This window comes from Ceratotherium simum, chromosome 13 (genome assembly GCF_057802395.1).
Source record: "Ceratotherium simum simum isolate JZ-2026a chromosome 13, ASM5780239v1, whole genome shotgun sequence".
NCBI classification, from domain to species: Eukaryota; Metazoa; Chordata; class Mammalia; order Perissodactyla; family Rhinocerotidae; genus Ceratotherium; species Ceratotherium simum.
The window spans coordinates 8,291,441-8,363,529 of NC_141912.1; the positions used below are offsets into that span (position 1 = coordinate 8,291,441).

General features: G+C 37.4%; 1 protein-coding gene across 8 annotated transcripts; it reads right to left on the reverse strand.

Annotated features, from left to right (window-relative positions):
- Positions 1-21,966: 21,966 nt before the first annotated feature.
- On the reverse strand, positions 21,967-49,434 carry SLC35B3 (solute carrier family 35 member B3). 8 transcript variants are annotated; one of them, XM_004432134.3, is made up of 10 exons: positions 49,345-49,434; positions 42,502-42,795; positions 39,940-40,061; positions 36,351-36,505; positions 34,421-34,528; positions 30,793-30,890; positions 28,521-28,613; positions 28,007-28,118; positions 24,809-24,878; positions 21,971-23,713 (listed from the first exon to the last, which is right to left on the reverse strand). In XM_004432134.3, exons 1-10 carry the CDS (start codon positions 49,417-49,419, stop codon positions 23,563-23,565), a joined length of 1,278 nt encoding a protein of 425 aa, XP_004432191.1. In that variant the 5' UTR covers positions 49,420-49,434; the 3' UTR covers positions 21,971-23,562. The 8 variants fall into 8 exon arrangements, 7 of the variants coding, with proteins under 7 accessions (XP_087294109.1, XP_087294104.1, XP_004432191.1 ...); XM_087437982.1 differs by having other exon boundaries at positions 21,972-23,713; positions 49,269-49,431; XM_087437981.1 differs by having other exon boundaries at positions 21,972-23,713; positions 49,148-49,431.
- Positions 49,435-72,089: the final 22,655 nt, after the last annotated feature.

The window sequence follows — 72,089 nt, forward strand, 5'->3', positions numbered from 1 at the left end:
CCTTTCCCTCTAAGTATCTGAACTATACTTGCTATGGGCTGAATTGTGTTCCCCCCAAATTAATATGTTGAAGTCTTAACCCCCAGAACCTCAGAAAGTGGATGTATTTGGAGACAGGGCCTTTAAAGAGGTGATTAAGGTAAAATGAGGTCATGAGAGTGAGTCCTAATCCTATATGACTGGTGTCCTTATAAAAAGAGGAGATTAGGACACAGATAAACAGAAAGAAGACCACATGAGGACACAGGGAGAAGATGACTTCCACAAGCCAAGGAGAGAGGCCTCAGAAGAAACCAACCCTGCTGAGACTTTGATCTTGGACTTCTGGGCTCCAGAATTGTGAGAAAATACTTTTCTGTTGTTTATGCCACCCAGTCTGTGGTCCTTGTTAGGGCAGCCCTAGCTGACTAACACACTGTCTTTCCTGGTGTCTTCTCAAGTGCTTTTTCCTCCAGCCTCCTGATCCCCGCCGCCCCTACCTCCTACCCCCCACAACTATGTTGGGTGAATTTTTAATTAACTTGACACACTTAATGCCCTATGTCTTCAAATATGTGTTATAATTCTGGATGCTGAGAGAACTCCATAGAGCGCCTACCCTACTTGCCTGTGAATACCAGTTAGTCAATATATATTTGTTGATTCATTGGTTGAAAGAAGAGTACAGTTCAGGACTTCATATTCCCAGTCAAGTGCGCCAGTGAATCCAAGAACTCTTCCGCTTCTAGAAAAGCCAAGCAGATTTTGCTTTAAGCCCGCATTAAGATATATTAGTGCTAGGTTCCTGACGTAACATAGGTGTTTGTAAATTCAGTTTGGGGGCAGCCCAAACTGTGAGAACAAGGGAATCTTAATGCCTTGCCTTTGAATTTGCTTTGAAAATTTCTAACTCTTTACTTTATTTGACCTCCCAGCCCCACTCAACCCTACAACAGTGTGGGGTGAGCAAAGAAGATGCTATTGAAAGACAGGAAAGCTGAGGTTCAGAAAAGTCAAGAAGCTTAGCCAAGGCCTCTAAGTGGCTAGCAGCCTAGACGGGCAAGTAGGAGGCTCCTGGTGCTTTGACAACATACAGGTCCTGGGATGAAGTTACCAATGAGTGGTCTTCACAGGAGAAAAAGAAAGGCCTCTCTTACCCCCCTCCCCATCACTAAAACAACCCCAAAACCAAACAGAACAAAAAAACAGAACTTGCATGTGAACAAACCAGAAACCTTATTTTCCAACTCTCCATGCTACAACTTCTTAGATTTAAAACCAAAATTCAAAGCAATCTCTGTAGAAGTTCTCTGGGGAGAAACGACCTACTTCAGCTTATATTCCTCCCAGTAGTTGCTCTGAACCTTGGGAATTACCTTGTTCATGTATTTTCATTTAGAACGAATGCTTTAACATATTTCTTTAACCATCTGTTGCATCAGAGAATTCTGTTTCATGCATATTAAAGACTTGAGCATATAACAGACCACTATTCTGATTAATAAAAGCACTCAAAGCATGTCACTAGTCTTATTGCTTTTCTTGGCTTCAGGATAGATGTGTTTTATTTAGCAAATAATAGTAATAATAATAATAATAATAATAGTGCTTACAATAAACAAAGGGAATTATTTTATTTTAAAAGGAGGCCACGGCCGTGTACAGACCACTATTCTTTTTAACGAATTGAACCTCTACCCTACCCTAGAGTGTTTTATTCCCCATTCAGGCAAATCAATGAGTATTAGGAACCTTCATTGTGCCCAGTATCAGGCTGTGCAGAAGTAATAAAGATGCAACCTTTACCTAGAAGGTCTTCTAGTCTGATCTGGGTCTATGAGACTTTCACAAAATACATAGTTAAATATGCAAACCACATGCTCTAGGAAAACAGAGAAGGGAAGGGGCTTCATAGAGAGATGAGGCTTAAGTGGGATTTGGGGAGAAGAGAAAGACTGAGGTGGGTGGACCAAAGGAAGGAGGGGATTTGGGGTAAGGGGGAAGAATGTGAACAAAAGCACAATGTTGGGTATTCATTCAATAAACATCTACTGTTCCAGTCCTTGTTCTAGGTGAGGGGGCCACAAAGAAAAAAAGATATGGTTCCTGTTCTGAGTTAAAAGTAGAACAGGCTCTAACAGATTGTTGTACAGAGTGACAAGTGCCATGCTAGAGCTAAGCATGGTCTGCTCATTGACCTCAGAGGAGGGCTACGTGACACAGCTGGGGGAGAAACAAGAGGACAAAGAAAAGTTTCCCAGAGTTGTTCATGTCTAAGAGGAATCTTGAGACAAGAAGGAATTAGCCAGAGGAAGAAGGAGAGGAAGAACATTCTAGGCAGATGGAGTCATTTGGTGAGGGCAAGAAGGAAAGAGGGAAGAGGGAACTCGTCACATGTCTGGGTTTTGCTGGAGTGAGATGCACGTGCCCAAGATAGTAAGTTGAGGCTGGAGACACAGGCAGGGGCCAGGCTAAGGAGAACCTGGCAGATCATGCTAAAGAATTCTGACTTTACCCTGAAAGCAGCAGGAAACAAAGACCACGCTCACAGAAGAGCAAGAAGGAAGAAGGCATGGTTAGAGCAAAGCCTTCTGTGGAGGTTAAAAAAATGAGGGAGGAGAGTTTGGAAAGGAAAGGTAAGGTAAGTGGTAATGACTTGTCTTTCAAGAAGTTTGGAGTCAAGCTGGAAGGAAATATGGTCACCGCAGGTTCATGTTCTTATCCTGCCATGTATTTTTGTGAGACTTCATTTGATGTGAGTTTCACGCACACAACAATGTGCAGTCAAAATAATCAAACCAGATCTTGTGAGCAGGGGCAAGCAAAGTCGCACTCTCTGATTTAGCTAACATCACTTAATGATGACAAGTGGAAAATTAATGTTATGCCCTTAATGATCTCAACTAGTGCCTGTCCTCAAATGATGCTTTGTCCCAATTTCTGATGCATTTAAATTCTTTGTATAAAATAACATGTGCTAAGTGAATCTGAACAACATAACTGGTCCTTTTTTTTTGTATTTTTAATCCCTATTTATAGATTCAAAAGTCTTTAGGAGCGGGTTTACCTAGCACTCTATTAGAACTATGAAAAGTCAGTGGACACTCTTCCTTCCTTGATCTCAGTAGATCAAGAATATTTGGATGGTCTTTAACAATAAGGTAATGGAAAGTGGAAATATTCAAGAGAGACTAAGACTGGAATATTTCACTGTGATCCTTCAGCATGATTCTGGAAATAAACTCACAGGATCTTGCCATTCAGTTTACCAGCCTGTAAAATGTCCTTAAAGCTTTCCCACACAAATGCCTGAGGGATGGATAATGCAACTAATGGCAACTTTCTATATGACTTCAGGGTTTATTGGTGAAAATGGAATGTCCTGTTATTAGAGATTTTATATCTTCCAGGAGTAAGTAAATACATATTGTCAGTATGGATCCTCCTACAACTTAAGAGTGGGGTCTGGATGTGATGAAAGATGAGATAAGTAGTATCTCTTTAATCTAACAGGCATATGCAACAGACGAAAGAGCTTATTTTCAGGGACTCTTAAAGGATAGAGATAAAATGAAAATTAATCTAAACTGCCTAAAAACTTTATATAATATAAAATTTATATAATGGAAAAAAATAAAATTTTTTAAAACCTAGTACTTAAGAGTTCAGGAAAAGTAGATTAAAGGTCACAATATTTGATGAAATCCCCAAAGAAACTGTTGGAAAAAATAATATGAAAGGTGATCCAATGGAAAAATGTTACTAAACAGTACATCTGAAATAAACATAAAATAAAAAATATAAAACATGTTCAAAATGTTTTAGGTCACATAAAAAAATTCAGCAAAACGTCTCATGGTAGAAATAAGCACACACAAATATATTACATTCTAATAATGTTTAAAAGTTCTGACATTGGAAAATGAAAATAAACTTTTAAAAATATATACTATAAGAAGTTCTGGATATACGTTCTCTCTTTCATTAGAGGTGCCTTGCACAAAGTTCAGAAAACATTTTACCACTCACAACACAGTCTACAGCCTTGCTCATTGTGTCAGTCAGCTCAGGCTGCCATAACAAAATACTTCAGACTCATGGCTTAATTAACAGACATTTACTTTCTCACAGTTCTGAAGGCTGGAAGCAATGATCAAGTGCCAGCGTTGGTTTCTGGTGAGTCCTCTCTTCCTGGCTTGCAGGTGGCCACCTTCTCACTTGTCCTCGCGTGGCCGTTCCTCTGTGCATGTGCAGGGAGAGAGAGAGATCACTGATGTCTCTTCCTCTTCTTATAAGGACACTGTCTTGTTGGATTAGGGCCCCACCTTTATGGCCTTATTTAACCTTAATTACCTCCTTAAAGGCCCTATCTCCAAATATAGTCACATGGGGGTTAAGGCTTCAATATATGAATTTTGTTGGGGGGCACAATTCAGTCCATAACACTCATCAATATCAACTCTGAGAAGAGCTAAACCACAACTGAAATGCTTAAAACTCTTAACCCAAGACGCTTTCTTCTTCTACTGTCTTATATATTTATATACAAATATTTTTAGTCACATGAGTCTTTATACCATCTATCTTTTGTAAACTCTAGAATCATTTATAAGAATATCAGTAACATTTAAATATTTCTTTGGAGATTAAAGTAGCATTCTAATAAAAGCAGTGGATAAGAAGTCTAGGCTGGGATGCCCAAATAGCGGAGGAGAGGTTTAATAGAGGTGAGAGTATGACTAGATAGATGTGGGAATCAGCGACAGAGTGAGAGCTGAAGAAACCCTGTTCAGGCTTGTTTTTCAGGGAGAATAAGAAGGTTGGCTTTTAAAAGCTTACTTTTGTTATTTTTCTCTTGCCCAGAGGTTTTAAGTGGAAAATCACGGTTTCACAGACGGTAGCTCTGCTGGAGTCAGAAACCTATATTCTACTCAACCAGTCCTGCCAATAACTCAGAATAAGACATTAGACAATTTTCATAATCCCTGGAGCCCTTGATTTCCTCTTCTATAAAGTGAGGTGTAGATCGCTACAAGGCCCTGTTCTGCTCTTAATGGTCTGGTTTCTATGACTCTAAGGCTTACTTCTGGAGAATGTATATGCTGGGTCCAAGCTTCTAGAACACTTGCTATGTAACATATAAAAACCTTCCTTCTCCTCTTAGACGTAAGTAGCCCTGCAATGCCAAGCCTTATGCCCAACTTGATTGAACTCTGAGGTATAATCTGGAAACTACTGTAAGCTGAGAAGTAGTGAAAAAAAAGAAGAAAAAAATAGTATAAAATCCAAGTAAATGGCCTTATTTCCACTGCCCTCTTATGTAGTTAGCTTGCTTATTTAAAAGTAATTTAGTTTTAATTATCCCAATACAGTTTCTGTAATGCTCATGTTAGAAAGGATAGACTAAATTCAAGCTTGTGTATTGAGAATAGAATGATTTCTTTACAAGTATCAGAGTTTTATTTAGCAAATGCTGTTCTTCGTTTATTAGAAAATTTAAAATATGTACACTTACATGGGACATATGTCATCATCACAGAGTGACATGCTAAAACACTTCATATCTCTAAATGACCATCACTCATACTTTTTAGGAGTTTCCATATATGGCATCCATGTATGGCAGATGTTAATCAAATGGCATGCCTTGCTCAATCTCTTTCTCAGAGGATCATTTCCCATAGCCTCCATCAGTCAAGGATGTGTGGTCTCATAGTCTAATTTAGGCCAATCTCATAATCTGAACTGAGAACTTCTTAGTTGGACATTGATGTGACTTCTAGGGTCATGTAGATGTGGGGCGTGGGAACTCCTTGAGGGATATTCTTGATTGAAAGGGAGCTGAGAAAGCTGACCTGCAGGAAGAAAATGAGAGAAACAGCAATGCGGACAGAAGGAACATGAGGAACTGCCTGGGATCCCGAGGTTTTCTTTGTCCTTCTTCCAGACTCGTGGGAGTCCAGTCTGCAATTCCTGCTCTTGAGTTTTCCAAGAGATACCCCAGTGCTCTGGTAATAGATCCACTCCCATCCTCTTGACAAAACTGCTTAATTTTGTAGAACTTGCGCTCAACAATCCCTTTATCGCCATACTTTATCTTGGCAAACCGCTCTGGAATTTAACCACATTTTCACTACTTTTTCAGCCAGTGTCTGCTTATTTGCATCCCCTTCAAAAGCAATCATATATAGTTCAGTCAAATAGTTAACAATATTCTGCTAATCTGGCCAAGCATGGCCATAGCCTGAATTTTAATAAGCTTCTAACCCCAGTTAGTAATCTGACACAATTTCCAACAAATGCACACCATTGGTTAGAAAGAAGCGGTTAGGTTTCAGAACCGACATATCACTGCAAATTTGTCACTGACAATTCAACTGACAACGCCCAATGAGTGTAGGGTAATAGTGTCAGTACGGAAAATGAATCATGTTCTTGTCATATCTCATCTATGAAATAATTCACATCCACAAATGCTTTACGGTGATTCCTAAACCTCCTAAACAGACCATGGGATAAAACCCCGTGGGAGATGAAGTGTGGGAATCCAGGTATTTAAGTTCCACAGGTGATTTTGAGGCTCAGCCAGGTTTGAGGACCACTGTTCTAGAATACATCTAATGTCCAGAGGGAAACTTGTAATTGAAAAGAAAATGTCAATCAATATAGAAAAATCAATTATATTTCTACATATCAGCAATGAACAATTGGAAATTGAAATTTAAAAAGTACAATTTATAATAGCACCCAAAACATGAAATACTAGGTATAAATCTAATAACATGTGTGAGATATATATGCTGAAAGCTACAAAATACTGATGAGAGAAATCAAAGACCTAAATAAATAGAGATAAATACAATATTCATGGATTGGAAAATTTAATATTGTTCAGATGTTAATTCCCCTAAACTTATCTATAGTTTCAGCTCAATCCCAATCAAAATCCTAGCAGCAGTTTTTTAAAAAGAAATTGACAAGTTAATTCTAAAATGTACATAAAAAGGGCCTGCCCCATGGCTTAGCGGTTAAGTGCGCGCGCTCCGCTGCTGGCGGCCCGGGTTCGGATCCCGGGTGTGCACCGACGCACCGCTTCTCTGGCCATGCTGAGGCCACGTCCCACATACAGCAACTAGAAGGATGTGCAACTATGACATACAACTATCCACTGGGGCTTTGGGGGGAAAGTAAATAAATAAATAATAAAAAATTATAAAATGTACATAAAAAGACAAAGGAAATTGATTAGCCTAAACAATTTTGAAAAAGCAGAACAAAGTTGTAGAACTCACACTACCTGATTTTAAGACTTATTTGAAAGTTACAGCAATCAAAACAGTGTAGTATTGGCAAAAAGATAGACACACAGATTGATGGAATAGAATAGGAAGCACAGAGTTAGACCCATGCATATATGTATGGTCAATTGATTTTTGAGAAAAAGTGCAAAGATAGTTTAGTGGAGAAGGGAACTTCTTTCCAATAAATGGTGCTGAACAACTGAATATCCATATGCAAACAATGAACTTTGACCCATATCTTTCATTATATGCAAACATTAACTCAAAAAAGATAACTAGACCTAAATGTAAAACCTAAAACGATAAAACTTCAAGAAGAAAACATAGAAGAAAATTTTTGTGACCTTGGGTAAGGCAAATATTTATTGGAAATGATCAAAAGCATGATCTACAAAAGAAAAAAAAATGGTAAATTGGACTTCATCCAAATTAAAACCTTCTGCTCTTTGAAGAAAATTTTGAGAAAACAAAGACAAGCCATGCACTGGGAGAAAATATTTGCAAAATTTGTATCTGATAAAGAATGTGTATCCAGAATATACAAAGAACTCCTAAAACTCAACAATAAGGAAACAACCCAATAAAAAATGGACAAGATTTGAACAAACACTTTAACAAAGTAGGTATACAGATGGCAATAAATGCCCATGAAAAGATACTCAAAATTATAATCATTAGGGAAATGCATACTAAAATCACAATGAGATACATTTATACATCTATTAGAATGGCTAAAATGTAAAAACCTTACAATACCAGTGTCAGTGAGGATGCAGAGCAGCTGTAACTCTATACATTGCTGATGGGAATGCCACTTTGGAAACTAGTTTGGGAGCTTCTTATAAACATGCACTTACCACATGGCACAAAGTTCCCATTCCTGGGTATTTATATACTCAAGAGAAATGAAACTCATGTTTACATAAAACCCCATACATAAATGTTTATAGTGGCTTTATTCATAATCAGCAAAATCAGAAACAAGCCAAATGTCCATCAACAAGTGAAATGATAAACTGTGGTACATCCATATAACGAAATACTACTCAGCAATGAAAAGGGACAGAATGTTGATACACACCACAATAGGGATGAATTTAAATTGCATTAGGCTAAGTGAAAAAACCCAAACTCAAAAGACTGTACAGACTCTTTGACTCCCTTTTAAATGACATTCTGGAAAAGATAAAACTACAGAGACAGAAAACGTATTGTTGGTTGCCAAAAGCTGGTGGGGAAGAGAGGTTGACTACAAAGAGCGTGAGGGAATTTTTGGGATGAGAGATTTTTTGGGTAGTGTAACTATATGTTACACTACTCTATGTGTTTGTCAACAATCATAGAACTATATATGAAAAAGGGTGAATTTTACCCTGTGCAAATGATGCATCAATAAGCCTGTTTAAAAAGGAAAAATAAAGACAAGCAAAATTCCAGTTTAGTGAGCTAAGGCATACATATTTTGCTTTGTTTCATCATTTCTAGGAACCAAATTATCTTTTCTTTTTCCTCAAAACAGCTAATGCAATAAATGGGCTGCCAGTCTTTCCTGCCGTGGTAATTCTGAGAGGACAGTGTGTTATGTACCACTCTGTTGTTGTGAGGGCTTTCAGCATCTACAATTATTTATTACACAGGCTTAGGATATAATGGAGAGGCCCCATCCAGTTGCAGTGAGGTATTAACAGACTGGGATAGATGGGGGAGGGGAAGACCTTTGTTATGTTTCTATTATATATCAGATAACCTGTGGGATGAAAACAAAATTCAATAGACCTAAAGATAATGTTTTTGGAGAAATCTCCTTAAAAAAAATCTGCAGATCTAATTAAGATGTTAAATTGCACACCAGTTTTTGCACTTAAAATGGGCATGGTTAAGTTGCTCTCAGCCAGCTGGCCTCTGTATGTGATTGCACCAGAATCTTCACAGAGGAGGGAGGAACTTCTATGATCTCAGGGATACCTGTGTGCCCCTAAGCAGGTACTATGCTAAAAGAAAAATACTAGCTAATCTCCAGAATGTCATTAAATTTTTTAGTATTTGGAAGTATGCAGCAAATACAAAACAGTTGAGGAATATGAATTGAATTGTAAAAAAAAATACTCAATGTATTTAATTTCCAGAATTTGCCGTCTCTCTATTGCATCTCGGAGAGAGGTTACATGATTTGCCCACAGCTGGTAAGTGGCAGGAATCGTATTTAAAGTCAGGTCTTCTGACTCCAAGGCCAGTGCACATCGTATTGCTTTACTTTTTCTCTTGGAAGTCTACAAATGTACAAGCCATGATGCTGTGGTGAAGCACACCGAGAGAGACGCCAGCAGTATTTCCTTTCCTGGACTCCAGTGCTGTTAAGTTCAATACAATAATTTTTAAGTTGATTCTTACTTGACACTCCATTATCCTTAGATTGTTTCAACTCAGCTACATTTTTAATATTTCAAAGTTAGAAGACATATGGCACACACTGTTATTTTCTTTCATGACTTTTTAAAATACTGTAGAAAGGAGGAAGGAAAATACTTGGTAACATTCTTCACCAGAGCATAACATTTCTTTTCTCTTGCCTTCCATGGCACCGGCATCCTGGGTTTCTCTTTCTTTCCAGTTCTTTGTAGACCCTTCGGTGGGATCATCTCCATCTGTCTTCCCAGTAGATGCTGGTATTTCTCAGGGTTCTGCCCTTGGGCCCCTTTCCTTCCCAGTGTGTTTGACATCTCCTAGGTGATGTCCTGCACTCAGTTTCCACCACCATGAAGACGGATGACTTCATCTTTGGTACAGACCATTCTGACTTGCAGAACCATAGATCCCATTTCTTCTTACTGGGCAGTGCTGCCTGGATGAGCCACAGAGAACAATCTCAACATGCCTCAGACGGAATTCATTGCCTTCCCTACACTCTGCTCTGCCCCTTCCCCGGCTCCTCCTATATTCCCGAGATCATAAATGGCACCTGGGAGTCATTCGCAAGCCCTTTCCTTCCTTCCTCACATGCACTTTTTCACCCAGTCTCATTGTTCTGCCTGCTTTATATCTCTCAAAGTCTTCCCCTCCTCTGTATTCCCTCATCACAGCCCTCATCGAGTCTAATCTGCATTATTCTAATACCTCTCCTCACTGGTCCTCCACCGCTCAGCTTTGCCCCTCTCATTCCTGAGGCACGCTGCTGAATCTTGTTACTTCCAGCCGAAAGCCCCACAACGGCTTCCCACTCCCAAAGGACAAAACCCCAATCCAAGGCTTCCCCCACCTTCCTCTGCAGCCCGACTCTAATTGAAATCCGAGTTCCGGCTGCAGTGAACTACCCGCCCGCTATCCGGGTGCCATTGCTGTTGATCATCTTCAGTTATTCACCTTCACTTCTCCGCCCAGCCTCTTACTGCTGGGTATTAGGTCTTTGTCTTTAATGCCCTTGTCATTATGGATTTGTTCAGCAAACGTTATATACATTTTTTAACATAAAAAATTATTTCTTACTTCCATGTTCTCCCACACAATTTTTCACAATGAACACCTCTTATTAAATTAAAACATCTAACCTTTATTAAAATACCTTAATGAATAAGTAACGGCTTTTTCTTCTTTTTCTTTATTTTTCTGGTTCAGATATGGTTCAGATGAATAAAGGAATTGTAAAACTTTAAAAAAGTTATTATTCTTTTAATTCTATTCATATTTACAAGGCTTCCAATTTTATGTGTAACTCACACCATCCTGAGGCAAGCTTGGGGGCTGTGGATCTACTCCCCTATCTCCAAGAAGAGATTAGGGCGTTCCTTACCTACCATGGTAAGCTTCTTCCTTCCCTTCTTCTTTCTTTAAAAAAAAATAATAATTAATAAACTTTATTTTTTACAACAGTTTTAGATTTACTGGATAATTGAGCAGATAGTACGCAAGTTCCATATACGACCCCACTCCCACCCGCATGCCCCATACATAGTTCCCTATTATTAACATCTTTCACTAGTGTGGTACATTTGTTACAATTGATGTCCCAATACTGATACATTATTATTAACTATAGTCCATAGTCAACATTAAGGTTCAGTCTTTCTGATGTGCAGTTCTACGGGTTTTGACAAATGCATATGTACCCATCATTACGGTTCACCAAGAAGAGTTTCAACTGCTTTTCATTTATTCATTCTTCCCTTCCCTCCCTTCCTCCTCAACCCCTGGCAACCACTAATCTTTTTACTGTCACCGTAGTTTCGCCCCAACATTATATTTTAAGCCAAAGATTTCATCACCTTCTTAGGCAGACCTCTTTCTGTTTTCTTAAAAAGGAGAAAAAATATATTCATGAAATTTAAGTTATCTTGCGTAGTTAGGAAATGTTTACAGATTGAATTTTTTTAGTTAGCGGTAGAGTTTTTTCAAGGACCAGGTTGCATTTCCTACTCCCATTAACCTACAGTGAATACATTGTTGGTCAACTAAGGCTATAGGAGGAAGAAAGACCCTGAGGATGAATGAGGGTCCAGATAGACCCAGAAATGCCCAGGAGGGAAACTGATTTCTCTTATCAATCACCAAATTGCAACCAGCAGTACTGTTGACACTTTAGTAAGAGGTTATCAGTTTCTTACATACCACAATGATAAGATAATCTGATACACAAACTAGCCTATTGCAATGGTCAGTATTATCATTTTCTGTGTTTTTCCATTAGAAAAAACCCAGTTGTGAGAATTCAAACTGCAGACCTCAGCACTTCTTTTCAAATAGACACCCTAACAACCCATTTATAGATGCCACTCGCATCTAAATATGATAGTGCTGATAGCAAACAATGGAGTGCATACTTACCACTCTTTGTTTTGGAGTAAGGGATCACAGTACCAGCGTAATAAAGCAGCTAAAAGCCCAGTGAGTGACTCTGAGTGTTACTGTGCACAATTCACAGGCAAGAAGCTGCGATCATCGCTTGACCACATTACACAGCCATTTGAAGGAAAATAATTTTCCATCACAGAAAGGTCAGAAGTCCACATGGGATAAGATCCAAGTTAAAACAGAAATTCTTGTTTAACCGATGAAAGTAAGATATTTCGGCCAAGCCTCACTTTTATGGGAAGCACAAAGGGCTACCCCCGTTAGGAGCAGAGTGAATGGCATGACCAGTGGTGTGGAAGAGCCTCACAAAATTAACACTGTGATAGTGCTTTATAGTTTCCTAAGTGCCTTTTCTCATATCTATTTTGATATGTTATCCTTATCAGATGTGTTATTAATATAGCAGTGTTTTAACATATTGAAAATCTGCTGCTGAAAGCAACAGATTAAAGTGATCAGAAATGATCCCATCGTGACGATATAGTGGCTTTCCTCTTTCTCTTTACTTTAGCGAAATGCTTGAAAGCCCACTCTTTGAGCTGAAAGTGTGATTTGCTATTCCCAAACTATTTTAGTCTCAGAGAGATGGAGTTTGCACATGCATTTTGTATAACTAGGGCGGACTCACATTAGGGGGAAATAAAGTCCATGATTCATAATAAGAAATTGCTGCCTTTGAAATCACTTCCTACCGTAATACTGGCCACTTCATTACAGTGGTAATTAGAAGAGAAAAAAACCCAGAAATGGCCATTTGAGGGGGAAATTAGTGCTTAATTTCCAAGACTGTTTTATTTTAATGGATGCAACACTGGCAGGATTTTATACTTAAATTGCAAAACGAGGAATGATAAGTCTAGTGTTTTAGATGCGTCTTCCAAATGGAAAACACTTAATGCAGCCTGTGATGAAAAAGTGTCTAATGACTGAATACATCCCTTCAAGTCAAATATACTGTCTTTGAAGAAGCGTTTAAAAAAGAAATATGTATATATAGATAGGCATGTGTGTCACTTACATGCATTTAATCAGTTGCTACTGTCATTAAGCAAAGAACAACTCTTTCAGCATGCACCTTTAGCTTGCTAAAGATACTTCAACAAAGAGAAGGCACTGTTAAAAGAAAATCTCATATTTTATTAAAAATGTCTGATGCAGTCCAAAATGAAGGAATGACTATTTCACTGGAAGAGGAAAACAAGACTTAAGACAAAGCAATAAGCATAGGTTGGTCTGAGATACCTCATTTTTTAGAGAGCTGTTGAGTCACCTTCTAAAGAACATGTTTTTTGTTTTCCCCCATTTCCTTTTTTAGAATACTGTTTCACTCTGGAATGTAATATTCATACAGAAAACTGTATCAAATAAAAATATACAGCCTAATGATTTATCTCAACGGGCACACCAGGGTAATCACCACACAGGGCAATAGAACATTGCCAACACCATACAAGTCCCCTCTTGCCACCCCTCCCCCCGCCCCGCCCCTCAAATGCAATTGTCTTTTATGTTATCACTTCTTTGCTTTTCTTGATAGTTTTACATCAAAACATGCATCCCTAAACATTACACTTTTGCTTTGCCCTTTTTTTTTTGAACTTTGTATAAATGGAATCATACAGTTTCTATTCTCTTGTGTCTGTGTTCTCTCATGCCACATTACGAACGGGAAATTTACTCTTGTTGCTGTGAGTAGTGGTTAAGTCTTTCATATTCATTCCATTATATGCATATACTACAATTTTTTTTTTACCCATTCTACTGTAGGTGGCTACTGTATCTAGGTGGCGTTCAGTTTTTGCTTTATGAATGATGCTACTCTGAATATTCTTGTGTTTTTTTATATGTGTGTGCACATTTTTCTGTTGTATGTGCCTATGAGTGGAATTCCTGGGTCATGGGGTATGCATATTTTCAAATTTGGTAGGTAACGCCAAATAGGTTTCTGAAGTAGCTGTCTCAACGTACGTTTCTACCAGTGGTGTATGGGAATTCTTCCTTTTCTGCATGGTTATGGGTATTTAGTAGCTATAATCCTTTTAATTTTAGCCTTTCTGGTAAGTTTGTAGTAGATTTTTACCTCGGGTTAGATTTATATTTCCCTGATGCTTAATGAGGTCGAGCACCTTTCATCTGTATGGCCATTTGGTTATCTTCTTTTGTCAAATGCCTCAAGTCTCTTCCCAAATTTTGTATTGGGCTGTCCTTTTTCTTATTGATTGTAGGAGGTCTTTTCATATTCTAGATACAAGCTCTTTTTTGGTTATATGTGTGGTAAATTTCTACTTCCACTTTGTGGCTTGCATTTTTACTTTCTTAGTGATATATTTTGATGAATAGAACTTTTTATTTTTAAAAATTTTATTTTGAATTAATTTTAGATTTACAGAAGAGTGGAAAAGAGTTCAGCGAGTTCCCATATACATTTTATCCAGCTTCCCCTGGTATTAACATATTTATCAAACCTATCAAACATTTAGCAGACTCAGAAATTAACATTGGTATGATACTATTAAATAAACTACAGAGTTTATTCAGGTTTCACCAGTTTATCCACTGTTGTCTTTTTTCTCTTCTAGGATCAATCCAGGATACCGTGATGTATTTAGCTGTCCTATTTCCTTAGTTTCCTCCAATCTGTGGCAATTTCTCAGTCTTGTATTGTTTTTTACGACCTTGATACTTTTGAAAAGGACTGGTCAGGTATTTTGTAGAACCAACTCCAAAAGTTATACTAGAATTCTTCCTTTCTCTTATGTCCCCCATATTAATCACCTCCTAAATATTGCTAATATTGGTTCCAGCCTCTGCGGCCCCAATTTCTGAGTGCTTATTTAGGTCCTCATAATTGCTTGCTTGGATTTGCTTATTTCCATTTCTTGGAAAAAGTCTTTCTGAATAGTCCTATTACACTTCACACATATTCACATTGTTAGAAATTACTGTACCGTCACCTATGCCTGCCTCTCTCCTCACTATGAGATAATTGAGTGACGGAGCTGTGGCATTTACATGCACCCTAATATATGTTCTAAGAGCCTTGCAAATTGCTCAATACATATTTGTTGAATGGATGAAGTAATATGACATTTGGGTCAGTGGATGTCGTCAGGAAAAAGCAAACAAAAAAGTAAAGCTCACTATTTTCCCATTACTTATTACAATTGCTGGTAATTCATACTTTTCTGCAGAGGGGTCATGTGGATCCATGGTTTGTTGTTTATTAACCTTTCTGAAAGGCCGGTTAGTTCAGATAGGACTATTAATTTGAGTGGACTTGTGTCAGTGTCACTTTAAAATAGAGCTGAACCATTTATGATCATCTCTGCTCTCCAGGAAAAGTCTGTGTTCATGCAGTTATAATGAAGCCTTCTGACATAGAGCCACCTTATTTGAATATTCATGTCTGTTTGGAAGATAATAATCAAATCATAATACTATTGAACTTGTATACTTAGAAAAGCTTAGCATTATGTAATTTCAGTTTTGAATATTATAATTTCAGATTATATACTACTTATTAACAGAACTAGCATAAGATAGAAAACTCAATTTTGTGAGGTGAGAGTGCTTTCAATTATCTCTTTTTCAATGTGGTGAAGTTTAATAAAATCAAACAATTTATGCTAAATCTCATCACATTACTGACAATAATACAGGAGTATTGTTTACTAATTCTAGATTTGCACTTTTCTTATGGTGGTAACAACGTCTCCAGTTAACATACAAGAGTCACATAAAATCATTAAGTATAACTTCTGATGTGGCTCTTATATGTAATATTTTTGAAATTCCCATTGTTAATTACCTTTAACTCTCTACACCAGCTTTAGGTTTAGTCCCACATGGATCTCTTGCTGGGGAGGCAAATGGACCTTGGAGTTCACAGCTTAGCAAGTCAGATTCCATTTGATTCTCCTCTGACCTCGAAGCCCACATTCTCTGTTTTCTCCCCTGTGATTAAGCTTCCGCCCTGTGTTCTGTCTCCAGTGATGTCTTGGCCTTGACCACACTCGCCTTGGCTCCTTGCTCAGCACTTCTATCGAAACTCACATCTTGAGCAGTCCTTTGATTCTATCCCTCACTCCAGTTGCTCCTAAACACCTCTCCCTATGGTTGACTCCCATTCCCCGCTGGTGAACTACTACTCTAAATGCCTACCTGTGAAATGGGCTGTCTCATTGATGCACAGGTGGCTTTAGCTGAGCAGGGACACCAGGCAGAAAGCCGTTTCTTCTTTCACCACTGTATGTGCATCCTTTCTAAAGCCTGGTCGCAGAGCCCCATCTCCTGAGATGGGTGAATAAGTACACCAGAAGGATTGTCCACAAAAGCCCTTCCTTGGAAAAAGCCTCGCTCAGTTTAAGTGGGCCAGAGAAGGAAGGAGGTGTTAAGTCTTGCGGGAGGACACAGAAACAGTGGCAAGGATGCCAGTCCTAAGCTGGTGGTGTGCTGGCTGGAAAGGGTGGAGGTTCAGGAATTGTGGGTTATCAGACAGGCATTAGGATCCAGAGTCAGAGGAACTGAATTCAGGGCCATTCTGCCACTAGCTTCATGTGAACCTTAGGCATGTCCTTTATCTCCCCGAGGCCTGTTTCCATATGTGCACAACAGAAATGATTTCTGCCTTGCCTATTTCACAGGGTTTTGTATAAGTGATGCTTTCTTCACTGTGCACCAGATGACAGCAGACTTGGGGAATCTTATAGGGTATATGAATGGATATCATCTCAAATAATCAAAACTTTAAGGTGAAGTTTTCCAATCTCAAACAGTTCTACGTATGTGTTAAAATCTTACCTAATTAACTATAATACAAAATTTAAGTTTATTGTAATAACTGAATTCTATTTTATATTTCCATTACTTAATTTTCCTTCCATGCTTAAATTTGAATTTTTACCAATTTAAATTGGTAAATGAAACCAATATTTTTAAAATAAATTGAAAAATCAAGATAGCAGTCAGCAAGCTATTATATGGATTGGATTGTAAATCAGAGAATCACTAGTGTAAATCACTAAGACAAAAAGTGAGAGAAATTCCCTTTTAATTAGTCTTGGCTCCTGTCAAGATGGTGAACTAACTTAGGCTGCTGGCTTCTCTCTAAAACAACGCTGGAGAAACTATAGAAGAGAGAGAGACAGAGAAAGAGAGAAGAGAGTTGGGGGGGGAGCAGAAAGACAGACAGACATGTGGCTCTAGGGAAAAAACCCCAATACCAAAAAAGTGAGATGTCCTGGGGAGACTGAGGCTGCGTTAACTTTGGAGTATGGACAGAAGCGGAGGAGGGAGCACGGTGGAGGAGGGAGCACAGTGTAGAGGGCAGTGAGAAGGCTGGAGGGAAACCACTAATGCCTGTGCAAAGGTGTCTAGTTACCGGCAAAGAAAGACAACTAACCAAAAAACATGTACCATCAGAAACAGAACAATTAGAATAGAGAGCCCAGGAATTTAAAATAACCATGATAAATATAAGGAAATGAGGGAAAATACTGGTAACATAAAACCAAGAAATCATTCAAAAAATGAAATGGAAACATTATGAAAATATAATAGTTGGCATATAAAAAAACAGAAACACAATGAATGGGATAATGGCAGCTTGACTAGTTGAAGAATGAATAAGTGTTGAAAGATCAGACTGAGAAACTCTCCCAGAAGCAGCAAGAAGGAGTAAAGAGTTGGAAACCATGAAAGAACGGCTCAGGGATAGATGACACAAAAGTAGAATTGCCAACATCTATAGGAGTCCCAGAAGGGGAGGAAAAAAGGAATAATCAAACTATTAGGTCTTCTCAGAAACTTTGCACACAGATAAGCCCTCAGAATTAAGGAAAACAACAGTACTCATTGGTACTAGCCCTGTAACTGCAGACTAGGTCCATCAACCGCCCCGTGTCAACGTGCTGCGACACTCCTCCGGTTCTATGCTCTTCCTGAATCCCACAATAATTCCTAGCTGTTTCAAGACAGACATCTGTATGACTTGAACTGGCTGTGGATATGTTTGTAGGCATCTTATAGTAAACTCCTCACAGCCCCATCCCATCCTATTAGATCAAAACTTCTTAAGAGCAGACATTTCAATTGACTTCTTTGATGTATCGACAGGCATCCAAACATCAAAACAGTCCTGAGATTTTATGATTTTGTGTTTCTTAGCACAGATATTGCAGATTAACATTATATCGATTAAAATGTAGTTAAAAACTGGAGAAAAGATGATTAATTGCCTTTATGAATCTTCTATGGATATATATACAAAAGATATCCTACACAGTTAAAATTCAGATAAACAGCAATGAACTTTTTCAGAACATATAAAAAAAATCAGTTCTCAAATGCTCATATTCTGTTGAGTCAGAAACGAAACACAATATACACTTGAATTGATCTGCATTTTATTCCTTTCACTGTAACTGGCATTAGGATAAAAAACTAGGAGATGAGTCTTGCAAGGAAATCTATGATAATCAGACTCCAAGGTCTCATTTCTATCATTATTTATCATAAATAATTATCCACATTTTACTTATTTCATCTATTTAAATCTTATCAATTGTGTTAAACTGATTAAAATGGTCTAATTAACTGTTTTAGAAATTTTGGGGGGTATCATAGGATTAAGATATTTAATAAAACACATTTTGTGGTTAAAGTCTCAGAAGAATCCCTTCAGTGTGAAGTTCTACTTCCCGAACCCCCAGTAACACGCAGTTCATTCTGCAGCCCCAGCAAATCACTGAGGTGAACATTTCTTCCTGATGCCACCAGGACATAGCATAAAACGTATTCTAACTCCATGCCATGAAATTAAAACAACAGACCATGACTGGTAGGAAATTATGGGTCTATCTCACTTTCGTGAAGATTTTTAAAAAGTAACATTTATGGAGAAAGTGATGAATGTTACATCTTTCACACACCTACAATGATGAAAGAACTCTTTTCACTTACGCCAGCAACTCTGCCACATGGGAAGATTTCTGTTCAATTTGAACAAAGAGACTCTGAGAGAAGTTAAATCTGGTCAGATCACACAGAATGGGAAGTTTGAAAAGCAAATGGAAGGGAATTAGGTGACAATTATTCAGATAATTTAAGATGTCCTGATCCTGAAAGCATTTGGCATTGGTACTTGAAGACCTCGGTACTCAAGAGCAGCCCGTGTATGAACAGCATCAGCATCTTGTTGGAGCCAAAAACTCTCAGGACCCAAGCCAATCCCACTGAACTAAAATCTTCTTTTTTGAGAAGATCCTCAGGTGATTCAAATGCACATTACAGTTTTAGAAGTGCTACCACTGCCGGGAATTACTTTGAAAGCTTAGGGCTAAAAAGATACCCCATGATTGGAAGGAAACCAACATAGTTCATGTATTTTTATAGAGAGATCATAGCAAATCTTCTCTAGAATGGGTGTCCTTAAGGGCAAGGATTGTATTTGATTCTTTTTTGCATCCTCAGCATCTATTATAATGCCTGGCACAATCTGGCCCAGTGAGAAGGGAGGAATAAATGATTGTAAAACAAAAATAGTCAAGTCAGTGATGCGACAGTACCTGCTAAACGGTTAAGAGGGTTGGCTCAATGGGCGAGTACAGGACATGCAATAAAGACACATGAAAAGCAGAATGAGGGAAAACATGAAACACACAGGAAAAAGCTGTCATGGAAGGAAGCACACAACAATATGCATAACCTGATAATTTGATAACTGTGTAAAGAGCAAATGTGATATTGCAATGCATAAATATTTTCATTATGCTAAGACATGTGATTGGTCTATGATCCTGGTCAAATTTTACTAGAATTCTGTGCTCTTTGACAAAGAATCTAGAATGTAAAGTAGGTTTAAGATAATAATCACTTGAGAGAATTAAGAGAATTAGATGACAGTCCAGAGAATGCTAAGTTATTTAAAAATATTTGCTGAGCGTAAAGCCTGAAGTGCAATGCTAAGTATCCAGAGTTAGGTCAAGTTTCACAGGTTATGGGCACAATCTCCATGAAGACTGCCCTCACCTCAGACACCAGCTGCAAGCTCTGAGGTTCCCAGGCCGCTCGCACTTGTTACCAACTGGCTACAAATTTGGGGGGTTCCCACTATCCCCTCAGGTTCAATAGTTTGCTAGAACAACTCATAGAACTCAGGAAAGCCCTGTACTTTCCATTACAGTTTTATTATAAAGAATACAAATCAGGACCAGACCAAAGAAGAACTGTGGGGCAAGGTCTGCGAGGATTACAACACTAAGCTGCCACATGCTCAGAAAGCATCACCCTCCCGGCACGTCAATGTGTATCTCCAACCAGGAAAGCTCTCCCAAGACTTGCTGTCCAGAGTTTTCCTTGGGGTTTCACTATGTAGCCATAATGGACTGATTCATCGGCTATGCAATTGAACTTGATCTCCATACCCTTTCCCCAGAGGTTGAGCTGATATGTCACTCAAAACCCCAACCCATAGTCACACTGTTAGTCTTTCCAGCATGGCCAGCCCCCACTCTGGAACCATCTAGGGGCCCATCATGAAAAACAAAGACACTTCTATCACTTGGGAAATCTCAAGGATTATAAGCTCCTCCACAAGAACCAGGAACAAAAGCTGGCCAAATTCTTTATCATGCAACATGGCCTTACTGAGGATTCTGGCCAGGCTGGCTTACCTCTAGATCAAATCTTAATACAGTGATCCACAAGACTTGGCCAGATTCTTCTGCTGTTATGTTATTTTGCTGTGTTGAATATTATGCCAAAAAAGGGGACATAATATGACAGAATTCAGAACATCAATTATCCAATATCTTTTTGGTCTAATGATCTTCTTTGATTAGTCTTGTACGGCACAGATACGTACCGGGTGCCTACTGTGTGACAGGCACCTAATGAGAACACAGCTGAAGAAATAATTTATCTTTATAACACTGCCTAAAACAAATACATCTGTGTGCATTTAACTAATGTTCCAATCAAATGATCCTTGCCTATTCATTTAAGCATGTCCCACAAACTTAGAAACACTTCATCACTCATTATGTTACTCTGGATTACTTAAATGGGTCTGAAACTTAAGTTACTTACTTAAACTGGGTCTGAAACCCAGTCCTGGTCCCACACCAGTTATGTGATTGTACTTACCCTGGTCCTCGACCTCCATATTTGCAAAAATGTGAACATGAATAATCACGTCTACTTACTTAAAGAGGCAACTTAGCGGTTAAGAGCATGACTCTGGAACCAGACTGCTTGACAGATGGCTCTGGCTCTTTCTAGCTATGGAAGGTGGAATGTCCCTTAATCCCTCTGGCCACAGCTCCCTCATCTGTAAAATGAGGATAGTAATACCCTCATAGAGATGTTGGGAGGAAGAAATAAATTAATTACATATAAAGCACTTATAATAGTGCCTGCACCTAACAAGCACTTACATTACCGATTGCAATTATTTATAATTCCCTTATTACTTTTTACTTGTTTTGGTTGTTGGGATGATGAGATAATATTCACGAAAGAAGATCATATTATAAAATCTGGCACAAACTATACATTCAAATGTTGATTTCCTTTACAATAGAAATTATCCTATATTCAGACTATTCATTAAGACTACTCCATGGATATGAATAAGTGAGATGAAGTTTACCTTCATCTGATGGCAGGTAAAAAAAGGCAACTGAGTACAAAGGGTTATTTAGGCTGACAAAATGATTTTTAAACAGTGGTAAAATGTTTAAAATTGGGGGGTAGGATAAGGAGTTTGTAACAGGCTGACAAGAGGTAAAAAATTAGAAAAGCATGAGGGTAAAACGATGCCTTGATATGTTAAATTATAATATTTTATTAAGGATTTGGGAAAATTGACTTTTTTTTTAAAAGCACAAATCCTTATTGTCTTAAGAGTTTAAGGCAGCACAATAAAGTACAAATTAGGATTTCTTTTCATTTTAAAATATGAAAACTTAAGAATGATTACCATTTGGGGAAAAAACTCCCACGGTATCTTAACATATGAGAAATAAAAACCAGTCAGAATTCCCTATGCTGGATCCTTAAATTCTAAGGGGCTCTGTTGTACCCACATATGCACATAACAGGTTACAGTCATCAGAATACAACGGAAGTTTAAGAATGAGATTAAATATTCCCAGCATATTATACTCACAAAATTAAGTGCTATCACTGATCGCATAGATATTAAGCTGTTTTAACCAAGGTTACGTACACTGAAAATGAAGATTAATAGGATTTTTTAACACAGTGGATGCAATGTCAAAACTTACTGCTAAAAAATAAGGGCCAAAATCTTTATGAATTTAGACTCAAAACCGTGCAAGCAACATACTGTATCAATTTGCTAAATCTACTTGTGTTTCTAAATTTTTTTTTTTTTAATTTTATTTATTTTTTCCCCCAAAGCCCCAGTAGATAGTTGTATGTCATAGCTGCACATCCTTCTAGTTGCTGTATGTGGGACGCGGCCTCAGCATGGCCGGAGAAGCAGTGCGTCGGTGCGCGCCCGGGATCCGAACCCGGGCCGCCAGCAGTGGAGCACGTGCGCTTAACCGCTAACCCACAGGCGCCGGCCCTACTTGTGTTTCTTAAATTTATCCTATTTCATCTTCAAGCTGCCAAACGAAATTTCACTTTTATGAGAAAAACTCTGACAATTTTATTATTATTTTATAGCAAAAGACATTAATTATTTTCCCTTCAATTAAAAAATCCAAATCATTAAAACTTTTAGCACTTCTCTGATGAATATTAGCAAATTTTTCTTGTGATATATACTTACAGGGTGCAGGATGATAACTCCTTTCACTTTATTGCCTATACTCCATAGAAAATTTAAAGCAGGTTTTCTCTGAGGAATACTTTTAAATTATCAGAGAAAAGCTTAAGTTTTAAAGTTTATGTAAAGCCTTACTCCAACCTTCACTTCCCTCTTTATAACAAAATTCTATCAACACATTCTTTAAAAAAAAATCACAGAATAATTTTTATTTATAATGAAGTTATTCTCTCTAGACTTTAAATCATCCACTCTTATAACAGAGAATCAATTTAAATAACACCACCAAAACAGAATGAAGACAAAACAATTTGCTGTTACATATCAATTTCTTTGATATGTCATAATGATCCAATTAGTCTTGCAACACGGTCCATTTCCAGTGAAAGTCTCAACAAACTGCTAAGCATTATAGTCCTTCATATTGACATTTTATTCTAAGGTGTGCCAGATGCGGCTCTCCGGAACACTTCAAGTCAAACAGTCAGTGTTCTGAAGAAAAGGGTCGACGTCCTATGTAACCCAGCCACAAATGGATAGTGTGCCTTCAGATCCTTTGGTTTGTATAATAATCCCTTTGGAAAGTTAATTAGTTGATGTTTGTTTCCTTAGAATTCTGTTTTAAACAGGACGAATCACCGACTACACAGTTTGTGCCAACGTCCTTGACTTTCTCGTTTCTGCTGTTTTGTTTATCAGATGATATAGTGATGGCAGTCTTATTTTATCCCTATTTTTGCTGTAAACATTGAGAAATATACCAAGGACCACTAAAAAACCAGACCATACATACCTAAGAGAAAGAAATAAGAAAAAAAGATTAATATCAAGGTAACAATTTATTGTTAACTACAGAATTTGGTGATGAGTTCATAATTATTCTGCAATAAAGTAAAATTTTGCTATTGGAGACCTATAATAATAGCATTAAAATAAAAATAGTATTTTTAGATCAGATTAGAAAGAATTACACATCTTTTATGTTAGGTATATACAGACAGAAGGTATTTTACAAAATAGTAAATGTAGTTCATTTGAATTTTGAGGATAAGAGCAAATTCGAAGTCCAACTCATACCAAAAGTCTTAAGAGTATTTTTAAAGCCCTGGATACGTCAAACTGCCAATGGCCACCTTGAGAACACAACTTAGCAGTTGAACTAGTGATTCCAGTGAGTAGAATATAAAGAGATAAAAAGGGGCCCACCCTGGGAAAGAGGAAGAATTGGTATAGATTACTATAACGTATATCTAGCATATGCAGAAAGTGAAAATAATTTATAGAAAACAAAGAATACATTGAAGCAAATCTATTTTGTGGTTACCTTTAAGCTTACACATTGATAATTTCTAGGTCTGAATCGTCTCAGTTACTAAGCAACATAAGTTTAAATGATGCTAATTTCAAACACATACTACACAGTAAAGAAAAACAGTAAATGCTTTTACAAAAAGCCACAAACTAAATAAATCATTAGGGCACAACTTACAGAATACTTCTCCACCTCAAATCCTTTGTGGGAAAAGGCAGCAAATAAACCAAGAACTTTAAAAACTATATATATATATAATTTATATATAATTATATATATATAATTTATATATTTGCACTAGGGCAAGGAGGAATCCCTTCATTTCAACACATCACTCACATTTAGTTACATTGGAAACAAGGTCACACCTGCACTGGGACTCTGGTTAGCAATTTAAGTGTACAGAATGATTTCCTCAAAATAATTACATACGTTTTTGAAACAGCAAAAGACACATCAATAAATTAGGGGTCAAGACGAAAAAGATTCTTTACAAAGAAATTAAAGTTGTTTAAGAGGAAATGTGAAACAAAGTATCTAAAAGTAGAGAAACTTGTTGAATTAAAAAGTACTTACTGAAATGTGAATGGTTTAGCAAAGAATATAAATGAAAGTACGATGGTCATTGCTTTTCTCCCTGTTGTCACTGTAGGGAGAGATAGGTTGGTTTAGAATGAGCCTACTATCCTGGTAATATTTTGGAAACAAAATATTTACAAAGCCTACTATGTAGAGGATATATATGAGGGGCCAAGGAAACAATGGAAAGCAAAAAACAAACAAACAGAGTCACTGTTCTTGCTTCCATGGAGTTTATAGTCTAGTAGAGGTGCAGGCATTAAATAATGTAGTTAATGGTTCAAGTACAACTGTTAACAGGTACTTGATGGAGGCTGTGACACTGCGGAGGCATGCCATCCTTTAGACACACTGACTTTGTTAGGCAGAAAAGAAAGGCTTTCCCAAGGAAGACATGATTACGTAGAGCAGAAGTTATTCTTTAAAAGTAGTAATCTTGGGGCCAGCCTGGTGGCACAGTGGTTGGGTTCATGTGCTCTGCTTCGGCGGCCTGGGGTTCGCAGGTTCAGATCCCAGGCGTGGACCTACACACCACTCATTAAGCCATGCTGTGGGGCATGCCACATGCAAAATAGAGGAAGACTAGCATAGATGTTAGCTCAGCAACAATCTTCCTCAGGCAAAAAGAGGAAGATTGGCACAGACGTTAGCTCAGCGCCAATCTTCCTCGCCAAAAAAAAGTAGTAATCTTAAGGACATACTAGTATCTTAATAGCATTCATCTCTCGATAAGACTATGAGTAATCTTAATAATCCTCTTTACATCTGTATTAACTTGTACTTGTCCTTCAAGTATTACCTAGAAGACTGCAGTAAGGCCTGAAACCTTCCTCCCTTGTGGCACCCAGGCAGAGATAGGAACTCTGCATTTATCTCCATTATAGCCTTTCCCCCCACTCTGTGTTATCAGTTGTTATCTTCCCACTAAACTGTGTGCTTTACTTGGTTCCTTATCTTATTCATCCTTATATGTCTTTTACGTACATATATATATGTGGACATAGTTCCTGGCACTTAATAGTCAATGCATGAATTAATAATTACCAAATGAAAAAACTGTTTTGGAAACATGCGTCAGAGCCCAATTCCCAAAATCTATTTTTCCTTCTACTTAGTAAGAGGATGCATTTTTTTTTTTTTTTTGCTGAAGAAGATTCCCCTTGAGCTAACAGTCACTGCCAATCTCCCTCTATTTTGTTTTTTGTATGTGAGCCACCACCACAGCACGGCCAGTGATAGATAAGTGGTGTAGGTCCACGCCCAGGACCTGAACCCAGGTCACCGAAGCGGAGTGTGCCATACTTAACCACTAGGCCACTGGGGCTGGCCTGAAAGGATGCTTATTTTTAACTGAGCATACCTTCCAGCCTCTCCTACAGTGAGGTGTGGTTATGTGACTAGGTTTTGGCCAATGAAATGTGAACAGAAGTGCTGTTTCTAGGAGTGTGATTTCTATGAAGTTTCCACAAAGAGAAAGGTGTGTCTTTCATCTTCTCTCCATCCCACTGCCTGGAAGGGAGATGAAGATGGTGGAGCAGACAGAAGGAGCCTGGGTTCCTAATGAGCATGGAGCCACCACACCCTCTCAGGTGGCAGTATAGCACATAGGTTAAGAGCACAGGTCTGGAGCCAGACTGCCTCAGTTGGAATCCTGACTCTGCAACTTACTAGTTGGTTGACTACTGGGCAAGTCACTTAACCTCCCTGTACCTCAGTTTATCCATTTTTAAAATGGAACAATAATAGTGCCTACTTTATAGGATTATTGCAAGATTAAAATGAATATGTGTAAAATACCTAAAACGGCACCTGGTACATAAAAAGGGCTATGTACATGTCAGCTATTATTATTACCACCTCTGGATTTCTTTTACGTGAGAGAGAAATAAACCTGCCCGCACCTCAAGACAAGGACTGCATCTCACATTTCTTTATACCAACCACAGGGCTTAATCAATACATACCAATTGATATCGGATCCCTGTTTTTGAACAGTTATTATCTTACAAGCAAAACTGGAACCCAAGCTAAGTATATGAATTTGCAATCTTTCTTGATAGCATGAGATGACTTGAAAGATTAGTGATATGGCCTGATCTACATCTACAACTAAATTCCCTCTATTTACCATTAGGGATGTAAACTTTAAAAAGGAGAGTCACATGTTAGCAAATAAAGAGAAAAGTTAGGAAGCAAATATACTTTTACAAGGAGAGAGGTATTTATCATTTGTTTAATTTACTCTGTGGAATTAAAATAAGTATTCACCTAAAACCATGAAAAATTAAAATCAGGTAAACGACTAATGTATATACACATTATGGATGAAATTCTACAGATCTGATAGAGATGATCAGGTCAAACTCAATCCCCTCACAAAAAGGAGAAACGAAGCCCAGAGGAGAGACTTACTCTCCAGGACATACATCATTAAACGTCAGAGCTGGGACAGGGCTCTGCCTTCTCTGACATCCCAATCCAGTGCTCTTCATGACATGCCATACTGCTTCCAACCCTGGGCTTCAGGGCTCTCTCCATGTGGGAGACACAGAGAGCATCTGTTATCTGTACTGTTCATTTGGCAAATGATACAAGGTAGCACACTGAGCCACCTGTTCCCCTCACTAGGTCTCCCCTGTAGCCCCTCATCTGTCTCCCTCACTCCTCCAAAACAAAACAAATACAACACCCATTCTTCTAAAGTGCCAAGCCAAGTCTCTGCACAGAGCAAGTGCATAACTATCAGTGAAAAGAGAAGCTAATGTGGTTGATGTCCTAGAAAGTAAACAAATGAAAGGTCCAGAAAGCTTTGTTTAAAATACACCTGCCATACTTTAAGTGCAACAAAACTGGAATTTTTAGTTATAAATTAAAAGTATACAAAGGCAGTATTTTTCTCTGAAGATATTCATCCCATCATACCTTTTTAAATAAAGATCTTTTAATGTATTTAAAAGTTACTATTTAGATAAATGTATATATTTGATTCTAAAAGTAAACTTTTAAGTAAGAAATTAAGATCAAACATTATTTTCTTTAGAATTTTAAAGAAATACCATAAGCCAAGGAATAAATTGGCAAAATATGACAATTTTCTTTTTAGTGAAGAGTACATGCTGCCCTTATCTTTTGAAAAGAGCATCAGAGAAAATTTAAGTGCTTATTTCATAACCTAAGCAAGTATACCATTCCTACCTGTTACAGCAAGAAGTGCACCGAAAATTTTAATCAAAGCCAGAACAAAGGAGATTCCAAAATACCCAGTGAGGGAAAAAAGGAAAGCATAACCGTAGGTCCGAATTGCATTCTGCAACATATGAAAAAGCCTGTTAGAAAAATGGAAAACAAACCCTGAGGTATTACAAATGAAATAAAACTACAGATTTTAATCAACTTTTTGAGCAATAATAAGCCATTCAACAATGCAGTCAAGCAAAGATTCTTATTTAGTTCTGATTTAATGGAAAAATATTGAGGAAATTAAAAATCTCCCACTTCTACATTATGAATAGCTTAAAAATGAACCTATAGGGTAGTGCAAGGATAAAATAAATTTAAATATAAATCATTTCATTTCTGATCTGCATATATTAAATTAAAGGAGTTATCAGATTACATAAAAAAGCCTTTTTGAACACAGGGAATTAAAAATATAGAGGAAACTATTTAACAGAAGATGTTTATTTTAAAAAATGTGCTTAGTGTTTACCTTTGAACAAAATGCTACTGCAGGGCCTAATCCACTAGTGCATGTCAATCCCAATAAAATGTACACAAAACCGATTGAATACGAATACAAAACCTAGAATAGATAAAAATGAAGTGGAAAAAAGTGCTATCAAACCAAAGGCGGAAAATGAAGGATTTTCAATATGTGGCTCAATTAATCTACTCAATTAAATTTGCAGAAGAAACCATTTTAAAAGTAACATCGTTTCAATATGGCCTAACTTTCTGGAAATGATGGTTGATCCTAACTGTTTATAAGTCGATGCCTTATTTTATGTACAACATAACACAGTGGTACTGATCCTTTCATATATGAACACATAATTATTCATTTCTTGCCTGGCTTAATTACTGAATTCAAACCAGATTTTAATGTTGCGGTTCTAAAAACATACATACACAAAACAAAAAAACTTTAAAGCTACTTATTAAACATGAAAAAACCCAAATATTAAGTTTGCAAAGACATCAAAATATAATGAAATTAAGCAGTATATGGCATATCTACTGCTTAACTTTCCAATTTTCCTACCAATCTTTCTATCCCAGTTTATTATACTCCTTATCAGCAGAATCAGAATCAGCATCAAACTTAAATACCTGCTATGTGTCAGGTACTGTGCTAATAATGCTCTATATGGATTATTCCATTTATTTCTCACAACCAACCTATGAGATAGGTACTCTTCATCATCACTCCCCAATATGCAGATGAAGAAACTAAAACTTAGAGATATTAAGTCATTTTCCCCAAATAAGAGAGCTAGCAAAGCTGGGATGTGAACTAAGGCTACTGAAGTCCAGAGCCTATGGTCTTAACTACTGTATTACATTAACTTTCTAACTACCTACACTTCCTTAATTCTCTGATCTTTACCTTATCTAGGAGGAGTGGTGATGATGATCAAGAAAACTCCTGACCAAGATTAAAGTTCCTATGTTCCTAGGGACTCCTTAAAGTTGCCTCACTCTGCTGACAAAGCAACAGAAAGGACCAGTCCTATACATCCTTAATGCAGCATGCTCTGTCTGTCCAGCAAGGTGGTGGGCTATAGAATTAATGTAAACACATACACAGTAACTTCACTCTATAAAAATACCAACCAGTTAGAAGATATACTGGAAGAAAAGGCATTATTTGCCGTAACAACGGCAAAAAGATGAAACACCTAATAATAACTTCAATGAGGAATATGCTGGATTTAAATAAGAAAACTAAAATCTAAGGGACATTAAAGAAAAAACACTTGAATAAAAGGAAAGTCATACCTTATTCTTGGACTGAAAGAATCAAGTGTACAGATGCCATTCTCCCTAAATTAATTTATAAGTCAATGCCATACCAATCACAATATCAATGGGATTTCTAGTTTATTTGGGAATATGAACACACAAGAATAACTATTGGTAGTAATATTCTGAAAAACAAAAGGAACAATGGTGGCTAGTCCTAATAGATGGTAAATGTATGATAAAGCTGCTGTCATCATATGGTTCTGGTGCAGAAATAAATTCAAAAGAATACAATTCTGAATCCTGCATTAGAATACAATATGATAAGAAGGCACCTAATATAACCTGGAAAAGTGGATTATTCAATAAATGATACTGGGGACAAGTGGATAGGCATTAGGAAGAAAATTTTTAGGGGCCGGCGCCGTGGCTTAGCAGTTAAGTGCGCGCGCTCCGCTGCTGGCGGCCTGGGTTCGGATCCCGGGTGCGCACTGACGCAACGCTTCTCCGGTCATGCTGAGGCTGCGTCCCACATGCAGCAACTAGAAGGATGTGCAGCTATGACATAAACTATCTACTGGGGCTTTGGGGGGAAAAAAATAAATAAATAAATCTTTAAAAAGTTTTGGTTGAATAAAAGATTTAATAAAAAAGGAAGTCATAAAGGAGTAGGCAACAAGGGTAAAATTCTTAAATCTCAGAGCTGGGAAAGCCCTTTTCAATCACAGTACATAGCCAGAAATCATGAGGTAAAAGATAAACCAGACCACATGAAACTTACAAACTTCTAAATGGAAAATAATTATACAATGAGCTATTAGCAGCGGCAGTGCTAATAGCCGCTGTTTTTACTTTTTACCTTCCTTTAATGTTTGAAAGTATTACTTTAATGAAAATAATGATGATAAACTAGTTTAATAATACAATGCAATCTTTAACAGCACACCTACTTCATAAAAGTTAGCATATCACCATTTTTGAGTCTGTCTGATGTGAAGAAAAAGCACTAGAGTATTTACCATTTCTGAATTAGAAGCATTATGCAGTTTCATAGCTTTCTCTTGAACATTTCCAATGACAGCATCTGCACACAGTGCCAGGGAAATAAGGATCACACCTTCAAGAAGCATAAAAAAAAACTCTCCTTATTTCAACATATGAGCGATAACCGAGATTTATGAGATTTCACTGGGCTAAAAACCAAAAGCAGATCTTAAATCACATTTGCTCAGTAAAGCTGAGTATTTTTATCAACAACCAGTTGTAACAGGCACATAGGTGATGATATTAACAAAAAAGTAACTAACACTAATAAACTGCATTAATGCTGTCACTATTATTGTGTTTCACTATCACGTCAAATAATAGTTCTACTTTTAAACTATATTACATGTTTGAAAGGAATACTGCAATAAACAAATATAGAAGAAATTTTTAGAAGATCTATTGGGATTGGTGTTTAGTCAGTTAATTGAAAATGATCAGATGAAGAGGGAAACCAAAATAGCCTATATTATTAAAAGGTTTAATTTAAAACACATAAACATGCATGCAGTTGCTAAGGTCTTTTCTTTGAGCATGGGGCCTAACTAAAATTCTGCACTTTCTCTTTTGGATAAACCACACTCATAAAACATTCTCTATGATTTCCAAGTTTTTGTTAAAATGTGCACCAGAAACTTATGAAACAATTGGGGTGCAGAATCCTTTCATATTTTTACGATATCCCTCAGTTTTTATTGTTTCATCCACACCTAACTCAATAGTGATGTTACTGACTTTAATTTGTTTTAATTAACTTCATTTTCACAGAAACTATTCTTTCTCTCTTCAAACTCATTTTTGAGTAGTTTAAGTAATATTTAATTATTGCATAATTACAGTAACAGGTATGACTGGTACAAACGAATCTGGAAATCAATGCACTCACACAAATGTGCATGCCTCCCTGAGAAGTAGGCTATTAACTGCAAGTGTTTAGGACACTGGTCACCAGGCATGGTACTTTACAAAAAGAATAAACAGCAGCCTTGGTTATATCTGGGAGTCTGATGGGATTAAAGAGAGTTTTCTCTTTCTAGTTTCTTTAAAAGTACAGTCATGCGTCACTTAACGACGGGGATAGGTTCTGAGAAATGGGTTGTTAGACGATTTCATCATTGTGTGAACATCATAGAGTGTGCTTACACAAACCTATATGGTACAGCCTACTACACACCCAGGCTCTATAGGACTAATCTTATGGGACCACCATCGTATGTGCAGCCTGTCATTGACCAAAACATTGTTATGTGGTGCATGACTGTATAAGAAATCACAGGTAGCAGAAAAATACATGGACACACGTATGCACTTGAGAATTTTCAAGTTTTCATACTTATTCTTCAATTTGACTTTTTCTCAGCTAGCTTTGGTATTAATTACCTAATCAAACATTTTCTTTTCACTAAGGAAGATTCACCCTGAGCTAATATCTGTTGCCAATCTTCCTCTTTTTTTCTGCTTGAGGAAGATTAGTCCTGAGCTAACATCTGTGCCAATCTTCCTCTATTTTGTATGTGGGTTGCCACCACAGCATGGCTGATGAGTGGTGTAGGTCCGTACCCAGGATCCAAAACTGCAAGCCCAGGCTGCAAAAGCAGAGCGTGCCGAACTCAACCAGTGCGCCACCAGGCCGGCCCCCCAATTGTACATTTTATTCACCAAACTTGATTCTGAATGCTCTTTTACCTGTTTCAAATATCAAATCTGTCCTTGAGAGAAAAAGACATGTTATTATTGAAGACCCTGAAAACAATCTAGCTCCTAAAAGGCTATTCAAAGACATTCCAAAAATGTTCTGAACAATGGCAACAGCATGAAAATACCTGAATTGCACCCTGAGGGGAATATTTTAAAGGCAGACATTTATTTGAATAAGTAAATTCTGATATATTCACTTTATACATTCAAAGTTTTGTTTATGTCTCTATTAAATAACCATCTTAATAGTTAATCTCCTGTACATAATATACTCTTATAGATCAGGGATTGTGATAAGTGCTTATGAATTATTCTTAATGATGAAGTATGGTTAGGTTCTAATTCTCTTAAAAACTATTTCCATGGAACCCAGAAAGGGCTAGCACTTAACTTATAATGAGAGGTTACCGAACCACCTCTTTCCATCACCACCACCATCATCCCCACCTCCACCACGTGTATGTGCTTTCACATGTACTATGCCATCATCTCACTCTATGCTCCCACTATCTTTGTGTGAGGCAAGATATCATCATTATCTCTGTTTTATAGGTGAAGCACAAAGGAGTCTGGCAATTTACCCATGGTTATTTTTTTAAGTGATTCAAACAGAATCTGAAGCCATGTCTCTGTCTGAAGCCATGTCTCTGACTGCAAGTTCTGTGCCCTCTCTAAAACTGTTTTTTCATAAGTAGAAGAGTCAGTTCCCTCAGTTTTCAAATATAATCTTCCTCATAGAGTTGCTGACATGAAAATGAAGTGTTCCTGAAAAATCTAAACAATGTTAGAAACATCTGCAACTATAAGCTTTCTCAGAGTAAAACTCACTGAAGTAATGATCACTTGTATTCCGAATGATCAAAGGTCAAAGAAGAGATCTAACAGCTTCTACCAGAATCTTCTAGTTGTCAAAGGGCTGCTCCAAGAGGCTGAACTGGTTACATTTAAATCCATTAATGTAGCCTTGCTAACCAGGTTAGTTAGGAAGGCTGACTAACAACTGGTAAGAACAGCAAGCTGTTGTCAATGATTTTCTCATTATGTAATCTTTTTTTCTCACAGATAATTATACTTTGTACTTGCTGATATATATATACACACTATATATATATACTATGTAACATATATATAGTATATATATATATATATATACTCTCTCAGAGTTCCTTTGATGACCTAGATATTTTAAATATTATTTTTGTCAGGCTAGGAGATGGGATGATACTAAAATAAACTTATGAGTAAAGAATGACAACATTGTATATATAAACAATTTTTCTCTAAGGTCTTTAGAATAAAAACAAGATTCTAACACACATTTATTATTCCTATTTATTTCTAAACATACTATAATATCTATTCTGCTTGTGAAAAATCTAAATTTAATTTACAAAATTCCTCATGGCACACTATGAGGAAACTGTTTATAGTGAAAATTTTAAGCACTTTAAGGTTATGACCATATTTTTATTACACAGTTTAATATTTAAAAGTATAGCATAACTTTCCCTCTTTAGCTATAACAATGACAGGTAAATGTGCAAGTTTCAATTTTTCTAAGAAAAACGAGAATAAAAACAATTACTACTGTGACTGTCCTATAACCAATGTGTATATTTGCAATTCAGCCCATAAGAAATTGATCTATTATGTACTTGATAACAGAAGATTTTGACAGGGCAAACAGCTTCTTGTCATGTCAAAATACAAGAGTACTAAAAACAATTGTTATATTTCCAGAGTTGTAATATTTTTACTACATCTTATATGGAAAGTCTGAAAGCTTTATGTTAGGTATGAGAATCAGAGATGTGACACCATCATTTAAAATCCCTAAGAAATTGTAAAAATTCTTACTCTAAACCAAAATGCCTACAAAATCTAGGATACAATAAAATTCCTTACCTGTCAGGTTGAAATTTGGTGCAGTTGTGCTGTCAGCTAGAGTAAACCATATGAGACCAAGGCTCATACATACTGCAGCAGACACATCTACAATATTATAACGCTTTCCTGTGTAAAATCAATGGAAGTCAACCTCATTATGCAAATATCCACTCAGCATTGCTTTAGATCTATGTGTTTAACCAAGTAGAGCAGGAATCTGTTTTTTATGTCCAATGACAAAAATATATGAAGAACACTTAGGTCAAGGCATGGGATGGTCACAGAAGGAGTGCTTTTTAAAATTAAATTACCAATGAGCACCAATACATCCTTATAAGTTAGATATGAAATTCTACTTTATCTGTTATGGTAGTGAGTAAATGAACATTGAAAAACCTGTAGAAATTAGTGCCTCTTTTACTTTATGTATAATATAAGGCTATGAATTTTCTTATAGTTTATTAGTTTACAAAGTAATCAGAGTAATTATCAGGCTATATAACTGTTTAAGTTTGTAAATATCATAATCAGCTAACTTCTAGGTTGGTGAGGATTAACTTATTTTAGCATATCTACATTTAAATAATGAAATCATGCAGTGTCACTTTTTGTAAGGATTGTAAGGAAATATTATATGTGCCCAGTCAGTTATGATGTTAAACATGATTTTTTTTTTTTTTTGGTGAAGAAGATTAGCCCTGAGCTAACATCTGTTGCCAATCCTCCTTTTTGCTGAGGAAGATTGGCTCTAGACTAACATCAATGCCCATCTTCCTCTACTTTATATGTGAGATGCCCGCCACAGCATGGCTTGATAAGTGGTGCCTAAGTCTGTGCCTGGGATCCGAACCTGTGAACCCTGGACTGCTGTAGCAGAGCACACGAACTTAACCAGTATGCCAGTGGGCAAGCTCCTGAATGCGATTTTTTTTTTTTTTTGTGAGGAAGATCGGCCCTGAGCCAACATCTGCCAATCCTCCTCTTTTTGCTGAAGACTGGCCCTGGGCCAACATCCATGCCCATCTTCCTCCACTTTACATGGGAAGCCGCCACAGCATGGCTTGACAAGCGGCGCATGGGTGCGCGCCCGGGATCTGAACCGGCAAACCCCGGGGCCGCCGCTGCGGAGCGCGCCTACTTAACTGCTTGCACCACCGGGCCGGCCCCCTTGAATGTGATTTTTAATAGGGATAGAGGTCAATATTTTTTCCTGCGTGAACAGTTATCCTGAAATTATATTTAAGTAGTTGACATACATACTTTCATTTTAAAAGGCTTTTTTTTTGGGAAGGCATTTAATGCCTAAAATGAAGTCAAGCTGTATAGGAACTTTAGTGACACACAAACACTTGATTATCAAAACATGAACATTCCTTATGACTGTTATATGGACAACAATAAACTTGTACCACTGCTGGTTGCTATCATTGCCTCCTGTTTCACTCTTATTTCCACATAGCTTGTAACTTAGTTGGGCTCTAAGAAGTCAACAAGCCAGCAGAGTTGGTAAAAAAAACAGTTGTGCTCAGGTTAAGCTTTACTTTAATATGAGAACTGTCCGTTTGTATAATGGAGGTAGAGAGTGGAGCCCTGAAGAGTCAAGGAATGAAAAAACTGGAAAAAGGAGCTTTGTAGGCACTTCTAAGCTAAGTCTTCAATATGTGAATACACTATTTCTAGACATGTAGCAGATTCCAGATTAAAAGAATAAAATAAAAACTATTGTTATTTTTCCGAGTCCAAATTATTGATTTCAGACACTAAAGTATATCACAGAAGTATCAGTGTTTTTATAATACCTTATTTTTATAAGATATCACTCAGAATTGTTACAATATCTAGAGTGTTCATTAAAAATATTAATCAAAGTTTAATGTTTTTCCTAATGCTAGATGCCATAACATATCCTATTAGTTTCAAACAGTATGAAAATATATCATTACTATACCTTGAATAAAAACTCCTCCTAGCATAACAGGAATCAATTTGCAGCACTTGAAGATGACTTGGGTAGGATAATTCAGGTAGCCCAGGGAAGTGTTTGATAACCCCATAGTACCCACTGTTAGAAAAGCTATTATCATGTAGGTTTTTCCTGGTATTCTGTAAAAGACAATTTTTAAAATCTTCATTTTGGGACTCAATTCATACTAATGTAAGATAATGTGTTTACAGTGTGTAAGTGTCTAGTTATTCTTCTAATTTAATATTTCTAGAAATATTGGCAAAATATCACTATTTTTATAGTTATTACAGTGTTCACTTGTATAAAAGAATGTTGGTAAAAATAATTTACCCTAATTTAATCAATTATAAGACCTCTCTACTGTTTGAAAAAGTATATGAGAGAGTTACTTAGATTCTTACTGAAAATATAAATGTTGATAGAAGACTTTTTAACAGCAATTCTAGCTACATATAAAATCTTGACTAAATTTAGAAAAAAAGAGTTACTTTTTAAAACATATTAGCCTCTATAACAGTAAATGGTACCTTAACCAATTTTTAACTTCTAAATTTGTTGTTCTGTTTCCTAATGTTTCCATCTAGCATTAGGAAAAATACATCCATCTATTCTGCTAGAATAACCTGAGTAGAATTTCTCTAGAAAAAGTCTACGGTGGTTTAAACTCTAAATGTGATTTTTATTACTACAATATCTTATGATTCATCTCTAACTCCGTATTCTATAAAATGTTAAAACAATCAACTTTCAGATGAGGAATCTCTCTCCTCATGATCCCAAATCTATTTTGGGTTCTATCTGGATTTCCTAAAGGAGATTCTTAATTTGGCATCTTTAGAATGTAGAGCTATTACTGGGAGCATAAGCTCACTTTGACTACGTATTTAATGGTCTAAAATAACAGTTTTGTACACTGGTGTGACTAACACATGAAGTACTATTCATATAATCTGATTATGCTGCATACTCAGATCTAGTTTCCATTTTGGGATTTGTGTTCATGTTTAAATCAAGGCAACAAAATTCCTCCATATTTTTTATATAGCTAGATATAAGGCAAAATAATTTACCGGAAAAATTCAATTAAAATGCATCATTTCCACTTACATTTCAATTTTGAGGCCTTTCCTACTTAACTACTAACACAGTGGTCAACATTCAAAATCCACGTGAAAATAATTTGGCATGCCTGTACATATCAGTGTGCACAAACACTGATTTTTATGCTGTTTGCAGGGTTTAACCCTTAGTGGGAGCTCATCAGTGAAGGACAGTACCACTTCTCCAGATAATGATGTAAGTCACAGTAGTCAAGCTTCCTCATAAATAAATCGCAAACAGTGGCCAGAAATAAAAATTCAAGTCAGAAAAATCACAAGGAACGATTAGAAAAGCAGCATAGAACAGGTAGAAAGACAACCAGCCTGAAACTCAGGAAATTCAAAAGGCTCCAACTCTGAGAGCAACTTGCTATATGATCTCTTGAAAATCCCTGTGCTCCTCTAGGTCTCCGTCTTCTTGTGGGTAAAATGAGGAGGTTAGATTTCATCTTCTTGCCTCTAGGATTCTCACTGTTACTATTTTAATACCCCCACTGCTTACTTCTTTAGATATGGTGGGAAAACTATAACTTTAAAAAGCCCCTTCAAATCCAACTTGACAAATCTCCTTTATTAAAAACTCACATAAAGTAATTAATGATAAAGTTACAAAGTAATCTTCGGTGAAAAATAAGTAGAATATTTAGGGCACTACAGTTTACAGTGTGCTTCACCACACATTACATTTGATCCTCAAAATAAAACTGAGGGAGAATTTAAGAAACTTCCGTGCAGTCATGACAGAGCTAATAGGAGGCAGTGACAAGACTCCAATCCATGTTTCCTGACTCCCAATCCTGTACTCTTTCAACTGCACTGGCACTCATATAAAGACAGGAAGAAAGAAAAGGACGAGGCAAAGAGTTTGGCTAATTAAAGATCTAAATGGCAGCGCCACTTAAATTCAGAGATGGGTATACACTCAGAAATAAATTCAGAAATACGTGGTTGGGCATATTTTCATTGTAACGTACCTTTAAAGACTTTTTCTAGAAAGTTTTTAATGTGCCATGGAATGAAAAGGTTTCAGTTCATACTTATATTTATTACACACCTATAAATTCTTCTAACAAATTCCTTCACTTATGTTTAAATCAAACACGAATGATTTTGTTTAAATATGTTATGGTCATGTGGTTTAATGGTGGGATAAATATGGCTTGAGGCCCACTCCCTATCTCATCTGGATAGCTGAGAGGGAGGTGTATCTTTCTGAAATTTAACAAATAGGAGATGTATCATCTTGTGTCACTTTTCATTTAATAAAGATAGCATTATATTATTTTATTTTAGAGGCAATCAGAGGCCCAGCAGTTTGAAATGGGTAATGAATCATCAGACTTCCTTAGTCTTGACAGATATATTTAATTACTTTCTATTCCATCATCTACGGCTAAGTCTTGTAGTGTTTCAGAGCATGAAAGTAATGAAGAAGATAGCCTCAGATTCAAACATTTTTAGTATCATGCTTTAATAATTAATTGGCAATAAAAAGAGGTTGAGAGGTAAAATTAGACCCATGAAGAAACACTGTTGTACAGATTTAAATATTTAAGATTTTATAGTTACCTTCATACAACATCAAAATATTTACGAAAGGAAAAAAATAGTAAGTGTGAAAACGTTTTATTTTTACTAAAAGATTAAACATTTATATCAATGAAGACAGAATGTTGGTATTATAGCTGATTACATTTAAATTGCCCAAGATATACACGAAATATTCACATATTAGTGTCTGATATAACAGGATAACCACACTTACAAGAAATGTCATATTCAAATTCCTAACCACCTTCTGTTATGAGAGACTAGGTTTTATTGCATATTGTTCCATATGCCATTAAAAATATTTCAAGATACTTCTCAAACCTAGATGATGGTTAATTTAAAAGATACTGTCAAAAAAGCTCTTTTAGTCTTGATGAAAACGAAGGTTATGAAATTTCTCTAATGTCTAAGAATGCAATCTCAGCTACTGGCCATTACAAACATGACGGTGTTAAGTGGAATATATCCCATAAAACAAAACATTAACTAGACATTCTAAAAACCATTATAACAACAGGTGTTGATATTTCATTTCACCACTTTAATATTAGTAGCATTGTAAATCTTCCAGTAATTACACCTATTTCAGTGAAATTTATAAAAACAGATGTACATCTGAATACTTTGTCCTGTTTCAAGAAGATATTAAGTGGAGCCTAAACTACATTTTTTTATTTGATAACATTACACTTAAAGGGAAACTGCTTTTTTCAGTGTATAATGGAAGCATCGTTTTTTATATTTTTTAATAGTTTGTTACACTGATAAAAATTCTTGGGTATTAGATATGCTTTATTAATGGGAAATGTATATTTCATGTATAATATACTCCACATGCCTAAAATACAAAATAAAACAAAAAATTTTAACTACTACTAGTGAACTTAACTGTCAAAAATATAAAAAGACAAACTACATACCTTCTCCTTTTGTCCTGAATAAGCTGAAGTTCTATTAGGCCAAATATGGAGTAAAATGCAAACTGCACTAAAGTAAGGTACCAGCCATAGGACTTAAAGCCCTCCATTGAAAATATTAATTCCTGTCAAAAGATACATAAATACTGTTAAGTTCAAGGGGCAGACCAACTTCCTCACAATAAACTCCTATAAACACAACATTTTAAGAGAAATCAGGCCTCACCCCCAACAACAACAACCTTGACAACAACAAATAAAAAACAAAAAAACACCCAAATCACAAGGCTTCTCAGAGGTATAATTAGAGAAGCAGGAGGCCTTTCCAAAGAACGGACACTAGATGTCCAGGTGTGACAATCCACAGAAAAACAAAGGAGGGGAGGGAGAGCTGTGAAGCGACATTATCCTCTGCTTTTCTCCTTCTCTAAAAGACCAAAATTAAAAGAGTTGCCCAAAGCAATGAGAAAGATAGCTGATTGAAGAACTCATTTACTATATAAAATGCACATTTCATTAGAAGTCTAATATTTAAGGCCCATTTACCCATAGAAATATCATCAGTTCAAATCAATAATGTTATTTTTTGGAATACTTGTGCCATAGGTTACATAAAACTTCTCCTTGTGCAGGCAATGGTTATTACTTGGCCTCAACATGATGTTATATCACGAAGTAACATTTACATTAATTGTTAATAAATCATTCTCAACAGGTCATTAAGAGAGAATTCTAATAAAGTTATCTGGCTTAATTGAATAAATCAAACTTTCCCCCACATATATATACTTCAACTGTATTTTAAATAAATTTTGAAAAGACTAAATTTATGGATAAATTTCTTTTCAAAGAAAAACTAAACATAGCCTCTAAACAGACTCTGCACTAGACTTTGTACATTTAGGATACTGTGTAATTCCCCAAATTTAGATTTCACGTTCAAGTAAGTCTGCAAAGTATTTAGGACTCTTCTGGTTTATGAACTATAAAACATGAAAATAGCTTTATAAAGTATTCTGGCATTCAGATGAATATTTCTCTCTATATATATTTATAGCTAACTTCACTACAAAACCCCAACCATTTTCTTTAAACTATTTTAATAGGAAATTACATGTAAGAGTTAGTAGCAGTGTCACAAAATGAAAGTGATGTTACAAACATAATGATCAGCAGTTTATCTAATTTTAAAAGAAACTCTGCACATATTAGCTATAAATTAAAATCTCTGATCATTAATCAAATAGAAAAAAATTAACAAAATTTGTAAATTTCGAATTCATTTTCCTTTGCAATGGCTAGCTTTGCTCCCATGTTATTTGGTAATAATGATATTTTAAAGGAGAAAAAAATGTTTCTCAGTGAGCAATTTCAACCTTTACTAGGTAAAATTTACTATTTTTCATTGTTCTTCATTGTGATATCTGAATTTTTATATCATCTTCTAGTGGAGAAATCAGTTATTATGAATATTAACATTTTTAATTCATGTTTTTGTTTTACACCAATACTCTTCATAGCATTCTTAGAAGCTAAAGAATAGTCACAATTTTACCATCTTCTTTATTTACAATTACTTTTATATTTCATCTCTATAAGACAATGGCAAAGAGTATAATAATTTTTAAGATCACTCTAACTGATTAATACTAAAGAACACCGGAAATATTATCTGTGTTTTAAGACAACATATCACTTTCCTTTTCCTGAATTATAAAAGGCTCTCTCATGTTAGAGAGTTGCACAAACAGAGCAAAGTTGGTAATGGCTGAAAACAATCACTAATGAACTGATCATCAGTAGTATTAGTCCCCATTCAAACATTCTGTTGACACTAGCCTGGATCCTCACCCATCCAGCCCATGTCTTTGAAGGTAAAGAATTTGCTGCTGGTCAAATGTATACAACTATCCCATAATACAATGTAAATATAAGATAAATTGTGGCAATGTTAGAAATGTTTTGCACAGGCAAAAATCACAGAAAAATAAGGTTCAGGCAAAGTTAGATTAGAAGAGGAAACAAACAAGAATGAGAACACAATACCGGCTCTAAAACAAGAATGATTCAAATATTACAGGAGTAAAGAGATACCCTTGGAAAAACATAAAACATCCTGATATATTTTTGCAAAAATCATCTTTTATTATTGAGCTCTAAGAATCAAGAATGAACTGGAATATGGCTTTTATGCTATCATTGAGTTTTATTGGAGAATTATGTTCCAGAATACAAATCAATATTTTGAATACTCTTTTAAAAACTAATACACAGTTGCAATTATTACCTACATTTTGTTAAATATATTTTAAATTTTTTCATAATTTTTATTTTTTAAGATGGTCTCTGTTCCCCTCCTCCCACTTAAAATATTTAACTCTGAAATTTTGACCCCTGTTTTCAGCTGACGTACTTTTAAAAAGCCCTTTTCTACCACTAAAACACTCGAATTTGTGAATAAACTTATAAAGGGAAATATCTTGGACAAAACTATTAGTAAGTCCCCATTTTAACCTCAATTGTTATAAATAATTAATATATTATAAACAAATAACCATGTTTTACCTGTAAATATCCATAAATTAGGTAAAATACAAAAACTCCAGCAACACATATGAAAAATTGAGTAAGTTTGTTAAATCTGCTGAGATTTATGCCAAGTACTACAATGTCATCTACTGACTTGATGTGTGGTGACATTGTTTGGGTTTTGGATGGGACAGTGATGGAAATATATTTCCTGGAGTTGTTGAACTTGAGATCCATTGTTCTTGTTTTGCCACATTCAGTGCTTCCAAAGTTATCTTTGTTGGTCTCCTCTCCTCTGTTCAGTCCTTCTTTTGTTTGCTGGGCCAAGTCCTAAAAAAGGAAATAAGCAATTAAAGCAAAGTATTTAAATCATAAAGTAAAGTACTAACCCTTGAATAATATTTCAAATCATACTTTGAAAATTACACAGGTAAGTCTCCTTCTCTCTGGATATTAATATATTAATTCCCCTACTAAAGCTTCCAATCAACGAAAAACAGGAGTCTACTCTCCAGACAATGGATCTTCACCTAAGGCCAATATACATCATTAAATTAAATCTACACCATTCTTATTTCCACAGCAACAAACCAAAAGCTGGCCTTGTATATATTTCACCAAAGAAGTAAATATACCTTCATTATGTTTTTATATGTAGTAAGGATATAATTTTTTTTTTTTTTTTTGCTGAAGAAGATTCATCCTGAGCTAACATCTATTGCCAATCTTTCTCTTTTTGCTTGAGGAAGATTCACCCTGAGCTAGCATCAGCACCAGTCTTCCTCTATTTTTGTATGTGGGTCGCTTCCACAGCATGGCCACTGACAAGTGGTGTAGGTCTGCGCCTGGGAATCGAACCCAGGCCACCAAAGTGGAGCGTGCCAAACTTAACCACTAGGTCATGGGTCCAGCCCCAGGTTATAATTTTAAAAGCCCACAATAGTTTATGCATAACATTTTCAACATTCAAGTCAATCTTTAATTGCAGAAGAGTAAAGAACTAATGCTCCTTTAATTACTAAGAAAATTGTAAAATATATTTGTTAATGACATTTTAAAATAAAGTCAAAAAACTGTAAGTTACTTAAAGAGCTAGATTTATCAGAGACTACAGAAAGGATGATATGCTTTAGCAATAGTATCTCTTAGGTTAAAATAAAATGTTTTCTTCCTTGGGAGAAAATCACTTTAATTTAAAAAGTCTTTGGGGAGTTCTTGTTCAAAGGGTATAAAGTTTCAGCTATGCAAGATGAATAAGTTCTAGAGACGTGCTATACAACGTAGTGCCTACAGTTAACAACATGGTGTTGTGCATTTAGAAATTTGTTACGAGGGTAGATCTTCATATTAAGTGTTCTTAACCACACACCACATACACACAAAAGGGGCACGAGGAAACTTTTGGAAGTGAAGAATATGTTTACTACCTTGATTATGGTCATAGTATCACAGGTGTATGCATAAGTCCAAACTAATCAAATTGTATATAGTAAACGTGCGGTTTTTTTGTATATACCTCAGTAAAGCTGCTTAAAAAAATAAATAAATAATTCTTTGGGATTATAAAAAGCTGTAAAACACATCATTTTTTGTTAGTCTGTGAAAAAAAATCACGAAGGCTCCAGAGACTGTCAGTTTCTCTTTGGATTTATTCAAACCGAAAAAAGAATTCCATGTAAAGGCTGAGGAACCTTTGACAAAGAACAGAACAAACTTATAAAGAAAAAATTCTCCTCCTAGAAAAGACTCACTGTCAGTTACTATCCCAGTGGGAACTAAAATTTAGACTCTAGCTGAAAGAAGAGGATAGGGAAGGATAACTTTGATAGTGAACTCTTCTCTGGAAATCTTTTTAAAAGAAACTGTCATATGATGGTTTAAAATGGCAACAATTAGGGGCCGGCCCGGTGGCATAGTGGTTAAGTTCGCGCACTCAGCTTCGGTGGCCCGGGGCTCTCAGGTTCGGATCCCAGGTGCGGACCTGTGCACCGCTTGTCAGGCCATGCTGTGGCGGCATCCCACATGTAAAGTGGAGGAAGACTGGCACAGATGTTGGCTCGGCGACAATCTTCCTTAAGCAAAAAGAGGAGGATTGGCAATAGATGTTAGCTTAGGGCGAATCTTCCTCACCAAATAAATAAATAAATAAATAAGATGGCAAGAATTAGAGTCACTTCTTCATGATCACTTCCAGTTTGCTGATTTACAGAAACCCTCTTCAGTACTTTAAACTTGGAGTCAAGGCTCTGAATACAACTTATAACTAACAATACTCAGGTACCCAAGAACATATATTTTACACGGTATCTGCCATATTTCTATATAGAAAATGTGTAATTTTAAGAAGTTTTACTGTATTTCTTTTCCTTTACCTGTTTCTTCTTCTTTATATATTGTTCTTGCTCCCCATACTACATTTCAATCATTGTCATCTCTGAGCAAGACTTGTTTCTTTTTTTTTTTTTTTTAAAGATTTTCTTTTTTTTGGGAGGAAGATCACCCCTGAGCTAACATCCATACCAATCCTCCTCTTGTTGCTGAGGAAGACTGGCCCTGGGCTAACATCTGTGCCCATCTTCCTCTACTTTACATGGGATCCGAACCCGGACCGCCAGCAGGGGAGCGCGCACACTTAACTGCTACGCCATGGAGCCGGCCCCTGAGCAAGACTTTTTCAGTCATCTCGTAGGACACCCTTGAGATTTGACTTTCTTTATAAACCATGCTTTAAATGATCTTCCCTAAACGTTGTATTCAAGCATACAAGAAACAAAAACCTTAGCACCTATTTTCCACAAGTATAGGCATGGATACATAGTACTATTCAAACAAGTCTGAAGCTTCCTCTCCGTCCACTTCTTTCAATGCAGCCTTAGACCACCCACAACGGACTACCATTGCATTCCTGAAACACACCATGGACTTTCAAACACCTGTGCCTTTTGCCTATGTTCTTTCAGCCCGATTTCTTCCTTCTTTGGGTCAGGACTTGAAGACATGCTTTAATGTCCTCTCCTTTGTGACACTCTTCTTAATTCCCCCAGATGGGATAGAAGAGAACTGGAAAGGCAAGACTCAAATCTTATTCGTCTCTGCATCCAATATTCCAGCGAACCAAATAAATTGGTCCTTCTTCTGGAGGCCCTCAAACCTCAGCTTGCAATTACTCACCCCCTGCTTGGATATGATCTTTCAAATGTACTGTGGTGTTGGCAAACCTTGTGGGTAAAACTAAAATCTTATAGAAAACAGAGGTTGGGAGAAAAGTACAAATAATGATTATATATTTATACACATACAGAGAATAAAATTTCTAAAAGACCTTTCTTTCCTTTTATTTTTTTAAATTTTATTTATTTATGTTTTTGTGAGGAAGATTAGCCCTGAGCTAACATCTGTTGCCAATCCTCCTCTTTTTGCTGAGGAAGATTGGGCCTGGGCTAACATCCGTGCCCATCTTCCTCTACTTTATATGGGATGCCGCCACAGCATGGCTTGATAAGTGGGGCGTCTGTTTGCGCCTGGGATCTGAAACTGCTAACCCAGGCTGCTGAAGCAGAGTGCGAACCCAAGCACTATGCCACCGGGCCGGCCCCCTTTCCTGCTTTTATTGGTATTAAAATTTCTCCCACAATCATCTTCCTCTGCGATGTCTGTAATTTAGCAAAACGCCTGGCATATTGTAATGACTCAATAAAATTACAGCTAATATTATCAGAAAGTAGTATAGCATGATGTTTTCTCCATGCTTTGGAATTTTGACAGATCTGAGTTCAAGACCTGGCTTTGCAACTTACTAGCTTGAGGAGCCTTGGGCAAATTATTTCTGAACTTTAAGTTCTGTATCTTTAATAGGGGGGTAAAAAATGTGCCTATCACAGAATTTTTGTTAGGACTTTATGAAATAAATGTAAAAGTGCCTGGCAATCCATACATGTTAGCAATCATTATTCAACTTTTTAGAAACACTGTGAGGGTGACATGGTCTGCTGAAGGAGATTCACTGATGTGCAGCTGGAAATATGAATCTGGATTTCCAACCCAGACTTCTCTCCTGTAGAAATCCAGATCTGTATTTCCAAATGCTTCCTTGATACTTCTACTCATGATGTCCACTAGTCCCTCATTTTAAGTGTCCAAAGCTGAACTCATTATTTTCCCTTAAAACAAACCTGCTCTTCTTCCTATATTCCCAATCTCACTTAATGGTATCTACTATGAAACACAAGCTAAAAATCTGGAAATTATTTTAGATTCTTTCCTTTTCCTCACAGTCTATATTTAGCCAAGATTCCTCTTGACTCTACATCCATAAATATATGTAAAATCTGTTTCCAACTGTACCATCAAGCAGCCATTTTCTCTTGCCTAGATTAGACTGTTCATAATCACTTCTTCCTTTCTGATCCATCTTTCACACTGTTCAACATGAATTCTGATCATGCTGATCATCTTAAGGTCCTACAAATTACAAACTAGGTGATCTTCTGGATTCTCATAGCACTTTATACATATTTTTATAAATACCTAAATCATAATGGTATATATTGTTTTTACATTTGTTTCTCCTACAAGCTTATGAAACCCCTAAGGGAAGAGATGTCTTCATATGATTTTCTAGGACATAACAAAAGTGTAAGATATTAAATGAAGGACTCTATTGCATTTTAGGAAATACCATTTAATCAAAAGTATTCTGGTCCTTTCCAACACTCTGTCATTTCTAACCCACTTATGAGGCAATCTTATAAGCCACAGCTCTGTGAAAGACATGCAGAGTTAAATCCCTCCAGCACTGCCACTTCCTGGATATCTGTGCCAAAATACTGACATCTCAACTGAAATTTGCCACAAAGCATCTGAAATGAATATGGAAATAAATTCATTTCCTTTGCTTACTTGAGGCACCATTACCAGAAACCCTGCTCTTTAAAGCCTTGCATTTAGAATGCAGTTTTAGGAATCAGAACATCACTGGGCAGATCATGTGACTGACGAAGGAAGACACTGTGACCTCTGATACCCAATAACTGTGATCCTGACTGTTTGCCATATCCCTTCCATTTGAGACATTAATGACTGATATTAACCATCATCTAAAGAAACTGGGCTAAGGTCTTTGCACAGCAGGAAAGAAAAAATAAGACACAGAACTAAAATTAACTTTCAAATTAAATAATCAACATTTTGCTTTGCTTTAGAAGTTCACAGTAACCCTTGAAACTAATGTAGAAGAAAACCACAGGTGTGAATCACTGCCTGCAGCCTCATCCTAAAGTCAACAGAGATATTTTTTTTTTTAAAGATTTTTTTTTTTTTTTTTCCCCCCAAAGCCCCAGTAGATAGTTGTATGTCATAGCTGCACATCCTTCTAGTTGCTGTATGTGGGACACGGCCTCAGCATGGCCAGAGAAGCGGTGCGTCGGTGCACACCCGGGATCCGAACCCGGGCCGCCAGCAGCGGAGCGTGCGCACTTAGCCGCTAAGCCACGGGGCCGGCCCAACAGAGATATTTTTTAACTACTTGAAGGTATAAATAACTGCTAAGATGGAATAAAAAGGCAGCATTTCTAGCACAGAGTGAAATTTGAAAATTATAAATACCTGGTGATAACACATTTACAATCACCCAATGAAGTCAAAATTATTTCACTTAATTTCTTAATTTAGTCTTTCCCACCCTTTAGAAAAAAGTCTCCTGCTACAAAAAGGTAGAATATGAGAAAAATATGTCATTACAGTGTGAGTAACCTGAAAAAACTTGATTCCCTATTTTGTCACCCTCAATGTTACAAATAAGATTTCCATTATATCTAGATTAACTGGACTCTGAATATTAATCATGACCTATGGCATATGATTATAAAACAGAAAAACAAGATTCTGGCCCATTTCTTTGTACATACATCATTACACAAAGTTCAAGAAACCATGTGCTAATTTTTGAAGTTTACTCTTTTTTCCCAAGGGAGAAAACTAAATTAGGATTTAATATATATATTAAGAAATTAAGTACACATAACACTTATCTAAATTATTTTCCAATGCTGCTGTATCTCTCTCTTCCAAGTGCCAAACTACCCTAATTTACTTAGAAAAACGTTTATCCAAAAAAAAATTCTAGACGCCTGATATTCTGCTATAGAAGAAATGCATAAGCCCAACAGTAAAAAAAAATATACAAAAAAACCACAAAAAATCTCTGTTAGCACAGCAAATCATTCTGCCTTCTTTCGTTTTTTCTTTAAAAGGAAAATAAAAAGGTAGGGGAGAGAATTAAGCTGCAAAGACTGGAGGAATTTGCAAAACTTCTAGTGGAAGTCTATGACATAAATTTAATAACCTGGCAAGAACTATCACCGTGCACCGCAAATCAAACGGACAGCTGAGAACCACCGAGTACCCTACCTAACGCAGAATCCGGAAGTATTGTTAACTAAAATGCAGTCTTGGGGAACCTGACAATACTCCAGAGGCCCGGACAGTAGCCTAAAAGACGCCCCTGGAAGCGGCCTCACGCCTGCGGGTCCACAGACGGGGGCCTGAGGGAGTTCTAGCCCGCCGGAGGGCGGAAAAGGGGCGAGGAGGAGCAGATGCTCCTCTCCAGAAACCGTGCCAGCAGGTTTCCGTTCTTTAAAAAAGAAAAGTGACCCGCGCCCTCCATCCCGACCTCATCCTCTACCCGCAAGCTCCTTATGGACGAGGGAGATATGTAGCATCAAGGTTCTCTGGGGAGGGAGAGTCTGGGTCCCAAACACGGCGAAAGGCCCAGGGGCACGTCCCCTTCAGAGCCGGTGTGTCACCTGGAAGGGTGACCCCAGCCTGGGTGGCGCCTCAGCCAGACCGAGCGTCTCCCCTCCCCAGGTCCGCCGCCGTCACCTCCTGCTTCTCCTCCTCTTCGCCTACTCCTGCACTTTCCACGGCGGTGGCCGCCTCCTCGAAAGGTGCCAGCATCCCCAGCGCCCGCGCGCCACTTCCGCCTATGTGTCCCCGTGCGCGTGCGCAGTTGCACAGCTCCGCCCCCTCGCCCGCCTCCGGCCGCCGGCGGCGGAGTGGGCCCGGTCCCTGTCGCGCATGCTCTGTTCCCTCCGGGACGCGGGAAGAGCGCTGCCAAGGTGGGACCAGCGGTGCGAGGACGGCGCTTGTCTACCCACTAAAACTGGCGTGGGATCGGGGTTAACGTTCTCACCCTCCGATCGGTGCCCCGCTTGTTCCTGGTCTCCGAGCCTACGAGCCTCTGCAGCCCGCCGGCTTACAGCGGCCGGGTACTTCTCCGTACCCCCTGCCCCGTGGGCGTCCACGGCTGAGGAGACTTCCACGTCAACGGCCCTGCGCCGAAATTTGAGGAGGCCAAGTGGAGAATGTTGAACCAGGATTTAGAAACCCTTGGGGTTCCCTCTTCCCTCTACTTGATCCAAATGAGAGGGGGCAGTCACCGTACCTTACGCTGCTTCCGTATTCTTGCCTGACTCGCACCTGCTTTCTGGTGGAGGTGGACTGAAGTAACACTTGGGTTGCCCCTGCCGTTATAATTCAGCTTGTAGCTACAGCAACCCTGGTCCTTGCAACATGACTAAAGTGTCTCCAGCGTTTTTGACAGTACCACTTACTGCTCGGAATGTAAATCCCATAGCTTGACCAGCCATCAAAACTCCTAAACGTTTACCCTGCGTCTTGGGCAACATCTACAGTTACTAAGATGGAATGATGTAAAAACTAAGATGTGATAGGTGATGAGGTGTTTTTAGGTAACACTAAAATTGATATGGAAGGCAGAGATTACTGTAGCGAAGCTGGAACATTTTTGAGTACACGCTTTGGATATCCAGAAAGGGATGAATTGGATTCACATACGTTAGAATCCAGTCGGTTATGTACAGCTCTTAGAATTTCACAGGCATTAGACGGCAAGGGCGGCATTTGTGTTTTGTTTTGGGTATGAGGGTTTATATTGAAGCGCAGCAGATAGCTCCTACTGTAAGTGGTGGGTCTGGCTAGGCATTTTCATTTAATCTTTACCAACCTTCTTACGTCAATGTTATCAGCATTTCACAAATGTTGAAACTAAGGCTTAGAGAATTTAAATTTCCTAAAGAAATAGTAAATGACAAAACTTTTCAACAATGCCATACTGTTACCTGAATAATGTGCATTTAATACTACTGTTAGGCATTTAAAGAACTGTTATTTATCTAGCACCTATTAAATGGGCCTATGCACAGGTCACATACGTAATCCATAAATCACAAGTATGAGCTCCCTGCCCTCAAGGAGTTTTGGATACACATGAAAAGGTAAATGTTAGTATAAAACAACTCATAATACAAGAGGTGTCATAAGGTACCCTTCACTCATGTCTGGATAATTGCAGTAGCCTTCTAACAGGCTACTTTCTACTTCCCCTTTATTTCTTTATATCCAAATTCCATTCAGCAGCAGGAAGGACCCTTTTAGAATCCGTGACAGAATATACCATTCCTCTCTCAGAACCTTTTAATGGCTTTCCATTTTACTCAGATTGAAGTTCAAAACCCTTACTGTGTCTTCTAAGAAGGAACTTGACCTGGATGGACCACATCCACAGCTACTCTTTGAAGCCCATCTGATCCTCTCAAAGCATACCAAGCATCAGCACTCTGGACTTACTGTTCCTTCTGCATGGAATGCTGTCCTCCCAGATATACACAGCACATGCCTTCTCACTCTCTTCGGGTCACTGCTCAAATGTAACTTGATCAGAACATTTCTTCCCTGACTACCCAGTCTAGGAAAGCTACCCCCCCACCCCCCACACACATAGACACACTGTCCTCACTCTGCTTTACTTGTCTTCATAGCAGTTATGATCACTTCCCATATATTTACTGTTTACGTCTCCCCCACCTCTTTTGCCCTACTGGAGTGTTTGTTCCTTGAGAGCAGGGTTTTGTCTCATTTATTCACAGCTGTATCGCCATTGTCTAGAACAGAGTGCTTGGCACATAGTCTGGACTCAGTAAATACTTGGTGAATGAATAACTAAGATTTAAATGCCAAATGAGTGTCAAGATAGAGGTATGGAAATTCAGAAGAAGTAAAATATTGGCTGGAGTGGTTTATGAAAGCTTCCTTTGGAAGGCAGAACCTAAATGATGAGGAGGATTCAAATTGGCGGGGGGGTGGTTTGGAATGGGAGAAAGGGGAAGGAAGGGTGGTCTAAGCAGAGTCAACCAAAATAAACAGAGGCATTAGACAAGTCAGTAATCAGATCTACAGTAGTGCTAACATGCTGACCTCTAAAAGCATAACTGAAATAGGAAAACTGCTAATAGCTGATCTGTGAAAATTGACCTTGCCTCACCAAGGGCTAGTTTATCATTACCCTTTTTACCAGCAAATCCCATCCTTCCTAGATTGTATCTATCAAACTACTGTCAATTCCAGACTGACTGGCAAATATATTTAGAGAATAGTTGAAATTTGTTTTAAACGACAAAAGAAAACAATACTAAAAGTAACATAGAATTAAATAGTTAAATAAAGTATAAGTTACACGCACATTTTAAGATTTCTCATGTACACGAAAGACAAAATAATAGGGCATAAAAAACTAGCTGGATAAAATGTCCCTGTAATTCTCTCTGGAAGTCCAAAGGTATTTCTTACATACCAAGAAAGAAAAAAATCAAAGTTTTTACTTTCTAACACTATACCAATTTCAACTATGACAGTGCTTCATTATAAAGTTACATTTATTTAAATCTCTGTCATAAGCTTTTAAACCACTTTTTTGTGTACAAATTTATTTTATTTTTGGTTACGATAATTAGATAAGTGGGGACTAGTCATCGCTAATTTTCGTAAATCTAATCATAAAGATCAGCAAGACTTTTGAGCCTTTTTGATAATCAAAGGGTATTATGGGAAATGGTCTTTAGGAATCCAAGGAATTTTTGTATTAATTCAACTAAGCTAGTTGAATTAATTGCTTGATTCCCTCTAATATTGTAAGTATTTTTTAATGTAAGGTCAATGTTATGGGCTGAATTGTGTCCCCTCTCAAAATTTGTATGTTGAAGTCCTAGCCCCTAAGACCTCAGGATGTGACTGTACTTAGAAATAGGGTCTTTAAAGAGGTGAGTAAGTTAAAATGAGGTAATGAGGGTGGGCCTAATCCAATATGACTGGTGTCCTCATAAAAAGAGGAAATGTGGATACAGACACATACAGAAGGAAGACCATGTGAAGACACAGCCAAGGAGAGAGACCTCAGAAGAAACCAACCCTACCAACACCTTGATCTCCAACCAGCACTGTGAGGAAATAAACTTCTGTTGTTTAAGCCACTCAATCTGTGATATTTTTTTATGGCAGTACTGGCAAAGTAATACAGTCAGGGAAATATTTTTATGTGTCAAATGTGAGATGTACGAGAGACTATCTGGAGTAGTATTTATTATAGAGTAGGTCTTTAATAAATACTGATTCCGTTACATTACGGTCCATTTACCCCGTGACAATCACTGTGGTAAAACAAAATTAAAGATGTGCAGCTATGAATTATCAGCTTCTAAGAAATTAATAGTCCTGTTGTGTCAAAAGTCTTTGGTGTCCTGACTCATATTCTGAGCATCACCTCTGTTTTCTGACTTGGTTGGAAGGACAGTTTCATACAAGCTTCCACTCACTTTTCCCTGACAGCTTCTCTTCTCTAGCATTTACCAGGCCACTTTCCTTTCTGTCCTGAGGCTCTTCTGACTTTGCTGATGCCACCAACAGTAGCTCTATCAATTCACACCATGCACAGCTTTAAGTGTTGGTGAGTTCACACTCCTGGGTCAGCCCTCAACCAACGGGTGACAGTAGTGGGTGGATAAAGGCTCCTGCCTCTTACCCTTTAGCAAGACAGTTCTGTAAGGCCATTCTGGGTGCTCTCAAGAGGTCCTAGTGAGAGTGAGTTCTGGTCAACTACAGCAGCAACTTCAGTAACATACTCTGGTATCATCTTCTATATCTTTCTCCCCATTTCCTCACTGTTTCTCACTAGGATCACCTCCTAATGACCTAGCTACCCACAAGTAATTGTCTTAGATTATGCTTTTGGGGGAAACCAAGTAAGAAAATTGGTATAAAAACAAAGTCTCAAATGCAGCCCCTGAGGTCTTTGGAACTGGGTCATTCACTAGTCAGATGGTAACAGGAATACCTCCTATTGTGCTGTGGTATCACAATTACTAAGGCTCTTCTTACCTGTGGTGGAGAGAAGATAAAGATGAAACTGTCTGCATGGTAGCTTGGGCTCTCGATGGGAAAGGGGCAATGGTACTTATAAAGATGATAGAATTCACTAGCTTTATTTTTTTTTCTTAACTTTCATGGTTAGCCAGCTATCAACTCAGGGCTCACCATGAGAGCTGGAAAGCCTCCATATCAGCATTTACAGAGACCCTCATGTCTTGAAGCCACAGGATAGACTGCTAAACATCTGGTTCAGGATTTCATTATTAGAGTGGCAGAGCTGCAAAGGTGATTGAATATATATCCTTGGCAGGTCTCTATGTTAAAGTCAGGGTGCTGATTGGGGGTGAAAAGGACCCTGAGACCTAGGAAGGGGACAATTGTGTGGATGATCCTAGGAACCTTGAACCCCTAAATTACCTTGATCTTTTGTGCTGGTAGATGCAACCCAGCCCCTTTGTTCAAGGAGAACAACCTCCCGTCACCTGAAGACTATGAAAAGATTCCTCAGAGACAGGTGCCTGACAAGATCATGCTTGTCCTCAAGATCCACTCCGGCCTCCCTTCATTGCCTCCAGACTAAAAATGAGGGTCCGCTCTCAGTATAGCCTGAGTGGGGAAGTACAGTCCCTTCTCTGGGAGGAAACAGTTTTGTCACCCAAAGAATCACTAGATCCAGCTGATAAGAACTGGCAGCAACTTACAGAACACGTGCCAGAATCCGGGAGTGGATATTGCAGGTATTGGACTAGGGGTGGAGGGAGAAAGAGGACAAGATATCATGCTGGATAAGAGAGGACTTAATCACATAGGAGGGAGCTCCATGACTCAGAATTTAATAGTCAGGCGAGGACACCTAAAACCCTGCTGAGACACTTCCTTGAAGCTTAAATGCAACGAAAGCCTACAGTAAATAAAGTAGAGACGGCAAAATGACCTTCACAGAATATGGAGAAAGGAATCAAAAGCCTCGGGGAGATATTTTTGGAATGAATTTGTTATTTGAGAACAAAGACCCAACACCTGACCATGTTTCCTGGGAAGGCTGGGTGGACACTGCCTTCAATAAGGCAATGAGGAATACACTGGTGAGAAGGGAATTGGTATCTTTGAGAAGCTTGGTGTCCTCTGTAAGCCAAGGCTGTAGTAGGAGGTGCTTCCAAGGAACTAGGATCCCTAATAATCAATAGGGACGGCAAGGGCGATGGGATTCCAGAATAGCAGAAGCCCAGTGGAAGTATTTAGCCAACAGTAGCAAGGTGGATGTAATTACCATAACTAGCAGCAAAGCCAGAGTGGCAACCAGATTGCCTTGGCCTGGAGGCTCATAATCAAAGTGTTCCTAAGGGTGACACAGATGTGTATTCTAAGCATATTGTTCACCTTGAGTAACCATAAAAAAAAAACAAAAAACAAAAAAACACAGAAGAACTGATGAGCAAAAGGCTGACATTAACTGCCTTACTAAAAGTAACCTCACACCCAGACCCATCAATGGAGGGGGGAAACAGTCCCTTGAGGAAGAACTCTGCAATGCTACCAGAAATTATCTACAGTAAGTGTTGCCCAATACATCCCCCAAGGGCTTAAAAGCTGTTTACCCAAGGATAAGCACACTGTGGAATGTGAATTACCAGATTTTCAAGGGCTGATTCACACAGGGACCAAACTGACACTGATACCAAGCACTCAAAATGGAGGTGAGGTTATAAAAGGCCAAGTCTATCTCACAGTGTGTCCAGTGTGTCTATGGAGTCCCCAAGGTATAGTTGTTGACATGCTTAGCAATTGACAGAGCTCTCTCTGATCCATGGTAGAAGATCTTATGGTAGGAAGGGCCAAGTGGAAGCTCCTGAAATCATCTCTCCTCCCTGGTCCAAGATAGTAAATCAGAAGTTTATTGCACCCGGGAGGAACTGTAGAGATCACACCACCAGCAAAACTTAAAAATGTGGAGGTGATGACCCCCATCACATACCCACTCAATTCATCTTTTTGGCCCTTGAAAAAATTAGATGGATCATGGTGTATGTTGGTAGACTATGTGAACTTAACCAAGTGGTAGATCCAATAGCCGGTGCCATTGTGCCAGATGTGGTATTTTTACTAAAATAGATAAAAACAGCCTCTTATACTTATCATGTGGTTATTGAGCTGGCAGATGCCCCATTAGTAAAGCAGAACAAAAGCACTTTGCTCCGTTGTGAAAATGACTTCAGTCCACATTCACTGTCTTTCTTTAGGGCTAGGATAACCTTCCTGCTCTCTGTCACCATTGAGTCTTGCAGGAATCTTGATTGTCATGAAGTCCTCTATATTTTTGATATCCTGCTAACTGGGCCTAGAGAACAGGAGGGAAGTGCTGGATACTCTGGAAAGATAACATGTGTCACAGGGTGCGAGACAAAACCCATAAGGATTCAGAATCTGCCAAATTTAGGAGCATCTAATGATTTGGGAGAGTCTGTGGCATCCTCTCTTAGTTTGGTTTCACCTGAAATGAGAAGCTGAAACAAGAACTTATGTGCAAGTAATTTGTTTGGAAAGTCATTCTAGGAAGCAGAAGGTAGAGAAAGAAGGAGAGGGAGAGAGAGAAAGAGGAAAGGCCATACTAGGGGCCACATGGAGGTTGTTGCTCTGAGCAGAGGGGCTCAATTCCCTCAGGACTGAAAGCCTGAAGGACTGGAGTTGGGAACATTTATCCACAGCTCCTCTTCCTCGAAATTCCGGAACGTACATGAGCACTGTCTAAAGGACACCTGTAGTATCAAAGAAGATCCTGTGGCAGGAAGTGGGGAGAACTCACAGTTTCTTGCTTGAGCTGAAACACTATAAGTACAAAGTGGATCTCAGCTCCCACAAAAATGTTCACCAGAGCTGTGGCTTAAATCAGACATTTGCTGAAGGGATGTCACGTGGGGCACAGAAGCCTCTGCTACATCCTCTAAAGTGAAGGACAAGCTATTGTACTTTGCAGTTGAAATCAAAGTATTGGCTAGGACTGTTATCTTGAGGTTGGGGTCTTTCTTCAAGCTCATTCATGTTGTTTGCAGAATCCAGTTGCTTGCTGTTTTGGAACTTATGTTCCATTTCCTTGCACGTCATCAGCTGAGGCCACCTATGATTCTTGCTGTGCAGTGCCCTCCGTGTACAAAGCCAGCAATGGTATGTCAATTCCTTCTCATGCTTCAAAACCTGATTTGCTCTGTCTCTGACCTTTAGACCTAGATTATAAAGACTCATGTGATTAAGTCAGGCCCACAAGGATGTCTTTTTGATTAATTTAAAATCAACTGATTAGTAACCTTAGTGACATTTGCAAGATCCCTTTTGCCATGTAAGATAACATGTTCCTTGGGGTGATAGCCCATTCTATTCATAGGCTCTGCCCACCTCAAAGCTGAGAGTCATTGGGGGTCATCTTACATTTCTACCTACCACATTAGGATTTAAAACCATAAATGGCTGTCCCTCATCTGTGAGGAAAAGTTTGATTTTCTTATCCTGGTTTTTAAGACTCTCGGGAATCTGGAGATTTATTTCCCATCTTCTGATTTTTTTGCGACCCACTCCTTTAGCCAGTCTAATCAGCTTATAATCTCCCATCTATTCGCTTGTTGCATTTAGCTCACGTTGTTTACTCTCTTGTTAGCAGAGCATAGAAGGTTTTCTAGGATCTTACCCTGATTTCCTCACAAGCCTCACATCCCTCAGCCCTGGCTACAAGGAATTTATAGGATCCTTAACATTCCAGGCTGTTTCTTTCTTGCTGTTCCCTAGGTCTAGGAGAAAGGCTCAAACACAAATGACCACATCCCACTTTGAGTGGACAAAAGAGCCCTTGGCTCACATACCATATCCTATCTTATTCAATCATTGAAGAAATTGGTGACAAAACTGTAGGATCACTGCACGAACACATTTCTGGAGATTTTGATTTACCTATGGATGTGCATGATTCATATTAGAATTGCAATGTGTGCATATACAGGCATACCTTGGAGATATTGCAGATTTGGTTCCAGACTACCACAATAAAGCGAATATTGCAATAAAACAAGTCATACGAATGTTTTGGTTTCTTAGTGCATATAAAAGTTGTGTTTACACTATACTGTAGTCTATTAAGTGTGCAATAGCATTTTGTCTAAAAAAATGTACATATATTAACTAAAAAATACTTTATTGCTAAAAAATGCTAACCATCGTCTGAGCCTTCAGCGAATAATAATCTTTTTGCTGGTGGAGGATCTTGTAAAACATGCACTATCTGTGAAGCACAATAAAACAAGGTATGCCTGTATTCATGTCATTATTTGAAAACATGTTTAGCCTAAACATACTGTTGATAAAAATATTCATTATTACATGCAGTAGGGTTAAATAGATCCACAGCAATGAAATCAATAACAAAGATAAATTCAAAAGAATTTACAATTATAAAGCAAGAATAAGAGCTATTAAGAACCATAACCAATTTAATATTGTTGATACAGTTTTTAACAATTTTATTAAGGAATAATCTCATAAACTGCACATACTTAAAATGTACAATTTCTAAGTTTTGATATATGTATCTATCCATACAAAAATCTCCAAAATCAAGATAATGAACACATCTAGTACCTCCAAAGATTCCTCCTGTCCCTTTATATTCTGTCCCTCCCACTCATCCCTGCCTCTACCCCTTCTGTAAACAACCATTAATTTCCTTCATATCACTATAGATTAGTTAGAATTTTTTAGAATTTTAAATAAATGGAAACATATCTTACATACTCTTTTGTTTTGTCTGCCTTTTTCCACTCAGATAAATTATTTTGTGATTCATCCATGTTGTTTTTTTTATCAATAGTTCATTCCTTCTTATTGCTGAGTAATATTCAATCAAATGCATTGCACAATTTGTTTATCGTTCCACTATGAATGGCAATCGGGTTGTTTCTAGGTTTTGGCTGTTATGCATCAAGCTGTTATTGAGCATTTGTGTGCAAGTCTTTGTATAGACGTAGGTTCTCATTTCTCTTGGATAAATGCCTAGAAGTGGAATGGCTGGGTCATATAGCAGGTGTATATTTAACTTTGTAAGAAACTGCTAAACTGTCTTCCAAAGTGGTTGTACCATTTTACATTCTCATCAGCATTGGATGAGAATTCCAGTTGCTCCCCATCCTTGCTAACACTTGGGATGGTCAGTCTTTTAAATTTTAGCCATTTCAGTAGGTGTGTAGTAGCATCACACTGTGGTTTTAATGTGCAGTTCCCTAATGACTAGTGACATTGAGCATCTTTTCATATGCTTGTTTGCCTTTTGTGTATCTTCTGTATATCTTGGTGAAGTGTCTGCTCAAATATTTTGCCCATTTAAAAAAATTGGTTTATTTGTTTTCTTATTATTGGATTTTGAAAGTTCTTTCTATATTCTGGATGCAAGTCCTCTTATCAGATATGGGATTTTAATTTATTTTCCTCCGTGTTGAGGCTTACTTTATCTCTCTCATTACAGTGTCTTTTGAAGAGTAGAATTTCTTGATTTTGCTGTGGCTAAATTTATAATTTATTATTTTTTTTGGTGACATGTGCTTTTTGTGTCATATCTAATTAATCTTTGCCTAACCCAATGGCACAAAGACTTTTCTTCTGTTTTCTTTTAGAAGTTTTATAGTTTAGTTCTACATGTAGGTCTATGACCCATTTTGAGTTAATTTTTGCTTATATTGTGAGGTCTTCTGTTTAACTTTGTTTTTAAAAGTTATTTTCATTGGATTTTGAGTTCTAAGGTGACAGAGGTTTTTCATTCACTAGGTTAAAGACGTTGCTGCGCCGTCTTCCTGCCTTGTTTACAGTGAGGAATCTGCTGCTAAGTCTTTGTTACCTCTTGGGAATCGACGTTTGGTCTGCTTCAGTACTTCTTTCAAACATCACCTCAGAGGTTTTAATTATTTTACACACATTTGAAGAAGATAGGCTATTTGGACAATCTAAGTAGCCAACTCAGTTTTGTATTGAATTAGCTGCATTAAACCAGGTAATCCCTCTGAAACACATTCTGTTAAATAAGAGAGACGGCAATAATAAAAAGATTCACCCTTGCTTCCAGTCTAAGTATCCTGCTGGGATAAGAGTTTTGTAGCAACACAGTCTGACAGCTGGTTAGTTAATAAGCTTTCAGCACCAAAGTGATTGTAAATAAACTGAATTGGACTTGTGGTTTTGAAATAACACTTATCACTAGCTAGGCATATCTATTAATCTCTATGTGAAACTACATATACACACATGCTTGTATCATAGGATGCATGTGTATGAGTGTTACATTCTTTTGGTGCAAGGTTAGAGTTGTTTAAAAGGTCTTTTTTCATTGTGTGAAATAGGTGATTGTTAGTAAGACAGTGCTTTAAAACACTGCTTAAATTAAGTCTAACTCGTGTTTGTGTGCTATAGCTACAGTTATTGATGATCTTTGATCAAGTTGTCAGGAAACATGGTAACAAAATGAATACTGCTTGGAAATCTAGAGATCTGAATTCGAATGAAGCCTCCACCACTGTCAACCTCTCTAACTGTGAGAAGTAGCGTCCTCACTGTTCTCCTCTTTGCCAAGTAGATTAACAGTTCCCTATCTTGGGCCACCACAGTTCTTATACTCACTTACGTTAGCTTCTATTAGAGCAGTAATCAGTGTTTTGAAGTTTTTATGCTCCTCTCTCTCTCTCCTTTACTGGGGCTGTGAGCTCTTAGAAGACAGTGACCACATCTTATGTTTATCCTCACTGTCTAATACAGTGCCTGCTGCATAGGGGGCGCTCAATGAATGTGTCCTGAACAAACAGACTTGTATATGGGGGCTTGGAATAGAGTATCTTTAATGACTCAATGATTTCTACTCATAACTTGATATTTACTTGATACAGTTATTTAATACAATTGGTCTGTAATAAATTTAGTTGAGCAAATGATTTTCAAACCTATCAGTGGATTATTCCAGATTACAAATTCCAGGACTGACTGGGCTTGCCATGGACATCTGAAGTGTGTTATTCATTGATTTATGACTTATTAAGAATAATTGGAATATTTTGTAGTCATTCAGTCACATTTTGAACCTAAACAATGGAAGAAATTTTTTTATGGCTCTTCATGAAACAAACAGTACAATCTGAAGGTTATTTTACCACACCTTTAAAAATGTATTTCTGATTATTAATCTCATCAGATCATTGAACACATTAGTTACTGACATTGCTAAAATAGGCAGCAATGCCACAGTTTTAAATTTTCTTCAAACCTCCAACCAGGACTTGCATGCACAATGTAATTTTGGATGGTTGAAAAACCAAAAGACATGAAAATTTAAAGGTAATATTTAATATATGTGATTTTGATTTAAGAATTTATTTGATTTAAGAAATATGATTTTGAGACTTGAACAAGAGGATTACTATACTCCTCCATTTTCACGTGTATATTGGGATGGATATTCATCTGCATCTGAACCTTGGAAGAGAGTCAACAATTTGGAGATTGAACTCAACTTTGGAATTATTTCATTTTCCTTTATACTTAATTAATAGGCTACGCTTCAGACTATTGGTCAGAGAAAATGCCCCAGATGTGTTTTATTCTGGCATTCATGGATTCTTTTCTTTTTTTCTTTTCAATTATTTTATTGAGGTCATAATGGTTTATAAAATTGTGTAATTTCAGATGTACAGCATTATTTATCAGTTTCTGTATAGACTACATCGTGCTCACCACCAGTAGTCTAATTTTCATCCGCCACCATATATATGTGCCCCTTTACTCCTACCCCTCAACACCCTTCCCCTCTGGTAACCACTAATTTGCTCTCTTTATTTCATAGGATTCTTTATTTAAATATTTTTAAATTTTATTGTCCTCTAGTTTTGATGTTATTTATGATTCTGAAATATATTCACAGAGTTAAAAATTCAAAAGTTGCAAAAGCATACATTAATGATAAGTTGATCGCATACCCCGGCCTCATTCACTTAGTTCCCCTCTTCTAAGGCAACCAGTGTTACCACTATCTTAATATATTTTCAGCCATATTATGTGTAGTAAAAGTATATACACTCACATCTATTTTTTCCTTTTTAAAAACTTATGTTGGTAACATAATATATAATTTTCTGCATCTAGCTATTTTCATCTAATGATATATCTTAGAGATTTCTTAGATTGAAATGTTTGAAAAAACTAGATTCAGCCAAAACAAGAGCTCAGTTTCTTTTTGGTCTATTCATGTATTTTTGTATTTTATTTATACCTATTATTTCTTTTTGGTCTATTCATGTATATTTATATTTTATTTATACCTATTATTCTTACCTTTATATTTTATTTATGTATATTTATATTATGTACATCTTTGATCTATTCAGTTATCATGCATTTAATCATGACATGTCCAGTATGATCAAGTGTTCATTTCAAATTGATTGTAGGGGACAGAAGCAAAGGACAAGTGTTTGCAGGCATGGTATAAGTTTAAATTTTGGGCTTCAAACAAAAATTTTGATGCAGAACAGAGGGACTATGTTATTAAAGGGTGTAAAAATTATGACTCAATGAAGAAGCATTGAAGTAAATGAGCACTCAATTATCGTACTCAAATAATTAAATGTCAATTTTATACAAAGGAATTTGACTTACCTGGCTCTGGAAGGCAGAACTAGAGCTAACCTGAGGTATATAATGCATTGTCTCTTGTTCCCCTGACTTCAAGCATAGTAACTTTCCAAAATGAAGTGGGCTGTCTCACGAAGCGCACAGCAGACGAGTGGCCTTTTTCTGGTATGTTTTTATACGAGGGATCCCTGTTCTGTAGACATGAACTAGATAACTTCTTAGAGTTCCCAACTCGGACATGCTCTCTCCAGACCAGTGTTCCTGATAAGACTTACCAAGCCTTGGGGCTTCTTAATGGCTAAAACTTCTCCTTCTCAGTCACGCAAATCCCTACAGAAGGAGCAATACCAGGAGGTCAGCAGTGCCAACAGCAGCTCACACTTGCAGACAGTGGTGAATGGTTACAGGTCTCTTACATACCAACAGATAAGTATAATAGAAATAAAAGGGATTTTCTTTGCATTAAAAATTATAGAAAAATGTAAGAAATATTTCAGACCTAAACAGCACCATTTTTGTACTGAAAGAAACAGTCTGCATGAACACAATTTTCCCTGTTAAGAGCACTTGGGGGCCGCCCGTGGCTTAGCGGTTAAGTGTGCCCGCTCGCTGTCCGACATACAGCAACTAACAGGATGTGCAACTATGACATACAACCATCTACTGGGGCTTTGGAGAGAAAAAGGGGAAAAAAAAGGAGGAGGATGGGCAATAGATGTTAGCTCCCTGCCGGTCTTCCTCAGCAAAAAGCGGAGGATTAACATGGATGTTAGCTCAGGGCCGATCTTCCTCAAAAAAAAAAAAAAAAGAGCACTTTGCTGTATATGTCAATCTTAGTGTGTGTATAGGGAGTAGTGGAACGGGGCTGACTAGTTTCTTGATCTATTTTTAATCTTATGAAATCATGTTCAGTCATCCCTCAATACTCCTGGGGAATTGGTCCCAGGACCCATGCCCCATACCAACATCTGCGGAAGCTCAAGTCCCTTATGTAAAATGGCATGGTATTTGCATGTAACCTATGCGCATCCTCCTGCCTACTTTAAATCATCTCTAGATTGCTTATAATACCTAGTACAATGTAAATAGTTGTTATACTGTATGGTTTAGGGAATAATGACAAGAAAAAAGTCTGTACACATTCAGTACAGACGCAGCCTTTCGATCTGCGGTTGGTTGAATCCGGGGATGGGGAACTCTCCAGGAGGGAGGGCCAGCTGTAATTCTCAGTTTTTAGCAAGCTTAAGAGCAGGCTTGATGTCTAATGACATCTAATACATCTGGAAATCTCTATCATCCAATTAACAGTGTCTTGCTCAAATAAATATTTGTTGAATGCATCGATAAATCATAAGCTCAGTCAAGGCCAATTTCTTCACTGTCCTATAGAAATATTTATAATGTTCATTATTAGTAGGGGTACACCCCATAATAGTGTTTCTCCTTCTGAGCCTTCATTTATTTTGCTTCACTAGCCTAGACTGTGTGCTTTTCTCCAAATTCTACAATCCTTCAAATTTGGGATCTACTTTTTGACACCTCATTATTGTCTCGTTCTTTTCCCCCTTCTCTGTCTTTAGATACCTTGATTCTTGTTCCGGATAGTTTACACTAAATTATCACAATCTCTTATTATTCACCACATATATATATACACACACACACACACACACACACAAACTTATAGTATGTATGCATAGTATGCATAATATGTATATTACATATATATATATATATATACTTTTTGCATAGGTACAAAGAATTCCCCTATGCCCCACCCCCACAAGTTTCCCTTATTAACATCTTGTATTAGAGTGGTACATTTATTACAGTTGATGAGCCAGTATTGACACAGTCTCATTAACTAAAGTCCATAGTTTGCATCAGAGTTCACTCTTGCTGTCTATGGAATTGGACAAAGGTATAATGACACGACATGTGTCCACCATCACAGTATCACCCAGAATAGTCTCACTTCCCTAAAATCCTCTGTATTCCACCTATACATCCCTCCCTCCCTCTCCCATGAACCCTTGGCAACCACTGATGTTTTACTGTCTCCATAGTTTTGTCTGTTCCAGAAGGTCATATAGCTGGAATTATATAATATGTAGCCTTTTCAAATTGGCTTCTTTGGTTTAGCAATACATATTTAAGTTTCCTCCATATTTTTTCATGGCTTGATAACTCATTTATTTTTATTGCTGAATAATATTGCAGTGTATGTTTGTTTATTCACTTATTGAAGGCTATTTCTGTTATTTTTTAAAGAATGATTTTTTTCTTTTGTGCAATGTTTAAAAGATTAATTTCATGCAGGAATGGAGACTATAGGGTAATGTAGTTTATTATTTCCAGAAACAAAAGAGATTAGAAAATATGTCTCATAGTGAAACATTCAATTAAAATCTCTTTAGCTCTGAGATCAATATTTCATCAAAATATGACAATATTTAGATTTTTAAAATAAACATGCTCTTTTTATAATCATAAAAAAATTTATAAAAATTTTATTTTCTTCATAATCAAGATCTCCAAAAGCATAAAAGTGTAGAGAAAAATCTTCTTTTCCTATGGATGTTTATCTCATTATTACTTCTTATAAAAAATGTTAGTAAGAAGGTTTTTAACGTATATTTTGTTAATTATATTATATTATAGACTCCTAGAATGTACAAAGGGAGCTTAGAGTCATCTGGTCCCATAGGTCACCAGTGTCTGAATTTCTTCTCTGACATTGAAGGCAGGTGGTCTTACAGCATATGTTTGAACGTTTGGAGTGATAGGAAGATTTCTCTCTTATAAATCAAGGCATTTCACTTTTTTAGATAGCTCTAATCATTAGAAAGGTCTTCCTTTTACTGAACTAAACTCTGTTTTCCCATAATTTCTACCCATTCATTCTAATTTTACTCCATGAATCATAAAGAACAAATTTAATCTTTTTCCCAGTGAGAGCCCTTCAAATATTCAAAATGTAGCTATACTGTTTCTTTCCATATTAAACTTCCTAAGTACCTTATCATCTTAGACATCTTCCTCTGAATGATAGTGCTAATGTCACTCTTCAAAAGCATTTTGTGGATGCACACCCATGTTTTTCTCATTCGTTCATTATTATTTGAGTACCTACTACCTGCCAGACACTGTTAGACACTGGGGATTAATGGTAAACCAGACGAAAGCTGTCCCTTCCATCATGAAACATACTTTCCAATGGGTGAATACAGACCAACAAAAGAAAAAAAGTAATGAATAAAATCAAATAATCATAAATTGTGAAAAATGTTCTGAAGGGAAGAGACGAGGGGCTAAGACGGAGACTAATGGGGGTGGGGGAGCCACTTTATAAAGGTGTTGAGGGAAGGCCAGCCTGAAGAAATGCCTAAATAAGAGAAGAAACTCAAAGGAGGAACATTCCAGATAGTTGTGTTCACATGTGCAAGACCGCTGAGGTAGAAAGGAGTTTAGCAAATTCCATGAACTGAAAGGATATCACTGGGACTAGAATGCAGTGAGAAAGGTTCATGTGGGGGTTTAAAATATGTCTGCATATCTTTTCTTAAGATGGAGCCTATTCCCTCCCCTTAAATCTGGGCTGGACTTAGTAATTCCCTTCCAAGGAATAGAATGTGGTGGAAGTGATGCTATGTGATTTCTGAAGAATGGTCATAAAAAGAAAGAATAGCTTCCACTTGGTTCACTCACCCTTGGATCCATCATTCTGAGAGAACTTGGCTGCCATGTTGTGACTCAGCAGTCCGTGGAGAGCCCTACGTGGGAAGGAACTGAGGCCCCCACCAATAGCAAGCACCAAGTTGTGAATGCGAATGAACCATTTTGGAAGTGGATCCACCTGCCCTTGTCAAGCCTTCAGTTGACTGCAGCCCCAGTCAGTATCATTTCTACACCCTCATGAGAGACCCCAAACCAGGACCCCCAGCTAAGCTACTTCTGAATTCGTGACCCACAGGAACTGTGAGACATACCACACTTATCGTTGTTTTGAACCATTAAGTTTTAAGGTAATTTGTTATGCAGATAACTGACAGAGAAGGGATGTGTCAGTCAGATTGCTTTTGGCTTCAAATAACACAAGACCCAGCTAAAAGCATCTTAAACACTGAAGAGTTTATAGTTTCACAAAATAAGAAGTCCAGAGGTAAGGCAGCTCCAGGGTTGGTCAATTCTGTGGCACAATCACGCACCCAGGTGCTCGCCACTTTCGGCTCTGCCATCCTTATCATGTCAGCGATGTCTCCTCATGGAACCACAACATTGTAGCTGCAGTTTCATTCATCACCTGGATGAAAGAAGCATTTCCTCCTGTGCGTCTTTTTCCAGGTAAGGAAAATCTTTCCCTCCCTGTTGGTAGCCAGAATTGGATAAAATATTGCCTTTAAACCAATATCTGGCAAATGGCCTGGAGAGGGCAGGGGCTTTGGGTGATACCTAGATTTCTGGCTTAAGCAACTAGATGGAAGGTAGTGCTTTTTGTTGTTGTTTTTGTTTTTGTTGGTGTGGGGAAATGAAGAATTTCATTTTGAATATGTTCAATCTGAGATGTCTGTAAGAAATAGAAATTGAAATGTTAGGGAGCAGTTGGATATTTACATTTGGAGTAAAAAGAGAAGATAAAAATGTAAGCATAATCAGCAAAAAGATGGTTTTTGAATCCATGTGGTAGATGACTTGACCATGAGGGAGTGGATGAAAGGTGACAGAAAGGGGCCCAGAGCCAAGCTAGGAAGAACCTCCACTTCTCGGAGGAGCCAGTGAGGGGAAAGCCAGGTAAGTAGGAGGTGGGAGGGAAGGCAGACAGTGGTGTCCTGGAAGCCACAAAGGCAGCGTTTTTCAAGAAGGAGGGAGCGGTTAATTGTGTCCTGTTTGCCAAAAGGTTGAACAAAATGAAGACATAAAAGTGCCCTTTGGATTTAGCACGACAGTTTCCGTGGAGTGGTGAGGAAGGAGGCAGACTCTTAGGACATTGAAGAACGCTTGCGATGTGAGCAAGTGGAGGCAGCGCGTGAACACAACTCCTTAGAGTTTTGCCCTGAAGGCGTGAGGGTAGCTGTATGGGAATGCAGGATCCAGGAGATGGAGGCTAAAGTCAGAAGACACTAGAGCACATCTATATGCTAATGGACACTTTCCTTTATAGAAAAAGCGACTGATTGATAATGCAGGAGACACGAGGGGCAGCTGAAGGTGTAACATCCCCAGGAACAACACAAACACACATTTATGCACATTCATACATCATTTTAAGATTAATTAATTATTAGAGCACAAATAGAATATCCATTATTTGGGGAGTGTAATATAAGCAGTATTTTTTGGCTAGGCAATTTGCAAAGGGGCTAAGAATCCAGAATCCTAGAGACAGACTGTTGGGGTTTCAAATCAGCTATGTGACCTTGAGGAATTTACTTAACCTTTCTGTGCTCCACATCCCTAATTTATAAAATGGAGATAGTAATAAAAGTACCCACCTCATAGGGTTGTCATCAAGGTGACCTAAGTTAATACATGTAAAGCATTTAGAACAGTGCCTGGTACATGGTAGATAATCTATGTGCCAGGCGCCTGCTTGCTAGTATTTGCTGGGTTTGGTTCTACTAAGTAACCTGGGTAAAGGTGCTTCAGGAAAAAATTATTGATTTAAATTTTATTATTATTTCTACATGCTTTCTGAGTTATGTGTGGGACTTTATAAAAAGTGTCATTTGTTGAGATGCAACCTGAAGTGAGAAAGTGAAATTTACATTTTGAAAGCTAGTTATCTGGGCATTAGTAAAAAACAATTGGTTAGTATCTGATATTTATTATTTCTTGCTTGTTGGAACTCTTGCCCTGAAATAAAAAAGTATGAAAAATATGATAGTTAGACATTCATCAGAAAGCACCCAAAAAATATTTGGGTGGAGGCAGTCAAGGTACTAAATTAAACAATATAGTGTGAAATAGAAGATGGATACAGATCTTGTCCTACATACACAGCACTTTCTTCCTCCCTCCCTGAATGTTAATTCCCAGCCAAGATCGTCTGGTTGTTTGCAGGTGTCCGCAAAGATAGAACACTTATAGGAATTAATGCTCTGTGGGTGTACAACACGTAGAGCCTGAAGAACTGAAAAAGCATGAATAAATGTATTCCAATTACAGGCTAATGCAGGTAATGGGTTTATAGTACTTAGAGGTCTAGATCCATTCCCTGACAGCCTGCAGACATTAGGAGCCCCTCATGACTCGCCTGCAATGTAGGCATTATGGAGTGATTTTTACTTTACTGCCTTTTCCATCAGATCATCCCCTTTCTTTCACACACAAGGTTAATTCACTTCTTGATCACATTATTTCCTCGCTGCTCTTTGACAATATAAAAATTCTGAGTGGACAGCTCAATCCCTCTTCCATCTCAGATTTGATTGTTATGGTATTGCCTGGCGTCCCTCAGAGGCCTCCAGCAGCCTTTGCTGCACTTTATGACACTTAAATGGCTCGGCTACAATTTCTCCATCTATTCACGAAATGCTGTTAATAACTCATTTCCAAAGAGGCCCTTCTTTATGTCTTGGCATTAAAGGAATTTTTATTAGGTGCCAGGATAGGTGACACACGGCCCCAGTAACCAAAGAGTTAATTAATCTGTTGAAATTTATTGCCTTTTATACTGCACTCAGTGTGACAGTCCCTAAGAGAAACAGATACTATATTTACAACCCGGCTTGAAATATTCAGTAATATAGTCTGCATACTGACCTACTCCATCAGTGTATGCCTTCTGCTGGAACATCCATTAATCACAGAAGATGAATTTGTGTAATCTATCTTCTTATTCTGAGATTCCAATAAATATTGAAATAATAATTTATTGATTACTTTGCAATATAAATGTGTAGTAAAGTCACCCAAGACATTTGCATGGTAATGCATTTTGGAAGTTCTTGGCATTCTATGGAAATGAAAGGAAAAACTGAGCTAGGAGTGACATGGAACTCTTGTGGGTGAAACACCAAATTTAATTTCTTATTGTGTGTAGAGAAATGATAAAGTAGTTTTTGAACTACCAAAAATCATAACCACAGCCACAATAATTACATTCTCCAAAGTAAACAACACGAGTACTTATTATCACATTGTACTTTATTTTCTTTGTGTATTATCACCAGAATATTTTAGATCACAGATAATTTCTTTGTTCCACTTTCACTTGTAAAGCCACTTCTTTTCTGCACTTAATACAGGCAAAGATGAAAGGGTATAGGAATGATGGGTGCTATCTTCCATTTAATCCCAGTAAAATCTTCTGGGACCATTTTATAAATTTTTCAAGCTGAAACATGTATTTCCTAGGACTGTAGTTTGCATAGTGCTTCAGGCTCTCATCCTAAATTTAAATTCAGTTCTATAATTTTCATAAGTTTTTGCTTTTACTTATGGGGCATTAGTTTTTTCATAATTTTGGAAACTTGATAATTTTTGCATCAAATCTGATTTGGTCCATAAATATTGGAAACGTGTATGAAAGGTGTTATAGAGTATTTGGATGCCCATGTGGATCAAGCATAATTACTGTTAAAAACCTGAAAAGTCTAAATGTCTTTGTCTCTGGATATATTGTAAATGTACTTGTGCTGTGTTGGGTAACGTGAGCTGAATGACCAGCCTTTTCTATTCTGTACCTGTACCACCACCACCAGCCACATTACACCTTAGGGTAATAGGTGCAGTTCGTCCAGTTGAATTCAATCATGCAAAGTTATTGTAGCCCATTCCTGGTCTCCATAATAATTTATCTCAGTTTGGGGCAGCTCTTTATGATCAGGATAACTCTGTAGCGTGGATGAAATTCTAATGTGTGAGGTTGTTTTCTAGTGCTTTACTGATAAGGTTAACCAGATGGTGAAATGTAATAGCTTGGAAGATCTAGTTCTGATATACTGTCAATTATTTCTGGAATGATAATGAAAAAGCAAAAAGGAACAGAGCTTTTTAGATTCTCTTCTTGGCCATGAAATTGAAAATACACCTTTTGGGAGGATAAAGAAGTATCTCATCATAGTTCTCCTGCCATTTAAACCCTCTTGGCTATATATTTCTAAAAGGAGAAGTATTTTGAAAATTTTGCTATAAATTTTTATATATAGTTTATATTATATTTTTAAAAGTGAAAAATTGTGAAACTTTAAATTTATTTATTTTTTATTGCGGTAACTTTGGTTTATGACATTATATAAACTTCAGGTGTACCTCACTATACTTTGATTTCTGCATAGATTACATCGTGTTCACCACCCAAAGACTAATTACAATCCAGCACCACACACATCGCCTAATCACCTCTTTCGCCCTCCTCCCTCTCCCTTTCCCCTCTGGTAACCACAAATCCTTTCCAATGTCAACTGAAACAGTGTTTCTCATGTAGATTTCAAAATAAAATATATTTTCTTCAGCATTTTTAGTAATGATGACATCAATTAAGTCATGTTTCTTTTATGTGTATTTCATTCTGGTGAAACCTCAAATCAGTGGCTATCAACATATTGTAGGATTAAGCAGCCTTCAACTTTATTCTGCTATAACACTTGCTAAATTGGCACAGGTATTATTCTTTGAAGATAGACAATATATGGTTTTTCATCAGATTTGATTTCTGCTTATTTGAATTATTTTAATTATGGACACCTATATTTGAGTGTCTCACAAAGGAATTATGTCCATGCATTAGACTACAGATATTTCTTTGGTGATTATGTTGCTATGAGATGGCATATTACCACATATAATTGCTGTACCTTTTTTTTCAGGTCCTTTTTAGTTGTTGGTATAATAGTTGCTCCTTGTTCTGCTCATATAAAGTTATATTCTGATTTAAGTTCTCCCTGGTGTTTGGCTAATTGGACTATTCATTTAAAGTATACTATGTTTTATTACCTTATCTTCCACGGTATTTTACATTTTGGATTGACTAATTCCTGTTTCACGGTAGTATAATTTCACAGCAGCATAACCTTGGGAATCCATTAAATTTGGCCTTTAAAACATTGCTTTGTTTTTCTCCACACAGTAGTGAAAAGCTGTGGCATTTTCCAGCGCCCACGTTGACGCTTTCCCTTTTCATAGCAATGCTGCCTTCCCTTCCCTTGTTGATTCAAATCAATGCAACCCAATATATATTTATTTAGCATCCACTACGTGGCAAGTTTTGTGTTAGGTTCTGAATATATGAACTTGGGTGGGCATAATTGCTCCTCTCAAGCTGTTCCGAGTCAAAATCTTGATTGAGACAGAAAAACCACAAATAACGATTTTTAAAAACATTTTTTCCCCTTCATCACATTGAGTCCTTATCTTCAGAAACTTGAAGTTAATAATTTTGGAAGCTAGCCATTTATTTAGCTTTCATCCAAGGGCAGGCACTTCTTTAGGCACTTGAAATGGATTATTTTACTTCATCTCAACAAGGCTCGGAGGCAAGTACTGTCATTGTATGGACCCATTTTACTGACGAGTGAGGTGACTTACGCAGAGGCTAGGTGGCATGCCCAGGCCCTTACTGCTAGTGCCCCTGAGGAACGACTGGAAGGCGGCCCCTGACTCCAGCGATGGGTCGCTTAACCATTCACGCTCTCTGCTCTGCAGGATGAAACATAGGTTATTCAGAGTAAGAATTAACCATTCTTTTTGTGTGTTTATTGTCCCAGCGCCACTTATTGAATCCTTTCCCCTGCAATTTGCACTGCCCCTCTGTC

Coding starts and splice junctions, on each gene's coding strand:
- SLC35B3 (XM_004432134.3), bottom strand. CDS start 49,419: ATGCTGGCACCTTTCGAGGAGGCGGCCACCGCCGTGGAAAGTGCAGGA. Junction 36,506..39,939: donor ATTCAGGACAAAAGGAGAAG/GTATGTAGTTTG, acceptor TGTCTTTTACAG/AATACCAGGAAAAACCTACA. Junction 30,891..34,420: donor ACCAAATTTCAACCTGACAG/GTAAGGAATTTT, acceptor TGCTTCTTGAAG/GTGTGATCCTTATTTCCCTG.